This window comes from Achroia grisella, unplaced genomic scaffold, assembly GCF_030625045.1.
Source record: "Achroia grisella isolate CSIRO2021 unplaced genomic scaffold, CSIRO_AGI_Agris_v1 utg628, whole genome shotgun sequence".
NCBI classification, from domain to species: Eukaryota; Metazoa; Arthropoda; class Insecta; order Lepidoptera; family Pyralidae; genus Achroia; species Achroia grisella.
In genome coordinates, this window is record NW_026712968.1 from 41,332 (window position 1) to 102,279 (window position 60,948).

Here is a 60,948-nt window from a genome sequence, read left to right on the forward strand (position 1 = left end):
CCATAAAATATGCTACTCATTATTTTACAGTTTCTAATATTGCAAAAATTCTAAAATTAACTGACACACACTTACACATTGAATATTTAGGTTAGGTTAGGTAGTTAGGAGCATGAAACTAATAGTGAGGTAGTTCTAGAGAAGAGGTACAAAACAAAAAAAATCTTATGGCTGTTGTTGCAATTATATATGTTTAATTGAGGCCTTTTGTAACTGTAGGTAAATTCCCCTACAAGTAAATGCTGAGACTAAATGTAATAGCATTTATTAATTTATTGACTAAATTGTCCTGGGTAAATAGTAACTAGCTACTCGCCCCGGCTTTGCACAGGTGTTCAAGTATTATATATATAAACTTTCCCCTTGAATCACTTTATCTATTAAAAAAAAACTGCTTCAAAATCCATTGCATAGCTTTAAAGATTTAAGCATACATAGGGATGGACAGACAGATACTTTGTTTTATATTATTTATATTATTTAGTCTAATTAAACTACAATATAAGTGTAAACTGGGACTGGGAAGAAGCAGATGATGATGAAGATGAAAAGTTTAAACTCACCACTTTTCCACTCAATACATTTTGCATTATTGTCTGTGCCTGCAAAGCTCTCTGCTGGAAGTTCACAAATTTGACAATTATAGCTTTGCATTCCCAGCACACTTTGTCCTCTGCCAGATCAAACTGTAAGAAAATTTCATATTTCCTTTATTAACCAATGCAAAAAAATCTTCTTTACATGGCAAATCATGACATACATATATTTATTTTTACTATTTTTTATTGGGTTGTTTGGGCTATTGTCAGATACTACTGAACCAATCACTCATAAAATTTTGTACACATCTTTTTGGATTATATTATTGCTGGATAAATCAGGGAAAAATATATATATATATAAATAAAAAGAGTTAAATTTTTTATTCCCGGGAAAATGTTTTCCAAGGATCTCAATTGGAATCAATCAAAATATCTTTATTCATGTAGGCTACAACCACATAGGATGTGTAGTCGTTTCCTCTTCAGTTTCAGAATCTGCAGATTTCAATTTGCCTATGTTGTTTTTACTCAGAAGAACTGTGTTATTGGGTCATTTGTTGATGTTGCCCATGGCAAGCCAAGCAGTGTATCTTTACTAATATTGTAAATGTGACAGCAGGGATGTTTGTTACAATATGTACATAAAAATATTGAACTTATATCATAAAATTTTGTAATGTTCTTGGATTATATGATCCCGGATGGGGAACAAAAAAATATATATATAAATAAAGATAAAATTGATAAGAATAGTTAAATATTTTTGGAATTTTTACAGACATTATTAATCAATTATTATTTCTTTATACTGTAGGTCTATCAAACTTAAAAGAAAATCATATTCTCTTCAATTTGAGTGCTTTAGATGTGAGAAATACAAGTTCATGTTTATTTTTTAAATTTGGAAGAACAGATGTGTATTACAGATGATAATACTGACAATTTGTCAAAAAATATTGATCTTATATACTAAATGATAATAGGAAAATGTGAGGTTGACACAGTTTTAGATCCGTTCAGTGCTTAGTATGAGCATATTCATTGTCTTACAGACATTATTAAGTGCAATTATTATTTCTATGTAACTGTGATCCCATAAACTGAAAAGAAACTCATCCCATATTCTCTTCAAATGAGCTTGTCATGTACAGAAATACAAGTTGATGTTTAGGTTTAAATTTGGAAGAACAGTGTCCACCAGGTATGCTATAGCAATTTTGTCAAAGGAAATAGTGTAACCTGTGTCTGTAACTTGAACAGACCAGTTCCCACAAGTAGCATCCGTTCATGAGTATGAGGAATGAGCATCATCATTGTACTCAACCATATTAGACGGAGCACTTTGACCCGGCTCATCACGTCGCCACAAATTTTGAAGTTTATAGCAAGTATGACTGTTTTAATTTACTAAACTATGTCATCTATATCATAGGCGGAAACAATCACAGTTTTTACCTATATATATAAATAAAAATACAAATCTCATTTTAAAGAAATAACATTTAGGTTGCCTATGACATTGGCCTGAGGCAACCTAAATGTTATTTTTGTTTAATATGTCAATTTAGCATAAAAATATATTGGCGATACACAGTACATCTTGTTTTATAAAATATTGAATGGAAATTTAAAAAAATATTTACCTGAAATTCTGGAAGCAGCGCTGCTTCTAAATCTGAATCAAGATAAAAAACATTGCGGTCACTACTTAGGCAAGTTACACAAACGATGCTTTTTAAATATAATTTCATTTCCTCCATTGCGAATAAATATGGAAATTTTAAGTTTTAAAAGGACAACACGTGTTAAATCGTAGATTTAAATTTATATGTATACAACGGAAGGAAGAATCATGAACATTAATCGTTGACGCGGTTAGTGATGAGGATATTCAACGTTCGATGTTTAATAGTAAATATCGATATTAAGTCCTCGATATCGATACCATCGAAAAATGAAGTAGAACCTAAAAAGTGGAAGTCAGTAATAAAGAAACACTTGTGGGGTAAAAAACAATTCTATTTATTAGCAAATCAAAATTAATAGGAACACTCATAAGCTAAGGGGAATCGATGTTACATCGATGTTTTAATTGATGTTTTCTAATTACGCATTCCTAGATGCAAATTTTTTTTTCCGCGTTAATTGGCTTTGGATGTTATATTCAGGATTAGTTGAAAATGCTAAAACCAGTGCAGAATGAAAGGTCAACTTTTTCCATAGAATACATATATATAATGTATCGTTCATCAATCCTTTAGGGAAAAGCGATTGACTTTTTCCGGGCATGTGTGGAAACCATTATTTTTGCCATGGCGAGCAGCGCTGACTTAATTTCATTCTTATTATTAATGAAACGCTGTTGTAGCGTGTAAAAACCAAAGCACTTAACCAAAAAAGACAAACCACATAAAAAAAGACATAAAATTTGACAATATTACTCTGTATGTATGGCATTGACGTATGACGACTGTCACTGTGTGACAATCTTTTTTATCTGTACTCTTGAAACACATTGTCGTCCGTCGTCTTTTGTTCGCGTGTTTTTTTATTTTATAATTATACGAATTTTCATGCTATACAAGGCGTTGAATATTACGAAATAAATCATATTTCGTTATATCATGTATAAAATGTGGGTATTTGTACCGTATACAACACTTCTGCATTTAATGCATTTTGTTTCATCGCCATTGACGAACACAGGTAACAGTTATAGCTTGTTCGACGCAGATTGAGTAGGAATTTGTTGTATAAAATACGCATATGTTGTTAGCTCAGCTATATGTAGTTTAGGTCGTTATCACTTTTTGATATTTGTTGTGAACATTCATTCTGAAGGTAGTATTTCTTATGAAATACAAGTTTTCTTTTCCTCTACAGTAATGTATGATACTGGATTATATAATTTTAATAATAATGGTTAAAAACGGTTTTGTTATATTAATGGACGTACTTTTTCTTTTCTTCCATTATTTTTTTAAAAATGGAACAGGCAATGGTCTTTTGACCGTACAGTCTAGTATTTTTGTAGTTCTGGTCTGAGGTAATTAGCCATAAATATGAGACTTGTAAAATTTTGTTACTTCTACATTGTTAGAACAAATATAAGAATATGGTCTTATATTTGTTCTAACAATGTAGAAGTTGTTGTAAAAGAGGTGTAAGGGTAACAATATATGATTTAGGGTTTGACTGTATATTACACTGTGTACATGTATTGAATACTTTAATTTTCATTTGGCATAAATGATAGATTCAAATTTACATGACCAAAATGAAGTGTAAGTATTTTGTAGATTTTCTGGCTTCTATAGATTATAGTTTGAATGAATTCATATTTTTGTTAAAAGGATGTCTGTAATAGTCAGTAATTTTTTTTATTATATTCATTTAGGAAAAGGCAAAGGGACTAAGCACAGATGTTGGCTTTTGTGATAATTTTCATACTTCTTTGATTTCCTTGTCATAACAAAGATTTTTAAAAATTGTTTACTGTTATGATAAAGGCAAAGGCAGTCTGTCTGTCATATATATTTAATTTTTTAAGAAATTCACAAAAAAGTCTTTAGAAATAGTGTTGAAAAAATAAAATATTGAAAATTTTACAAGATTGTTGAAAATGATAGGCGATGTTCGAATTTGAATTCTTGTAAATGATATGATGAGGGTTAAACAAAAAAAAAAAAAATTAAACAATCTATAATAAATGACTAACAAATATATTTTGTGAAATCACGGTTCAGTAATGTTGAAGTTATTAGAGCAGAATGTCCTGTGGCCAAAGGAATTGAATTTATTAGAAGGATTTACTCAAACATCAAGCAGTCAAGTTTTTTTTTTTGGTTCTGTTTTTCCCTTCAGGGAAAGGCAGAAGGATTTAGATCCATACAGCCATTGTCCTCAGTAGAGACAAGTCCAAGTACAAGAAGTAAGTTTATGGCATTGAAGTGGTTCTAAAATATTTTTCTGGTTTTAAATTGTACTTTGAGGGTCTTTAAAATATTGAATACCTCCTTATCAACTAATAAAGTCCAATGAAATGAATATGCTTGGTAACTTCCCAATTTCGCAATTTATTCCCAATTTACGAGTTTTAGAATAAGGTAGGATGGGGCACAAAGGTCTAATTTGACTATTAATCATTTTACTGCAACCCCATAATAGGAGTAAAAACGCAGCCAGGGGGAAAATGTCCAATATTTTATTTTATAAAGGTTTTATGAAGTAATAACTACATTCTCTAATCAATGCAATGCAGTTTAATTAATAGGTAACCTATCTCAGTTGAACAACACAAACAGTAGGGAATATTAAACTTAAATCCATTAGTAGTTAATCTATCAGTTAAGTAGTCTGGATTGCATCTTTGGTTCTGGCGAAAATTAAGAATGATGGGAGAAATGAACTCCCATCTATCTATTTAGGAAAATCAATAACTAGCAATACTCGAGAATAATATACTTACAATGAGGCCTCATTTTCATACCCCCAAAGGAGAAGAGTCGCTCCACAGGGCAGGGCAAATAAGTGTTATATTTTAGGAATATTTTTTTAATTGTAGGATAAGCATTCAAACTCGTAAGTTTTTATCTTTATTGTTGAGATACTGGAGTGTCTTAAATCACTGGTGCTGCTCGTGTTTTCGCCACTAGAAATAGAGGAATCGGAGTCCTCTAGAAACATATAAGTCATAAGAGTCACATCAACTGATCTTGTTTCAGACAGGACATGTTCTTTTACATATTCCTTTCGCGCTTTTGGGTACATTCCTTTCGCACATTTGGGAACCAAAAAAGAAAACTGTGAAGTTCATTTTAGTAAAAGTATCTTAGGGAACAAAGTACAGGCAGTCCTCGTACTTACGGCATGTTAGGTTCTCGAAATACGCGACGTAAATCGAAACGACGTAAGTCGAGACATATTTTTTCATATGTTTACATGTAAAACTCAAGGGTTAGGTTCCACACGGACTCGAAATAATAAAAAAAACTGCATTTATAACAAAGGACGTACTTTATTATTAAAAGTAAGTTCTTAAAATAATTATATATTATGCACTTATGAAATTGCTAGTTATTTTTGGTATTTGTGTGTTATTAATTTTAATAATAATTATAATTATACATATGTAATGATAAATAATAAATTAAACTTTTGGCTTAAAGAAACTATCAATTCTAGATTGCTTGGCTAACTCTCTCTTTCTTCTTGCTATCATACAGATCTTGGTAACAGTGATAGGCTGCACAAATTTTGTTATTAACGTTAAAACTTCTCTCAAAATTAGGATCATTTTCTTCAAAAATTTTCATGGCATTCTTCAAATTTCAAAGGCTACGGAAAGTTTTTTTAGTGTAAGTTATTTTCAGAGTCACTAATAGAAGAAGCTATTTCTTGTGACTCGAGTGCTTCCTTTGTACTTGTGCCTCCAATTCAATAAGATCTTCATCAGTCAGTTCTTGCGAATGTGAGCTTAACAGATCATCAATATCATCAGTAGTAACTGCAATGTCAGGCAAACGGTTAGCCAAATGAACAATGTCAGTTGTGATCTCATCGACATTTGGTTGATCTGTAGATGTAGAACTTTCAGATGGCTCAAAATGGGCATAACTTTTTCCACACTCCTTTTAAATTGTTGGGTGTCACCTCATCCCATGAAGTAGCAATATTTTTTACGCATTGCAGGATATTATAACTTTTCCAAAAATCTCTCAGCTCCATGCCATCATTTTCATTAGCCTTTACAGCCTGTGAAAAAGTTCTCCTGAGATAATAGGCCTTAAAAGACGCGATAACTCCTTGATCCATCGGCTGTAACAACGAAGTGGTGTTGGGAGGCAGGAACACGACTTTGATTTGAGGATCAATATCGGCAATACGCACAGGATGGCCGGGAGCATTGTCCAAAATAAGTAAAGCTTTATAAGCCAAATTATTGTTTGAACAGTACTGTTTCACTTCAGGTATAAAATGCTTAGTAAACCATTCTTCAAAAAGTATTGATGTAACCCATGCCTTTGGATTAGCCTTCCATATAACTGGAAGAGTACTCTTGACGTAATTTTTGAGAGCTCGAGGATTTTCAGACCTATAAACTAAAAGGGGTTTCAATTTAAGATCACCTTCAACATTCGAACCCAATAACAACGTCAAACGATCTTTAGCCGCTTTAAATCCAGGCATAGACTTTTCTTCCTGTGATATAAAAGTACGAGAGGGCATATATATTTTTTTTTCCAAAACAAACCAGTTTCGTCCACGTTAAAAATTTGTTTAGGCGAATAGTCTCCACTTTCGATAATTTCCTTTAATATTCCAGGAAAACTCTGAGCAGCCACATGATCGGCACTAGCAGCTTCTCCTTGCACTCGAATGTTATGTAACGAATATCTCGTTTTAAAGCGCATGAACCATCCGCGACTGGCAGTAAAACATTTTGTTTCGTCACTATTATTCTCGCCACGTTTATTTTGCAGTGTGTTGATGATACTCAGCGCCTTATTTTGTATAATAGCCAAACTTAGAGGAACCCGTCGCTGAGTTTGATCTTGAATCCAATTGTACACCAGTTTTTCCATTTCATAAATTAAAGCATTTCTTTTGCGTATAATAGTGCTGTTTGAAGAGACGGAAGGAAGAGCTGTTAAGAGTTTTTCTTTATCTTTCAATATTGTTTGTACCGTCGTGCGTGATAAATTAAGTTCTCATCCAATAGATGAAGTCGAATAACCGCGATCTTTGAGTTTTAAAATCTTAGATTTAACCTCCATTGTAATTGACTTTCTTACTCTCTTCTTCACTTTATTATTACTGTCTTGTTTAGGTGGCATTGTTTAAAATTCACTTAAATATGTATGTAAACACAAAAACTGTCAAAGATGCAAAAAAACTAATTTATTACGTCTTGATTGTCCGTTGTCCCTGAATGTACTAAACAAAATCAGCGACATTTGCGGGGTATTCCCCGCACGAGACGACACCGCGCCCCTCACGGACATTGACCTTGCGACAAGTGAATTCTCCGATATGCCGGAAATCGAAACAAATGACGTATGCTTGAGGAATAGTGTCAAAACATTGTTTGACGTAACTTGAAACGACGTAAATCGAAACGACGTAAGTCGAGGACCGCCTGTATCTTCAAAGTACTAAGATACCAGGAAAATTTTTCTAAATATAACAAAATAAAAAGTATTCAAGTACAATATGTAAATAGGTATTTTGTAACTTGTATCTGTATTTCAGAAACTTTTATCTAAGATAATTCATATCACTGATAACTAACTGGAAGAGGTCAAGAATAAAATGCATGATGTTATTACCACGAGACAACTGGATGCAAAACTATTGAATTTTGTCAGCAATAATTCAATCAGTTCTTAGTGGAATTAATTTTTTTTATTTGAGATTTTAAGTATATTTTAGAGCTTTTAATTGTTCATAAACATTAACTGACATATGAGAGTGAGAATGAAACTGAAATGATTGTAATTTCTTAAATCTTTTCTTTCTTCATACTTAAAACTTCGTTCACTTTCTTTAGTGGCTGGAATTTTTCCACATACTGCCGTGATGCCTCTGACCTCTGCAAAAATTTCATGACATAACAACTTTAATCTTTCTTCATCTTCTGTCATCAATTTTGCTTTTAATATATTTGATGGTGACAGGACTATGTACTATAGGATCCCTGGTCGTATGGCCGCCGATGTGGAGCGCCCGGGCGCGCGCAGGCGCCCGGTTGAATGCTCGATATTGAGTGTTTGAGGTCGTCGTCTTCGCCGGCGAGGACGGTGTCGTGTGTGTGTGTAAAAGTGTGGTTGGGGTGGAACGGGTGGGCCCGTGGGGAGGTTACCTGCCGTTATGGGGTCGTCGGGGTCAATGAGAACGTGCCTCGGGCGACGTTGTCGCGTATGTCGGTTATTGCTCCTCGGTGCGTAGTCGACCGCACTGACTATAAGCGGGTTAGGGTGGGATTGGGCAGAGTCGAAGTAGCGTCGAGACGCTTCCTTCATAAACTGCTTGATGGAGGGCAGATTAAGATCGCGGTGGAGGTCTACGCTGCGAACGAACCACGGCGCACCGGTGGCTCGACGCAGAAACCTATTTTGTATGATTTGTAGTCGGTTGATTAAACAGTGGTTGATGTGGGCGAATACGGGACTAGCGTAAGTCATGATGGGACGGATGCAAGCCTTGCAAAATGTCAGCGACATTTTACTGTACTTGTTAATAAAAGGATAGAGTCGCCCTAGTATAAAGGCGGCTCGGTCGCGGACACGCTTGATGTGAGGACGGAACGTTAGTTTCCTATCTAGGGTGACGCCGAGATATTTTGTTTTCGAAACCCACGGGATGTTTTGGCCGAATAGTTCGATCGGGTGATTCATAGAGTCGAATTCCCTGCTAAAGTACACTGCTGCACTTTTTTCGGGATTGACTTCTATGCGCCACCGACGGAACCATTCGCCCAGTATCGTTACGGCTTTCTGAAGCCGTCTGGCTATTGTCGCACGGGACTTGGCGGATGTAAAGAGAGCCGTGTCATCGGCAAACAGCGATATTTCGACTTTTAAATAGGAGAATTTAGGGATGTCGTTGGTGTACAACGAGTAGAGCATCGGAGAGAGGACGGCACCCTGAGGGACGCCGGCTCGTATGGGGTGCGGGTCGGATAACGCTCCGTTTATACGGTAGCGATAAGAGCGATTCGACAGGAAATCTCGTACAATGAGTACAAGCCTGTCGGGGACACCTAAATGATGAAGCTTGTAAATCAAGCCGTTGTGCCATACTTTATCGAAAGCCTTAGCCACATCGAAAAATAGAACACCTGTACCTCCTTTGGGGGACTTGGTGGCGAATTACAGGGTGTATTTGTGAATGTGCTCCGTGATGCAGTGCACTTAATGGACGCACGAGTGTTTGGCTCGAAAGCCAAACTGCTCATTGATGAGCAGGGCTTTGGAGTATATAAACTCCTTTAGGCGGGCGAGGAGAAGTCGCTCGTACAGCTTGCCTATAGCCTTGAGGAGGCTGATAGGACGATAACTGGTCGGGTCGGATTTATTTTTACCGGGCTTGGGGATGCCAATGACCACGTCTTCTTTCCAGCTGTCTGGAAATATGGCGTTGGACAGCGCCGCGTTAAAAATAGCGACGAGTAATACTAAAAGTTGGGATGGCAGATTTTTGACTAACCTATTGGATATGCCGTCTGAGCCGGGTGATTTTTTGATAGGTAGTTGTTTAACTAGCGTTTTGACCTCATCAAGCGTGGCTGGTGAGAGAGATTCGGTAGGCGGGGTGGATGCGATGCGTTCGACTTCGGTGTCTATCTTCTCGAGATGACCTGCCTCGACTGGGAGCGTGCTGGGGGAGCATTGGGCTTCTAAGTTGGACGCTAGACACTCAGCCTTATCTTCGTCGAAGAAGGCTATAGTGTTGTCGGGTCGGACTAGCGGGGGCATGTCGTTTGTCTGTTGGTCGGTTTTGAGAGATTTCGCTATGCGCCAGTACGCGGTGTGGCATGGCGTTATCTCTTCTAGGAGCTTGCCCCACCGGCCGTCCCGGATCTGCGCGATGTGCTCCGCTAACGGTACGCTGTAAGGCTCGCAGGCGCACCCGGTTCGGTTCGGAGGGGTAGCGATCGTACGCTCTAGTGGCTGCGTTCTTATCGCTTATTAACCTCCTTACGTCGTCGGGGAGCTGCCAGCGACGGTCGTCTGTCGCCGGTACCTCCCTGGAGCAGTCCTTGACTGCCGACTGCAGGTGGTTAGTAAGCGAGTCGATCGCAATGAGAGTGTCCTCGGTGAATTCTATGACGTCGGGAATACGGTTGAGTATCGGTGTGTTGGTCGATTCGAGAGATTTCTCGAGTCGTTGCCAGTCTGTTATTGTTTTGGTTGGTAGTGGCGTGTCGGGCGGAGGGCCCAAAAGGAGGGTTACCGGTCGATGGTCCGAGTTAAGCTCGGCATGGACTTCTGGGGAGCTCACCCGTAGGGTTACGTTCCTCAGCAGTGCCATGTCCAGTATGTCGGGTCGGTGCGGTCCGCTGCGCGGCCGCGCTCTTTATATAGACGCCCGACGGGTGGCCTTCCCCTTTTTTTTTTTTTTTTTTTAACTGCAAGGTTTCTGTACGTTGCGTGTGATTTATTTACACGGATAATTATTATTAACAAAAAATGATCTTATCTATACTTATATACAAATTCTGCTTATGCTAATTACTTATATTTAGGCAATAAAAAACACTATGTCATATATTTTATTGAGCGTGTGATTTATTATACTATTATTACAGCTAAAACTTATTTTCTTATATCGATTCCGTCGTGTAAAAACAATATTATTATATATTTTATATTTTACATCTAGTTACAGTAAATCAATTTGCTTACCATCAATGATTCCGTTAAGTAACTGAGTTGACATGCAATACCCAGGTTAAAAACTTTCTGAAAATGTTTTAAGTTGAGGAATTCATTTCTTCGCATCACTAAGTTCGTCTTAGGAGCAAAATAAACTGATGAATGATTCTCGTGAGAACTGTATTCAATCTGGATTTACAAGTGAAAAGGTATTGTAGATTTGTATTATTGTTTCTCCGATAAAAATTAACAATAAACTTACTTTTCTATTTTGTATTTGGTCGCTTGTTGCTCACAACAGAGAAAACTTCTGTCAAGCATTTGGTAGTATACCATTCGGGCGTTACAACTTCTTTGGTTTCGTAAAGGAATTGACACCAAGTAGCCAGTCAAATTTAAAGCTCGCGATCAAAAATTTCCCCCCGCTTGTAGGTCGCTTTACTTTGTTAGACGTTGATTCGTTTTGAAACACCCGTCTGGCGCTTTGTTGCTGGATCGTATTGATAAATCCAGGATTCATCACCTGTGACGATGTCGTAAACACGCCGAGACGAGCCTGCTTCAAATTTGTCTATCACATCATGGCACCATTCCACTGTTGCCTGCTTCTGAACACCGGTGAGGTTGTGCACCACCCAGCGTGAACCTATCTTCCACACCTGTTCCAGATGCACGTGTAGAATCTCGTGAAGGCTTCCCGATCCAATCTGCACTGTAAGCTGAACTATTGTCTTGGATAATTTGTTTTACTGCTAGCACGTTTTCTTCCGTAACAGCCGTCAAAGGCAACCACTTTCTTTATCCCCCAAAGTTAAACGATACACGGTTGCCTTAGTAGGGATTTCATCCATGAATGCCATTTGAAGTCTATCGTACGATTCGTCCGGTTTCAGGCAAAACTAAAAATGTTCTCGACGCAAATCCATTTTTCAATGAGATACGATCATAAAAAAAAATATCATATTTGATATCCAGAACAAAATAACCGAGATTTAAAATATCAAAAATAATTATCGATAAATATTTTTAATAATATCGGTATTTTTACAGCCTACAATGTGCTGCGACTGAAGGACTTGTATTCATGGTCATGAATATAAAAAAACTTAATATTGACGTAAAAACATCGATGTTTACATGAATTATCGGATGATATATATTATTAAAAACCCTATCTTATATCTTTAAATATATTGTTTTATGTATCTATAATGCACTTTATAAAGAGTCACTTATTCCTCCTGATTGGAAAAAAGACTGTATTATTCCAGTTTTAAAACCAAATAAAAATGCAAACGAAGTAGAGATAGACCCTGACCCTGACCTCCTGCATGGGAAAAATATTTGAGCAGTTATTAAAACAAAGACTAGAATTCTACAAAGATCTACTGAAATTTAGTTTTCGTAGAGGTAAATCTGCCTCTGAGAGTGTTGCTCATCTTCATATTGATATATTTAAAGCGTTTAAATGCAATGAAGTTTTGATTGGGGTATTTTTTATATTATCGGTGCATTCAATAATGTCAACCATCACATTCTTACTCTGGAACTTGCTTCTATTGGTATACCTGGAAAAATTATAAACTGGGTCTATGACTTTTTAAATGCTACCATTTAGAAGTTTTTGTTAAAGTTAACAAGCAGTTAATAGGACCTCGTCTTATAAAGGTGTCAAGGTGGAATATTTAGTCCACTACTGTTTATCCTCTACATATACAAGCTTAATTGAATTTTAGGACCACATGTCAGGAATCTTCAATTTGCAAATGACCTTGTTATATACTTTAAGGCCCAGGCATTAATAAAGTTACAGAAATAATAAGTAACTCATTGTTAAAATTAACAGATTACTTTAAATACCTCAATTTAGATGTAAGCCCTGACAAATCCAAAATAGTAATATATTCTAACATTAATAAATCCAACAAAAATATTAAAATCTTATTTAATAATTCACAACTATCTATTTCTGCGAAATTTAGATTTTAGTGGTTTTATTCTTTGTAGCAATTTGTCTTGGAACAACTACTTACTAGGTAAAGCTTCTAAAGCATTTAATATTATCAAAGCTCTGTATAAATGTGTAAGATCCTTTTAAGTACAAATCCTTGATTCGTTAATGCTGTACAAAACAAACTTCATAAACTAGTAGTACTTCAGAATAATAATTTAAGATACATAACTGGCGCAATTAAAACAACCCCTATAAATTCTTTACAAGTAGAGTGCTGTATACCACCATTAAACCTGCGATTCTGGTACTTAAAACAAAGATTTATCCTAAAATTATTATCCTTTTCTGAAGACCCACTCTTACAAAAGCTCAAACATGTTACTTCTTTATTTCCCATTCTAATTCTAAAACGGTTCCCTATATATTTCATGATTTCTCTGACTCAATCAATATTGATCAGGAATACAAAATTCACAAGAGCAATAGATTTTAGAATTGTTACCATGGACCGTATGAAAGTAAATTTTCAAATATTAATATTATAATTGACTCTGAGTGAAAGACCAAACAAGTTTATAACAAGTTATCTACATTTTCGACTCATCAATCCATATTTACAGACGGTTCTAAAAACAAATCGAGAACATCCTTTGCTCTATACTTACCAAGGATCAGAACCGGTCATGGAACTAGAATACAAAAATAATTTTGTATTTTTTCTACAGAATCTTTGGCTATTTTAAAGGCACTTTGTTATATAAAAGGCTAGCTGTACCCGCGACTTCGTCCGCGGTAAAAGATATTCATTTACCTAACCCAATAAAAGCCAAATAAAAAAGTTTCATCGTTTTAGTTTCAAGTTTTAGCAAGAAGTTTTAGATACAAAATTCCATACAATTCCAACAAAGCCTAAAAAATAAGTTTCAATCATCTAACTTTGATAATGACGACACTTCCATACAATCTTTCACCCCTCTTTTACGCCTTAAAACCCATTTTCTTTATTTATATTTATTCAATAGGCTAAAAAATAAATTTCAAGCTTTTCTAGGCTTAAAAATGACGATACATCGATACAACCTTGCAAGACCTACCTACTCTTTCAACCCCCTTAGAACCCTTTTTTACATTAAATAGTAACCTATGGTCCCTTTCAACTCCCTTACAACCCTTTTTCACATTAAATAGTAACCTAATTCTTTCTAAGGGTCTAGTCTATCTGTGTTTCAAATTTCATTTAAGTCGGTTTAGTAGTTTTGGCGTGAAAGCAAGACAGACAGACATTTACTTTCGTATTTATAATATTAGTAAGGATAAGGATGATAGGATTGCAATTGCGCAAAAAAATGGTTAATTGTCACAGACAGTATGAGTGTTTTAACTGCTCTTCACAGTAACAAACACGTTATAAAACCAATTATATCATAGATGGCATTAAGCAATTATTATATTGGAGTGTTATGATATTATTTTATTATGGACTCCATCACATATTGGTGTTTTCGGCAATGAAAACGCAGATTTCCTGGCAAGAACTATCACCAAGAATGAATAACATTGGCGTTGTCAAGGATGTTGCCATACCTTATTCCGACATTCTTTCTATAGTTTACAAGAGTTTTCTTTAAAAATGGGTTTTACTCCATTAACAAAAATATTAATTCCTCAACCTAGTTCACTAAATCTAGAGTTTATAAAAACCGGAAATTTTACACGATCCTTATACAAGTTCGTTTTGGTCACGCAAGATTCAATAGTCATTTGTGCCGAATAAAAATGAAATGTTCCGCTTATAATATTCAACGCTTGGTCTTTATTGATAATTTACTGAACATTTACAAGAAACCGGAAAAAATCCCGACATCCAAAACATGTTAACTAATTTTTAATTTTGTTCCATCATTGAAAAGGAGATTGACGAATATGAGAAAAAAAACATCGATGTTTATATCGAATTGTTATGTGGTACGGTTTAGCATCTCTATTAAGGTTGTATCAATTTATAAAAAACATCCTGATATCATAATATCAAAAGTGAAATATCGATATGTATAAACGATGTTTGTTTGAATAAAATCAATGTATCGTTTGCATCCCTATATCATATCTAACAATATTTTGTAATAATGTGTTTTAAATAAACGCCCACATTATTTCTGAGTAACCTATAAAAATAGGTAATTGATATTAAATTCCGATAGTGCACAACCCTATTTTAAAAATGCAAGAACCTGGCAACATCGGTAATGTCAAATTTGTTTCCGGGACTAAGAACGGACTATATCGAAGAATAATTAAACAAATGGATAAATGAAAACATTCTCTATAAATAAATAATAATAATTATAAACTGCTGATTTGTAATAAGTTACATATATAAAACAAAAATGTCAACAATATGTATAACTTGTATCAGTATCAACAGGAGACTTATAAATATAAAGCGGTTTAAAAGTGAATTGAGTTTTTTAGGTGTTCGTGTAAGTATTTTATTAACATTCTAATTATATATGAATTCGTTTAAGATTATTTCGTAAATTTATTTATCTGCAGATGAAACTAAATGCAATCTGGATGTCGTCTTTTAGGTTATCTTCTGTACTATATGTGCCCGCGGTTTCATCTGCATGAAATTTTGTAACCTATATATTATTCTGATGTAAATGGCTATATTACTGTAAACTTTCATCAGAATCCGTTCAGTAGTTTTATTGTGAAAGAGTAATAAACATCCATCCATACTCACAAAATATCACATTTATAATATTAGTAATAAGATTTTTCTCAACCTTTTTATGCCATTCCCACCTTAGCCTTCCTAAAATTCTTATGCAACATACATTATTTTAATTAGGAAATTGTTAATGAAGCACCTTATAAACAGTAAGTAGATTTAGAGTTCTTTTACTACTTTCTATTACTGCAGATGAATGCACTCTCTAAATAAGTAGTCTTAATGGATAATGACTTATACAATAGCTAAAAACAGTTATACAGAGACATAAACAAATGGAATGGTGCAGAGTATTAATTGAGAATACTGTTGATTATATACACATTAGATTACTCGAACAAGTTCTGCGTTTAGGAACTGGTCTTGGACTTATCCAATTGTGGGGTTCTGCTGCAAGTTCAAACATAAGCATAATACAAAGGGCTCAAAATAACATCCTGAAACAGCTTATAAATGCGACATGGTTTGCAAAAATATCTGAGGTTCATGAGTAGGCTACAGGAACCCGATTATTAATCAGGATCACAAAAAGAGACAATGATTCTGCTGGGAATCACTCTCTACCCGCGACATAGTACCTATACCACATCTGTTCATAGTCTCCAACTGATTGCAGGATAGGCACAGAAAAAGAGAAAAAAGGGACTGGTCTGTTCGAATCTGTATACTGTTTTTAATATTTTGACTGGAACAAGAGCTAATTGGTAGTTTTTCACATATTTCAACTTAAAAATGTAAAGTTACAACAATTATTTATGCACAAGTTCTTTTCTCATTATTCTTGTGAGACAGCTTTCCACATGAATGGTAGATTAAAAAAATAAGTATGAGTATTAAAAAAGTTCAATTTTTTATTTTTTTAATAAAAAATTTTCTATTCTGTTCTAAACATTGCAAATACAGGTAGCCACATCACTAATATTGCCTTGTGTACTATAACCGCTTTTCTAATATTAAATTAAAAAAAAGAAACTGACACAAGCTGCTGGTTGATATAAAACATTTTATATACAACTTGTGACTGAAGTAAGTACCAAATAAAACTACAAATTATCACTTTTTATTTAATTTTATGGCTCCATCCATGGTTGATATGTAACATTTTATATACAACTTGTTATTGAAATATTAAATAAGGCTACAAATTATGAATTTATATTTTATTTTATGACTCTATCCATGGTTGATGTAAAACATTTGTTATGATTGGTGTTAGTGACGAATTGTCTTATAGTGTTATAGGATTATAATGTTTGAAATAAATAATTGTCATTATGGATAGTCTTGCCTTTTTTAGTCACTAATTTACTTGCTTCATAAGGTATGTTTCATTTGTATGGCTTCAGTGGTGAAATTACAGGGTAAGGGGCATGACATCTTAGGCCTCTGGAATAGCAACACATGAGTGAATATCGCAGGTGTTACATATCTGTGTTGCTGTTCATGTTTATAGGTGACGGTTACTACTTACCATCACATGCTAACATCATTCCGTTTGCTATTTAAATTATTTTTAAAAAAGGTTAAATGTTTAAACAATCCATACTGATAATATAAATGCTAAATGTCCTTTTTTTTGCCTTTTCATGGCCAAACAACTGAAAGGATTGTAATGAAATTTGCTGTAAATATATAAAAAATAAGGATGGACATAGGCTATCTTTTATTTCATCCGGACGAACTAGTGGAAAACAACTAATAATAATAAAGGCCTTTATCTACTGGCAACTTTACATGTGTTATGTGTTTAGGCAGTAACTGCGGTCGTGTCAGTTTATATTTATTAAATTTTCCCCTATCTTAATGGCAACAGTCTTTCATGATGTGACATAGGCCTCCTCCAAGTTTTTCCATAGCATTCGGTCCCATGCTCTCTGAGTCCAACCTGCTACCTTCCTAATGTCATCTTCCCATCTTTTTATCTGTCTGCCTCTGCTTCTTGTGTCCTCTTGGGTACCACTCTGTGATTTCTTTTGTTCATTTAGGTATTTTTCCCTAATCATGTGGCCACATAGATTTAACAGTGGTTTCAACATTTTTAAATTTTGTTTTTTCCTTTATTTTTGTTAGGTTATATTTGTCTCTTGGGAAACAACTAGTATGTTAATATTTATGTTTCTTTACAGATGAGATTGGGTGATAGAGTTTGTTGGGAATGTCATGCAATATTATGTACTATAAAAAAATTCAAAACGCAAGTTAAGAAATCCCAAAAAATTCTCTTAAAACAATGGCCAGATATGGTAAGGTTTACAGAAAATCTTTGTAAATTCCAGTCATTCTCATTCAGCCTCAGTCTAATGGGCTAATAGTATGTATTAATTAAAAATTCCGACATATTATATGTAGTAATTTACAAGTAATTTACAATACCATTTAATTCAATGTAATGCTGCAACCTGCTTCGAAAAATGTTCCATTTCTGTGTTTTGTGGTCAAAAAATGAAAGATTTCAAATAAAATTAGTCATTTTAACACTGTTGAATAATTAGCAAGTTGATGCAAACAAGTTAATGTCTATTTATTACCTGTAATATAATTAGTGAACTGATTTTTTTTTAGATTGGACAAAATGTTAAGAGTTTATCAAATTTATGTGTATCCAAGAGGAGCTCTTTTGATTTTGAATATTACTATTGTGATAATGAGGCAAATGATATTAAATTTAATTTTAAAAATCTCAAAGAGATAAAAAATGAAATAAAAGTAAATGAAACTGTAAATGCATTCAATAATAGTGATAAAGATGGATCAAACTATGATGACAATGTTCAATCAAACTATGGTGATGCAGTTGGAGCAAATTGTTATATAAACATTGGTTTAAATAGAACTAATAATATTGCTCCAAACAATGATGTTGAGGCAAAATGTAGCGATGGCTTTAAATCAAACGGGATTTTTAACGTTGAACAAAAAAGCGTCGAAGTTAGATCAGGCTGTGGTAATAACATTAGATTAGAATATGGAAATAATCTTGGCTCCAAGCAAGATGACGTTAGATCAAACGGCACTTTTAACGACGTTGGATTGGAAAACGACCAAGTTGTTGGATTAAAATGTTCTCGAAAACAGCAGACAGTTCACCAATGTGATATCTGTGGACGTACCTACAGACTTAGAGCAAGCTTTATTAACCATTTGAAGTAAGTTTGTTACACACAAATGAACATGTTTACATTATTAAATATATTTGTCAAGAGTAAAATCTCGAGATTTCCATTGCCATGCCATGTCTTGGGGGTTTTTACATCATAGAAATGGCAAACAATTTGGTAGCCCACCTGATGGTCAACTTAACTTTTTCTTTATCTGGGATGTTTAACTTTAAAGTTAAACCATGACGATTTTTTTGTCTGTGAAAATTTGTGAGGTTACATATCTGGACGAAGAATCTTCTTTAAGGTATCATCGTAAATTTGGTCTAGGGATTTCATATTTCTCATAATATTCACCATATCTAGAGCATATATATTCTGCAATAATATGAGGTTTTTTGCTTTTTGCCACCGTCTATCATCATCATCTGCTTCTGCCTTATCCCATTTATTTGGGGTCGGCGTAATATATTTTTCTCTCCCATTCCTCCCTGTTCGCAGTCATCTCGTTACTTACTCATTATCCATATTATTTTTCACACAGTTTATCCATCTCTTTTTCGGCCTTCGTCTGCCCTTATAACAGTCCACATTCTTATGTAACACATTCTTTAAAATATTATCTTCATTCCTACGCATTAAATGCTCATACCACGACAGACGATTATCGATTACTCTTCAAGCTCTCCGACACCGGCTCTACTTTCGTATTTGTCACCTTGTGTGCCACCTTGAATTATGCTAATGTAATGGTATATTTTCAGAATACATCAACCGAAGAAAAGAAAAAGGCAAAAATGTACAAAGTGTGATAAAACATTTGCAGATGTAAAGAAACATATGTATAACGCGCATCGAAAATTATCTAAGGAGCAGAGATACTGTGTTGAATGCAATAAATATTTCAAAACAGACCTATCCCTTAAATACCATCTACAGAACACTAAAAAACACCGACATCCTGATATTCTCAAGTGAGTTTTGTTTTCATTCATTCATAATTTTAGAGCTGTGCTCTTGTCGATGGAGCTCTTGCCACTTTCTGCCATCTTCCATCATTCTCTTTAAATGTTGATACGACACGACTCCCATTTTGTCTTACACTTTAGTAATTCCTGCTATTTGGTAGTTTAAGTCAAGTCATAAAATATGCACATCTTAATTTTTTTTAGCATTATCCCTACCGTCCATTTCGGCTAGCTACTTCAGTTGAAAAGAACTGGCAAGAAAGTCAACTAGTACTAAGGTCAAATTTTTTACTTTGAATGACATTAAAGTTGTAGTACAGTCAATGAAGGTTTTCACCTCGGGTTTCCTTGAACCTCCATCGATTTTCATGAAAATTGGTGAGTAGGGGGAAAGAAACAAGGGATTGGATGTTTTATTATATAATTGTCTGTTAACAGGTACCCGTGTCCTCACTGTGATATGAGATTTTACAATAAGTTTTATCAAACTATACATATCGCCGCCAAACATCTTGATACTTTACCGTACGAATGCGATCTTTGTGACAAGGTAAGAGCAACTACCTGCCGAGTTTTTTTCGAGAGACTAGCATAAGGTTTTTTTTCAAGACGAGTATATTAAGGTTTCTTAAGGGTCGGCAACGTGAACGTGACACCTCTGGTGTTTCATGTTTCAGTCTATAGGCTACGGTAACTGTTACAATCAGATGGGGCGTATTGTTGCCACCTACGTAGTAAAAGAAAGGTAAAAGGTAACTAATAATATTTAATTGTGCTACCTATCGTTACCATCAATAATTATAATAATAATCTCAGGAAAATTCACACAGCGCCATCTAGACCCAAGTTAAGATAGCTAAAGCTTGTGTTATGGGTACTAGATAACTGATACATATACATAGATTTTTTTTGTAAATATATACATAATATACATAGAAAACACCCAGACCTATACAAACAATTATACTCATGAATACAAATGTTTGTGCTGTGCGAGGAATCGAACCCGCGACCATCGGTCGTAAAGCGGTGTGCTATACCGCTAGACCACCGAGGTCGTCAAAACATATGGTATAGTAAGAGGCATTATCGACTGTTGATGTTGCATAATGCAATTTACATACTCTTTAACTGATCCACAGTTGTTGTGACCAAATCCCTTAGCTACCTTCCGTGTAAGGTCATTGTCATCGAAGGCCTTTTCTAAATTACACCAGACAACCTTGGTGGTCCTTGATTTTTATTCGGGCCTTGACATCTTTGCACGGGTCGATCGGTTTGTTTTTATCATTCGGTTTATGTATTTTCATACTACTTCGTGTTGCAAATACGTTTTTACGCCGAATAATTCGATCGGTCAATTAGTTTTTATATTCTCTGCAGTCGCCCCTATCATCCGGTGACTTGACGACGGAAAAAAAACGTTACCGAACGGCGTTAGCAAACACAAATTTTCCCTCGAGCGAATCGTATTGTTGGTTTGACGACACTACCGAACGGCGTTGTCTTCAGACGATAATATACGCAGGTTTCTCACGGTCAATTGATGTACCACGTAGCTTCTCTGTGTGGTAGTTGGACGGTGAATAATTTTTCATATATCATGATTGAACTGACAGAATCATGACTGACCTGACTTGGACTGACGTAGAAATGTTAAGTTAACGAATAAAGGAAGTATAATCTCAATATGGTTTAAGCATAGGCTCGAACACCTAAATAACTTTCTTGTACGGCGCGTCGTTTCATTCGATGATACTTTCTGGAGTGCGTATGTGAGTGGCTTGTGGTTGGATGTTTTCTCTTCCCTCTAGTATTTTTCCCTCTAGTATTCTGAAGTGTGTTACTGCTAGGTAGATAGCTTGAAGTTCCCGGTCGAATGTAGAATATTCAAGTTGCGTTGTTGTAGAGTACTGTCTCGATATTAAGTTTAGGGGCATTCAGGAACTTACAATTATTGGAATTAATACGGTCTTCTACAGTCTTTCTTTATGTTCTCTTGGGAGCCCATTAATTAAAACATTTTTAATAGTTATAACAATTTCATCGTGTATATATTCGCCATATTGTTTTTTCCACTACTACCTCGTTCAATGCCATTAAGATATCATTGTCTAGATCTTCTGACAGCTCTTTTTCTAGACCTTCCTCTTTCAATGTAATGTCAACTAGGTTGTCTCTCACTCTAATATAATAATCTCTGTGAGTCTACTGGTCTAAATTGAGGTTTACCTGCTTTTCGGCTGAAATATGAAAGTATAATTTAAACTTTATTTCCGTTAAATTTGTTAACCGAAATCAAGACTGAAAATTAGGAATATTATTCTACCAATATTACTACTTTACTCATGCGCCATCTACTTTTTCTCTTATATTCTCTGCCAAAGATTGTCTGGTAGAGATAGCTTCAGCAATTAGACCGTATTTTTACATTAATTACTCTATTCCGGACCCGGCTTCGCACGGGTGTACATGTATTGTATTGAGACCTTCCTCTTGAATCACTCTATCTATTAAAAAAATCCGTTGCGGAGTTTTTAAGATTTAAGCACACATAGGGACAGCGACAGCGACTTTGTTTTATATTATGTAATGATGTAATAAATAAATAAAATGCTTCATTTCAGCGATTTTCCCGCAAGAGTCTGATAAAAAGTCATATTACAACTGTACATGAAGGCATAAAAGCACCCAAGGATAAAATTTGTTCTTATTGCGGTAGAGCATTTCGGGTTAGTAAAATCTACCATATAGCAAGTATATTAGCTCAAAACTTTCAAACATTGGAGAATACACTCTATAGTGTTGACTTTAAAGTCTCATATAAAAAATGCTATGTAATATTATAAGTTTCTAGTATACACTTTAAGTTATTCGACAAAAATCACGAAATATAAAGGAACACCTTATAATTTCGTGATTCTAAGGTTGCGTGGGAAAAACAAAGACTAAAAACACTTCTGCAGACATACTAATTTCTTTATTGTTATTTTACTTTATTCTTAACTTTTTATTTCTGTAATTAACTTTTAATACAATATATACTGCCTAGTCCATAGTAGGGGGAGTATCAGTACTGCCCCTACTATGGACAATATTACTGTTATTTTGCAGAAAATATTCTGTTACAGGACAAAAAGGTGTTAATACATCATGTGCGCACACACACAGGGGAGAGGCCGTATGTGTGTGTAGTGTGTAACGCAGCATTCGCCCAACGGACTCCATTGGTTACACACCAAAGGAAGTTGCACTCTGTCATGAAAGTACAGAAGAAATAATAATGATAAGAATAATAATCATCTTTATTTGTATCAAACAAAAACTAATACAATTGCTGCCCATACAATAATAAAATTTAAAAGTAATGAAGCAGATAAAACGGTCTATAACTCTGAGGGGACAGTGAGTCCACTCTCTCTGCTATTCCGTTATAGCCTTTACCAGTAAAATAATACAATAAGAGATCGATAACGACGATAGGACGTTAAGTTCTAAACTACTACTGACAAAGTAAACATAAAAATTGACAATAATTTAAAAAGATTACAAACTAATAAAATACTAAAGATGATACTAAAATATTAAAATACTGATGGTGTGCATCAGTATTTTAATAGTTTAGTACTTTTAGTACACAGGGGAGAGGCCGAATGCTTGTGTAGTGTATAACGCAGCGTACGCACAACCGACTTCGTTAGTTGCACACCAAAGGAAATTGCACACTGTCATGAAAGTACAGAAGAAATGATATGTACAATGTTTTTTATTTATTACACTAGCGACACCACCTTTGCACGGATTATTTGGTAGCAGGTTGTTTAGGGGAGAGGGAACCTAGTAGCTTAAGTTAGAATACACGCTACCCGGACAGTACTTGGCTATTCTGCGCTGAAATGTATATGTCATACTAGTGCTTGAAGCAATTAAGTACTAGAAGATGCAGATGTAAATGTAGGATTAAATAGCATCCTAATGGTCTGTTAAAATTTCAGACTATAGATTATTTAAGTGTTTTTTCCAGTTCTCTTAATTCTTGAGAGCACTGCTATGATCCGTTGTTTGGTGGTATCATCCACTTTCTTCCGGATGAGACCCTTTAAGATGGTATCCATGGGTGTGTTGTCACAAGCGCCCTCAATGGTCCATCTCTATATGTAGACATAAATCTCCGTTTCCATACACCAAAACATATTCCACAGTGTTTCTTGTTTTAATATATAGAGTACAATAAAAGTATTGTACTCTTCTTATTCTGACGAGCTAGGTGTTAAGAATGGTGACAAAAGGGAAGCGCTTTTTGGAGTGCCATCCAAAAGTTCAGGTTTCATTCTTTTTCGAGTGAATATAAAGGTAGAAGATAGTATCCACTAGCATTCATTGCACACACTACAAATACGTTGGGTCCTCTTTCAGCGCTTGAAATTTTAGTCACACAACGTTTTACATTGGTGGATATTACTTTCGGCAGTTTATTAGGAACTGTAGATGTCCCTGTTTCGTCCATATTAAATATAGCATTGGGTGGGAAATTCTAGGCTTGCGTCAGACAGATTTTTAAAGAAACGGTCGCATTGAAGCTTGTTAAAGCCTATGGCTCGAGAGATACTAGTTGATGAAGTTTGCTTTAAAGACAAATCGGCATATCTTTTACGTAGTAAACCTCATATATCCCCTCATCTCTCAAAAACCTCCTCTTTACCAGCAATTTTTCCTCTGCATTAAAATAATGCGATATTTTGTATCTTCTGCAAAATGTTAGTTCCCTAAGTCCTTTTGGAGTTGGAGTTAGCATAAAACATACCATCAATTGTTTTCTATAATCACGCAATTCTTGCTCCATCTGCGGTGAAAAAATAGTAGATGTCATATCTCTCAAGAGACGCAGCTGGCGTAACTCTTAAGTGTCTTACAAAGAGTGGCTTAATTCACTTCTAGTGAATGGGCGACGCTCCTTATTGATTCGCCATTATTCACACGTTGTCTTGCGTTTTCAAGATCGGTAATGGAGCAGTGACTTCGATCTGAAGTCCGTTTACGTCGTGATATCGTAATCATAAGTCTTTAATTCATTCGGGTCCATGTAAATACGAAGTAAGGTGGTACGATCTGAAACTGATCTCCAACACTTATTACAAAAAGCACTGTTACATTCTTTCCACGTTCTGCTGACGTAAGCGTTCCAACTTGTTTTTGTTTTTTAGTCGCTATTACTTCAGCATGCTTCTGCACAGTGCTGTTGCCAGTCATCATAATTCCATATTTTATAGGGAGAGAATTTAAACTTTTGCATCAGCCTTTAAATCTTCAAAGAAACGCTCAACCTGAGGTCTGTAAATCCTACTGCTCTCATTAAACTCGTTGATTCAACAGTTCGCAACGATAAGTCACCATGTCTTTTCATGAACGAATAGTAGAAATTTTTCTCGTTATTGAATTGGTCAGGTATCCTTAATTTTATGCCAGTTGAAAAGCAAGATCTAAAATTTCTTGTTTGTTTAAAGGCATTACCCTGTTGGCTAGGTCTTTAACTTGTGTTACCAATATTTCTTCATGTTCAGGACAAAAGTTATAGAGTGAAACCATCCATTATCTGTTGCAATGGACATATCTTCATTTTTCGTGCTTGCGATGCATTCTTGCCTTTTCGGAAGTAATACAATAAAATATGTCAGAAGTGCACGTCCTGTTCTTCCATTTTTAAATTGGGATAAAAACAAAACTAAACCACTAATCAATATATTTTTTTAGAAGTCCAAACAATAAGAAAAAATATAGTTGACTACGTTAACAAAACAAAACAAAATGTAAAGTTTATCTATCCACAAAATCGGCAAGTTGCCAACACTATATGGGGTCATCCTTTGAAGGTTTAGTTAAAGTGGCGAAATGTTTTAGCCATTCTAAGAAAAGGTCTTCGTTAATCCACCCGTTTTTTGACAGTTTCCTTCGCCGATCTTTTTTTCGCTCTCTTACTAAAAATAATCAAGGATTTACTCCTTGATTATTTTTAGACCCTTTGGATTCTTTCTTCTTTTCTCTTGTTGCTCTTTGTTCTTCTTTTTAAATCAAATATTCTTTGTATGGAGTGCAAGTATAAGTATGATTGAATCTTCTCGATCAGGTGTCACTGCACTGGGCCCTGGAGTATTACAAGCCTGCAACTGAGGCTGAAGAGTATTGTTGGAGGTGTCTACTGAAGTTGAAGGTGTCTTTGAGACGATTTTTTTGATGGACAAAAGTATTAGATACATATATTACAAAAAAAGAATAAAAAAAAACTTAAAATCTAGTTGGTCCTCCTTTGGATTTAATTACTGCACTAATTCTAGATGAGATCCGTGCGGTGGTAATGACAGCATTGTAATGGCATTCTGCGTACAGTAGTCATCCTTTGAAGGTTTAGTTAAAGTGGCGAAATGTTTTGCCATTCTAAGAAAATCTTCTCCACCCGTTTTTTGAGCAGCTATGTAATGCCATGCCATTCTCGTACTAACGCATTTTTAATGCCGTTTTCGATGTGATGAAATGAAAACAAGCTCGTACCTTCTGCTTTACGGACAGATAATTTATTTCTTTTCATAAAACCCATAAGCCAGTCCTTGCCAGCCATTCTCAGTTCCTCATGTTGTTGTTTTGTTTTCAGTAAACCAAAGCATCGTAGTCGCTGACTTATGACAAGGTGCATTATCTTGCTGGAATATGATTCCGTCTAAGCTGGTATCGTCGAAAATACACGTTAGCGAAGGCATAAGCGTAGTTTCAAGCACTTTTATGTACTTTTCGCTGTTCATACGACCTTCAGAAACAAATATTTCGTCAACTCCTTGAGCAGCCATGCAGCCCCAGGTCATTAAGCTGCCTCCATCGTGCTTTACTGTCAGTACAACGCAATCTGGATGGTATTCTTCGCCCACACGAAGGTAACACCTGGCGTTCCAAATAACTGTTGAAAAAAAGAAAAAAGTTTTATAAACTTCCTTAACTTTTATTATTTTAATTAAATAAAGACCATGATTAATTAATAAGTTATTAATGATATGATAAGTGATATCATATCACTATGATCAATGGCATCATAAACGGATAATTAATGAATTGAACTAACTTCTCAACTTTTCTGAAATCGCTAAAGCTAATTCCGAAGTCTGCTGCCCTAATTTCTCTCGTGTACTTCTCAGTGAAATTGTAGGTAGGATGTTTTTCCATATGATCGTTGATGTTTATAAATTGCTAAAATTTATTGTTCTGTATGTCAACTATCATAGACGCTGTTTGACTTTGAAATGCTGCAATAGAACTCATCATTTCTGTTATTGTTTTATTCTTGCTTTGTAGATTCAGATTTAATGTACTCAGTGTTCCAGTAAAATCTGCCAAAAAAGATAAATCATATTGCCAGTCTAAATTACGTAATTGCAGATAATCATCACCTCTTTCATCAAGAAATTTTATTATTTCGTCCAATAGTTCTCGAAATGTTTGCAAAAACTTGCTTCGACTCGAGCAACGTTTTACGTTTTAATTGCTGTTTAAAGAACCGCCTTTTGAAGGGATTTTCCCTTTATGGAATTTACAATCTTGAGAGATATATCCATCACAATTTTCGTGTTTAATCTCTTACTAGCCAGTATGTGTTGATGAAGTGGTAGCTAATGAAGTATGGGAAATCTTCGACGATTTTGGAAGAATTGAACGTTAAGAACCAGAGAATATCTCCATGCTAACTGCGACACCGTTCACTTTCACATCCACCATATATGGTTTCATTCTGCCTCTGTACCTGCCACCCCCTCTTAAAATGGCAAATTGGTCTTCTGTTGTTGTGTCTACGACATTTTCTATCCCCATGGCGTTTTGCACAGTGACCACATTTTCATTACACTACACGCTCGAACAGCAAAATGCATTTAAGTGAAAGAAGTAATTAAGGGGTCTACCCTCTTTAGACGGGCAAAGATAAGGCTATTTTCACGAATTTTTTTGACCGGTATACGTCATAAATATGGACATAAAAAGTGTTAGGCCTAAAAAATACACTATTTGATTACACAAGAAAATTTTTTTTATATTTATTTTAATCAGTTTTTATACATAAAAATGAGGGAGAAGACTGGTCCAAAAAAAAAGATGAGTATGCGCTGTTGATGAAATATCTGGAATGGATGATCTGAAAAAAAAAATAGTTTTAGATTCAGTAAGTAAATGGCTATAGCGCATATCATACGATTTTTTTTTTTAAATGACAAAATGGCAGCCATTTTTCGAAAAAGTATGAAAAATCACGTTTTTTCCGTCGTTCTTTGCCAAAAATAGATAGTTAAAGTCAAAATTTCAGAAATCGTATGATATGCGCTATAGCTATAGTCATCAAGAACATGTGGTTAAATTTTGGTAAGGTTCGGTTGAATAGTTTCGGAGATTTTATCAACAAGCCGTCCAAAAACATCATTCCGAGAAAAACGCGTTTAAAGTTTTCTGTAACGAAAAATCGTGAAAAAATCGTACTTACGTCTAATCAGCGATGCCTGCACCATACATTATGCCTTCATCTTCTTCATAGTGCACATTTTCATCCAAAATAGCCTGCCTTTTCGAAATTAGATTTTTTCAAAATTCTAAAGACCCTCTTTAGACCCCTTAATCATTTTCGTGTATCGTTGCTGCTGCCGCCTTGTACCATGATATAAAGTCAATAAATCTATTAATATTTTTGTACATTTCTTACGTATATGACATATATTCTTGGTTAAATTAATACTTTTTATAAATTTATTATTATAAAAAAAAAACTACAAGTTGAGGTTATTATGGTTGTTTTTCCTCGGCAGTATTGTTTCCTTTTTTCAGTTCGTTGAATAGAAGGAATGGGCAATGGCAATATCACTTGAGGATGCATTGTCGAAGCTAGACATCAGATCACGGTATGCTGCACAAATGGAAGGTTCAGGATAATAAGAACCTCCATCCATTATCATTATTATTAAGATATCGTTGTAGCTTCAGGTTCTGTTGCAAGAGTTTCAGTGAGAAGTTGTCATGACTGTTGAACATACAGTTATGACTGTTCTTGTTGAAGTCAGACATGGCACTGCTCCAGATTGAATACCTTCAGCTTCTGATACCTTTTGATGTTCTACATTCGATGATTGCAATATTTTGTATGTTCATAGTTTCAGCATAAAATGTTTAAACCAAGTCAAAAATATTTCTGATGTTATAATACATCACCGAGAATTGCAAACTGCTGTTGTATCTGGTCGAGCATGATTTGAAAGTTCTGGGTTCATTCGTTGTCTCTGAAAAATGATCTGTGGGAACATGCTTCCTTGCAGCATTAAAACATATTTCTACTGTGATTTGTCCTCGTTCAGCAAATGATAATTGAAGTAAACTACGAGATAACTTCATAATGACTGATTTATTTTAGATTCACCCATATATTAAGACATATTCATGCAACAATAACGAACTCACTTGTTTTCGTCCTTTCATAGCTAACATTTTTAGTTTCTATTTTTATATTATACAGGCATGTGATCCAAGTGTTACACGTATAAGTTAGGCTGATAAGTCTCAAAACTAAGCAAGAAGAAAACATTTTTTTAGTAAAATTCAAATTTATTATTCAATATAGTTCGAGGGCCTTCGAGGGCGATACACCGTCTATAGCGATCTTCCAACTCTTCGATACCATTTTTGTAGTACGATTTGACTTTAGCCTCAAAATAGGCTTCAGTTTCGGCAATCACTTCATCATCCGTCTTAAATTTCTTGCCAGCGAGTATTCTCTTGAGGTGTGCAAACAAGAAATAGTCGCTGGGGGCCAGGTCTAGGGAATACGGGGGGTGTGGAAATAATTCGAAACCCTATTCATTGAGTTTCATCATCGTTTTCATTGATTTGTGACTCTGTGCATTGTCTTGGTGAAACAAAACTTTTTTCTTTTTCAAATGGGGCCGTTTTATAGCGATTTCATCGTTCAAACGATCCAATAACGCTATAGAATAGTCGTTGTTGCTCGTCTGTCCCTTCGGAAGATAATCGATGAATCCACGGGCATCCTTGCCAGCCGACTGTTGCGTCTTTCCACTTCTGCTAATTTCTCTAAAATAACTTTGACATTCTGCTCATTGAATAATGTTGCTCTACCAAAGTTAGTGGTTTCTGGCTTTCGGATGGATAGCTCCGGGTTGGAGTTGGAGTTGGATGGAATTTTACTCACTTTTGGCCCTTTTCTTCAAATTCTCCCAGCAATTTTTGAATACGCCCCAATGAGGATGGATCGGAGAACTGGCATTAAATTCCTTCGCTATTTTTTGCCAACCTAAGGTTTTCTTTTCTTGAACTTAAAGCATCCGTCATTTTGTGTTCCACGATGTCGAAATATTTTTGCACTAAGTCTCGAGATTCAAATTTCTCGCTGGCGAGAAAAATTTGGACCTCTTTTTCGCTTTATAGGAAGTCCGGCTGAAGTAATTTCGCTGGCAAGAGGGCAAGATCAAGTCCGATACAATATGTGATATGTCCGACATACAATCTTAAAGCACTCTCGCAAAGAATCTCTGGAATCTATACCATTTGTACTAATTATGCCTTCTAGCCTACAATCTTTGTACTAATAAGGATCTTGCCACATCCTGAACATCATGTATGTAATGCCGTACCTGGTGGTATGGGGACATTGTGTGCATTTGCAATATTACGTATTGCACAGGCATTCAGTATTTTTCCAGCCTTTCGCGGATTGTAGTCGCGTACCCGCGATGTGATAATAAGCACCGCCAACGAGCTTTTATAACACCAAAACACCATTCCACTACGTTCCAGGAACTGCAGTGGACCTTTGTGTATGAATCTTCTGGAAATCCATCTGCAGCTCTTAATATAGGAGTCATCATATATGGCCTTTGGACAAAACCCGAGTCACCTGCAAAAAAAATATTATGTAGCTTTTTTTTGTTGTTTTCTTATAACGAAATGGCTTTTTAATTTAGATGTAAAACATTTACCTAAAAGCCAGCAAGTCTCTCCATTCAAATTAAATTCCTCCAAATAACTTTTGATAGGTCGGGGAATTCCACCATAAGAAGCATCTATATGTGTTATAGTATATTTGAGAAATATATAGGAAGATTTTATTACTGTATACATTATTATTATTAATTTCTTTAAATATTATACAAATTTCTTTTAAAGTTAAGGGAGGACTAGGACATTAAGGGAATGATATCCTTTTCTGTTAAAATATGCCTCTTCATATTCTATGGGCCGTATAATTGCAACATGAGTTCCATCAATGCATCCAATCACTCCTGGCATATTGATATTCTCCATTGATATTCTATAAAAGTGTAATAGATTAAAATTATTATATATATATAGGTACTTTAGTCATACAAAATATAGTAACAACTTGTATATATCATTTTGTATATATTAATAATCAGAAAAAGAAGTGGGAGGATGACATAAGGGCAGTGGCTGGACCCACATGGAGAAAGAAAATATTTTGGAGGAGTCCTTATATTCCATGCCGTTGTGAGAAATAGAGAATGAGATATGGAGGTACTTACTTTAAGTTCGTCGCGTATCATTGTGCTTATTTTGCGGATTCGTAAACACAGCATCAGTTCCTGGCACAATTCGCAAAACGCATCTTTAGTAAGGCTAAATTGCGCCACAAACTCGCTCGACGGCAGTGCCGAGGGGTCACTAAGATCTCGCATGAGACGGCGATCCTTTTTAATAATTTTTTTTGACGTTCCTCCTTAGCCCAAGCTAAATGGCATGTGCCATTGTGTGCTAGAAATCAAATGATAAACTACACCAAAAATTCAAAACGAATACAATTTCACTTTTAGAAACGATTTTACGAGCTAAGAAACACCTTATGAATTGTTACTCTTATTGTCAAAACCAAGTTTCGTTTCAATGCTAAGCTGACATATCGGCAAAATAGCGATTCCATAACATTGCAACGAGGTTACCTAATCGACATTCGATACAAATATTTTTTATCGATATGTAAAGATGCGTTTACGTTGCAATGCTAGTTGACAGCGTCAAATGGCGTCAATATAATCGCATTATTGACAGATGACATCATTTTTCAGTTATATACGAAAGTCGTTGCGATCGAAGTTACATAATTAGCCCACTATGCAAACGGCGACACAGTGGGCCCAAGCAAGGTCATTTTCCTCAAAATAATAATAATTTCTCTCCAGTTGTTCTTCCTTTTAACCTTTTCCAACAGTCGCGCTCGCTTACTATAATGTAGTAGGCGTGCGCGACCTTCTTCTGTCTTTTTCATTTTATTATCGTAACTGACTGCAGTAAAAAGTCACAATTGTTGAGAGCGTGGACTGTAGGTTGCTGATGTTAACCCTTAAATGCATAAAGTAGTAAAACTGCAACATACCATTCAAACGACCATAACATTATTAGTATGAGTTCAATGCATGCTGTTGCAGGATTATTACTATCATGGTGATATATTTAATCGAGTGGTAACACACTTTTTTTCTTCACGACTGTCAAATTTAACCCTTAAATGCATGATTTTATTTTTAGACCGACAAAAAATATATTTTGGAGCCATGAATATGCTGATTTAGGGAAAAATAATAAAAAAAATAGTTTTTTTTATTTTCATAGCTATTTTTATTAAAAACCATTTGTTGCAGAACTACAACACTATGCACTCACTAGACAATAACTACATATGAAAATTTTTAAAACAATTTTTGGTTGTGGTAAGACAAAGAGCTACTCCACACTTCTCACACCTGTTTTGCGTGTATCCCTTGCATCCAGGCATTTTGCATCTGCTGCGAACACAATTACCAGGCCAGTGACCAACATTATCAGTCCTTATGTCCTTAGGAGGAATATGTTGAGCTGGTCCTCTCCTTTTCTTTGCTTGTATTTCCATTTCAACACTGTTGCTGGTACTTGGCCTTCCTCTTTTGTTGCAGAGTTCAAATGAGTTATTTACTTTGGCTAATACCTCAGCTAGTTCCAGTCTATAGTTACATAGGTTTAGAACTGATGAATTGGCTTCAGTTGTTTTTAAATTTTTATACACAAGCCAAGAATTTATTACCGTCATGTCCAACAAGTGGTAAAAGATACGAAGGTACCACTTTCGGCTTCTCATTGCAATTCGGTACCTCCCAATAAAGCTATCCATTAGGTACACTCCGCCCATATGGGCATTATATTCCTTTATTATATGTGGGCATGAAATTTTAATTCTAGTCTTATTTGCCTTGTCAAATCTTTCTACTTGGCCCACAGGTTCAGCTCCAACATATGAAGATAGAAAAGTTACAACTTTATTGTCCTTCCAAGTAACTGCTGTCAAATCAATACCGTCAAATTCAGTCATCTGCTCTTCATAAGTTCCACGAGGAACAGATTTCTTCATCATTGTTTTTTTGTCCGGCAGTTTGCAGTTCACTAGCCTGTTAGATTGCACAGTACCTAGGCTATAGATTCCTTGTTTGGCAAGATAGGTAACTAAAGGTACAGAGGTGTAAAAATTATCAAAATAAATGATATGATTTATATGCCTTGGGACACCTCTAGCAAGCCGGACTACAACATTTCCCACTGGCCCAAAATCTGGTTCATCTGGAAGCCGTTCATTCTCTTGGCCAGTATATATTTCAAATTTATGAGCATAACCTTTCACGCTGCACATCACATATAATTTAAACCCCCACTTATGGGGCTTATTAGGTAAATACTGCTTCATGAAGTGTGCCACTTTTGTGGCACACTTCATCATTTGAGAGTTCATCAATTGAGAGTTTTTGTTCCATAGGAACTAAAGCAAATTTCTCATTTAGATGGCTAATTATAGGCCTTATCTTATGGAGCCTATCATGTTGTGGGTGTTCCTTGGGTAAATGTTTCTCGTTATTGTTGAAATGTAGAAATCTACGAATAGTCTCAAATCGGTTGACAGTCATTATGTCTTTGATTGGTTGAAAACCTACAGTATTTGACCAGTATAGCCGTACATTGGGATATTTTATAACAGACATGTATATCAGTATCGCCATAAACTTTCTTAGCTCAGTTTCAGATAAATTTAATGGTTTAGTCACATTTTTTTGAACGGAATACAAATTAGACTCTTCCACAATCCTTTGAACTATTTCTGATGTAATAAAATGTGAAAAAATACTATAGGGAGTACCAGTAGTAGCCTCATCCTTCAGTTCAGGTGGGTATGTAGTGTCTCCATGAAAAGCTGTCTGGTCAGAATTCAAAACAATTTTTTTTACCTTCCATACGAGTCCTCTCATAGTTGCTCGGCGACTAGCTTGACTTGTTGAGGGGAATGGAACCTGTGGCACTTGATCATTTGCTGTAGCTTCATTTATCAATGGCGGGTCTCCTGCCATGAATGGATCATTATCGGGGTCATCATTTTCCTCTTCTAATGGACTCTCAAGATCGTGAAGCAAATCGTCTCCATTTTCATAAAAATTCTCATTACCTTCTGTATCCGAGTCCTCAAGATCATCTTCCGAAATCTCTCCATCATTTATTAGAGCTAAATACTCTTCTATTTGCTTTTGATTCAAGTATGGCATCTGAAAACCAATAAAAGTGATAGTTAGTAACTAAACAGGGACATTTTCTAGTAAATGCATATTGTTGCAGATTTACAACAACAAAATAAACAAAATTTCCGAACACACCAAAAGTTTTTTTTATAACTTATAAATTGTACTGAAAAGAAGATGAATTATTACGTAAAATAACTAATTTTGTTTGAACGTACCTTCGAAAACCAAATAATTACACTGCAAAGCAAATACACAATTTTCATCCGCTCCAAAATTACGATCGGCTTTAATTTGTCAATGTCAATTTAACACCTTTCCTGGTCCAAACTAATTATATTTAAATTATACAACAACATATAGCGTCTATTAGACAATATCGTGGGAACAATAATATATTAATTTTTACAAAGAACACTACATACTTATTTTCTAACAAAAAACAATAAAACAGTTTATGTAGAACAAAATGGCTTCTCAATGAAAATTACTCGCTGCTTACGTACAGAAAACGAACAAGCCAATTTCCAGGTTTACCAACACCGCTGTCTTGTCTTGAAATTCTGTGCCAATGAAAATGATGCCTATGCGCACCTCTTAATTGCCGCTTGGTGGTTGGTTAAAATGTCTTGTACACTGCTGCCCCGTGATTCGTTGTATGCGTTCCCGCGCAGAAATGTCTACATGTAGCGAAAAATGGATTCTTCCACCAAAATGGTATCACCCTTTTAACCTTTACCCTCGTCATTTTTTTTAACACCTATACTCGCGCACGGTGTCACAGATCGATAGTTCGTACCCCTATAAAATGCTTTTTTACTATGAAGGCCAAAAATTATTGTTATTATTTTAAATATTAGGATATAAGGAAACAAAATAATATGAATAATACTTATTTTAATAGTTATTTCACTGACTATCAGTCTTATCACAAACAAGTCTTTGAATTTGAGATTTTTACTTAGCTCTAGGAAAACAAAAATAAAATCTCTTAAAAACAAAATAAACTTCTAAATAATAATAAAAAACACTTTAAATCACATATTTATATATGTTTGGCTTAGTTTTGACCATCAGCGTAACAATCAGGGCATACTGTTACGGCGTGTTCCAAACAGAAGAATTTTTTACATGTGGTGTATTTGTAACGTGTCTTGCGGTTTTTTTTTGAGGAACACTATCCACAACGACCAACTTTATTATTGTTAGATGTCGCTGAAGACTCGGGTCCATCTAATTTAATATTATATTTATTTCAGCGCGCCTGAGCCTTAAAGTTCTCGGCAAGGATGTCATGAGAGGCCGACGTCTAAGGTGCGGATTGATCAGGTCGTAAGCTAAGGCTTCAAGAAAGATCATGCGGCTAATATTCTTGGTAGGGTTGTTGTGCAGGTATATTACAAAAGTATTTATACCCGCTACGTTCATCAGGCTATAAAATACCACCATTGGCCATCTATTTGTACCACGTGCAACGTTGTAACACTCGCACATTTTGTCCACAGTATCTACTCCACCTTTGGTTCTATTGTAGTCCATTATCATTTCCGGCTTACGTGTATCAACATTGATCTCGGCATCATCGTGCATGCTGGATACAAGAAGGACATTTTTGCCCTTTTTCGGTACATAGGATACTAGACTGCAATTGCCCGAATAAACTGGATTTTTCGGCTCTACCTCTTACTTCCGTGAATTCTTTAGGCAACTCCCTTTTGTTTTTACGAATCGTTCCAATGACAGTCAATTTGTATTGAGACTCAAGCTTATCTAGCAATGGAATGCTGGTAAAAAAATTATCACAGGTGATATTACGCCCAGTATTGTAAATATTTTCACTCAGTCGCAAAACCAAAGCCACAGCGGAGTCGTCGACTTGATATGGACCGTCTGGTTGTTTTCCCAGGTAGACTTCCATGGTTTGCGTATAAAACATCTTGGCATCTGTCAAGGCGTATATTTTTATCCCATATTTGTTGGGTTTCGACGGAATATACTGACGAAAGCCACAACGTCCTCTAAAAGCCTCTAATTTTTCGTCAATCGTAACATACTGTGACACACTGTAATATTTTTTGAACGCTCCCACAACTTCATCGAACAACTCTCTAATAGGTGCCAGCTTGTCCAGATTGAGTCTCTCTTCTCGTGTATCTTTGTTGTCAAATCTGAGACAACGCATCAATAAATAGAACCTGCTAAAGTTCATAGTCAGTCTAAATATCTCTGGGGATGATCCGTCTGTTTTGAAAAAATCTTTGGCATTTAGACGTCCGTTTCTTCTGACTCCAGTAAACAGAAAAAGACCTAAAAAGGCTTCAATTTCAATGTTGTCTGTGTCAGTACAGTATCTTTCTCTTGAGAAATTAGGTTTCAGTCGATTGATCTGCTCATTAGTGTACTTTACGATCAGATTTATAGTACCCTCAGAGAAGAAAAGCTTCCATATCTCACCTGGTTCCTTCAAATTTCTAGCTTCTCCTCTAGCACCTGGAAGTTGGGTAACTATATTTCTTGCTCGTCGCCTAGTTGGATTAGCAGGAGGAGATTTATTCCACCATGTCCTTCCATCTTTTCCTAAGTAAAAATCGCGGGAACTCTCACTACCTTCTACCTCACGTGGCTCTTCATCGTCGCCCTCTTGCTCGGTGTCGTAAGTCTCTGTCTGTTCCTTCACATGGTCTTCCACCTCACTGTCATTTTCGTCCTCGTAGCTAGAACTAGAACTTGATTCCTCCAGCAGCAATCTGATTCGATCATCGTCCATTTTGTAAAGTTTAACCTAAAAAGAATAACAAAATTGGTCAAAACATAACGTAGACTCACAAACATACATACCTTTTGCTTTGCCATAAGTCATAAAGTATTCAAAGTCTGTAAAAAACATAAAAATGTACAAAATAAAACATTGATACTTACCTACCTATATTCGCGTCGGTCTCAGAGACCGATTGGCGCTAATTGCTGTTACACGTCTGCTCCGCACAGATGCGTAGCGTGCACTAAAATGAAGTTAGCAACAAATCCGGCAGCTAGCTAGGAACTCGACTTCCTAGAAATTCCGTGCATTAAAATATTTACGAAAATGTGTGTTGTCGGTCTCACAGACCAATGCGCGAGTATAGGAAGGTTAAATGAAGATGTATGTTGAATCTTGAATGTATTGGATTTTTCTGCAGTTTTATGCTTTATTATATCGTCGCAAGCACAAACCGAACCGTTATATGATTCCAATTGTGATGCTTATCGCAGTGAACTCGAGCTTGGTTTTCGCTGCTGAAGGTGCCAAATCTCCGTGGTCGTATGGACCAATGTTGAGAGCGTGGACTGTAGGTTGCTGATGATAAAAAACACCTTTGCTGGACGAAACTAATTATATTTAAATTATGCAATAACTTAATTACAGTGAGCAACGTATAGCGTCTGTTGGACAATATCGTGGGAACAAGTTAGTATCAACAACAATTATTACTCAATAGACCTTATATTTTGTGACTCTTATTATATTAAATTTGGTCGCATTTTGAAATGCAGGGTGAATGAAAAATATTGTAAATGTACTGATAATATGCATCATAACTAGATCTTAGGTAAAATATGCTATAACCGCTGAGAATGCATATCCGAATATGCAAATGCAAATAATCCGGTCTCTAATAATAGTTATACTATATGTACCTTTTCCCAAATAGTGCTGGTTTCGAGCTATCTACTTACTTTGGTCCTTCTCTTCAAATTCTCCCAGCAATTTTTTAATACGCCCAATCTCGAGGATGGATCGGAGAACTGGCATTATATTCCTCCGCTATTTTTTGCTAATCTAAGGTTTTATTTCTTGAACTTAAAGCTTCGTCCTTTTGCATCCACTAGATTCGATTTCTCGCTGGCGAATAAAAACTCTTTTCCGCTTTATAGGAAGTCCGGCTGAAGTCATTTCGCTGGCAAGTGGTCACAAAAAAAAAAACAAGGAATCTAGTCCGTTAGAGCAAGCAATGGTCGTCGTTAGATCACACAAATGCCAAGAATAAAAGCGGGAGTTACAAATTATTAAAGAAAGCAGACACGTCAAGTGGCCGCAGATTATGATTACAATGTATTGATATAGTTAGTAGGGTTACCCCATTATCTTTTGCGATATTCAATACCACGGGTGCTAGATGGCTGGCGTGATTGTCAACAATCAGTTACGTCGGATTTTCTTTCGAAGATGCTGTTCATAATGTTTCATAACTTCAGGAAACAACTCACTATTCATCCGGTGGGTTGAGCTAGCCCTAGTGTTCCTAATGGTGCACCGTGATATGAGAATTATTTTCTCATAAACACCATTACTGGGGAATTGCTAATCCCGATACAGATACTGTACGACACGTTGCAACCACTATTCCTCTCACAGCGCTCGTTACTTTATTCATCTGTTTAGCTCCCTTGACCGCAAAATAAGTTTTTTTTTGTTTTTGAACTATAGTTGTTCCAGTTTGAACCAAGCAGTAAACTCAGCTATCGTTTGAAAAGTTAGGGTATCGCCGCCTGACATTCTCCAAATTAGTGAAGAATATGTTTACATTTTGGCAACTGTACGATGTTGCGCGTGACAAGCAGCAAGGTTCTGGTTTTCGTAATGTTAAGTCTGTATGGCATTTTCTAAATCCATATAGCCAGTGAACTCCCGCTATCTTTTCATCTTCCCAGTTTTTTGTTCAAATTATTATAAACATCCATTTCGTATGCGAGTTTGCTGCATTTCTGCATGCAATTTTATCTATACCGTAATACATTTTAGAACAGCTAATTAAATACTCCAATGCGTTTTCTTGATCAGCATTGAATACTGTTCTATTAGCATAATTTGGAGTAAGTTGCATATGGTCAGCTTCTTGCCCTGAACTTCTTAATTCTTTTTAACATATCTTTTCAGTATCATGATTTTTACATGATGTGTATGATGATGTCGGTTTAATTGTATCCACTCTTAATTAACCTTGGCCCCAATGGCCTCAGAGATTCATATATTTCATGTATTTTTAGGATGTAACAATGAATAATAATGTCGTTTATAAATACAACAATTCTTTTTAATTATATAATACTTGGCTGAATGATTAGCTCCTAAACAATTAAAACATAAACCGGAAGACTGCATAAAATTACGACGCGTGTCACAATTTCCCTTTGCAAACTTTTTGCAGGTACTTATTTTGTGGCTTTCAATACAAAAGTGACAATTTACATTAGTCATTACATGAAATACTAAACGTATTACTAAATTGAGACTTATTTACATGTTTACTTTCAATAAAGCTCAATAGCGAGTTCCTATGAACTCCTTAAATTGACTAAAGGTATGTAGCTTATCTGTCGCATTGCTATTTGGTATTGTTAATTCCCACTGACGTTTAGTTTCAGAATTGATTTAATAGTTAAAGTGATAAATTAACAATAATAATGTTCCATAAATCTACCGGAATATTTAAATTTTGTTGAATTTTTGGGCAATGGCCCATTACGTTTCAACTGTGGAGACTGTCTTTGTCGAGGAAAAATAAATAATGGAGACACATAAATGCCTGCATCTCTTATAGCACAAATTGCTATAATATTTTTACCCTTCTCGCATGAAGTAGCTGCACCAACACGCTTCCGTTCTTTGAGAGCAATAATATTGTCTGGCTCCTATATAGTCTGTAGTAAATTCTGTCTCGTCCACGTTGAATATGTTATGTTGATCAAAATAAAATTTTGCCATTACAGATTCAAGATTATTGATGAAACGAGTGACTTTAGTCTTATTAACACTTAGTACAGAATTCCATTAATACGGTCGTTATGGGCTTTCTAATACTGAGCACAGGGTATCTGTTCTTAAGCCCAATCATTCCCAGCAATTTTGTATTCAGCATTAAATCTATTTTCAATACCATATTTTACGAATTTCAAACGAATTAAAAATATCAAGTATATGGATAAGAAGTATCTGTTCTTGTTCACTAGTAGTTTTCAACCAAGCAGCGGAAGACGATTTTAATTAATATTACTATTTGCTAACCTGTACCGTTTCTTCAGGGTGCTATTGGGTATTTGAAGACTGTGACGCTTTATTCACTGATATTGCTTCATTTCGTATAGTTTCTTTTGCCGACTCTAATCTAGTGGAATTGCAACCAGATTTTGATCTTGGTTATCACATAGTTTATACCAAAAATAAACACGTCATTGTGATTATTTAATAAATAAAATCTTTCGTCTACGGAGGATAAAACTTCATCGAATAAATAAAAAAAAATTATAAGCGGTTTTCGTATCATTTACAATATGGTCTTGATTTTCATAATCAAAACTCTTTGGAGTCTTACGATGTCTTAGCGGTCTAGATCTGGAAGTTTCGAATTCAGCCTCGACATCTATGTTTTCAGCAATTTTCATGGCATCATTTACAATTTCTTCAAAATTTGCGTCGTTTCTTAATTTTTATCTGTAGAATTTCATTCACTAAATTTACTTTTGTCAATATTATATGCCATATATTTAGTGAACAAATTAATGGAAAGGAGCATATTTTTTCTGCTAGATCTTTAGCGTCATATTTTGTCTTCTGATCATATGTTATACCATAATAATACAACACAAATTTATGGCAAATTTGTAAACAGCGGCTTGATAGCATTTATTCTGCTCGACCATCTTGTTTCACACAATGGTTTTAACCCTAGAGTAGTCGCGCTTTTCCTTCGAACGCGAGTGCTCGCGTGGGAAGCATTTTGCCGCCCATACTTAACATGATTTTTTGTTCAATATAATAGATGAATCAGTTTGTAATTATTTTTAGGGGATAAAATAAACCATAAACTATTAGAAAAAATAACATTTATTATAGTTTTACATTTAATAATAGAAAATCTTAAGTAAACATTATTGAATTTTAAAGTCTTTGTCTTAGCTTACATAAAAAAAAGAAAAATCTAACTCTTTAATAAAATTAAACGTTTTCATTATCTGCAATATGCATTTCAGCAAAACAGTCCTGGCACATGTACATACAATGTTCGTTGCACAGTAACTTTGCACATCTATTGCACCTTTTTTTGGGCATACACCTTGTCTACCTGAAGGTATATCTTGATGTTCAGATGGCACAAATCGGGAGATTTGGTTCCTCAGTTGTTTCTGTAAAGTATTTACGTTAGATCTTCTGATTATGTGTGGTCTGGTCATATCAAGAGCTTTTTTTCAAGAAGGTTCGTCGTACTAATAAGTGTTTTGTATTTTATCTGTATATTGTTTGGCTATTTATGCCGGTAATATTTATGATTGAGAAAAATAACCTCATCGGCCACCTGCGCGTCACGGCCTATCACGGTCACATCACGGCCACGGAATATTCCTCTTTCATTTGATCAACTACGTTAAATCCACCTTTGGTTGCATTGTAATATGTTATGATTTCGGGTTTCATAGCAGCACCGGATTATGCCATTTTCTCTAATCTGATATGTTTCTGACAGTTAGTGACAAAAGCTTCAAATATATTCCTCATTTCTGCAATGTTATCAATTTTAGCGCGTTCTGCTCTGGTTTGCACATCGTCGAAACGAATATTTCACCTTGTACTTCGGGGGATTTATGACAATATTTTCTTGCCTTGTTCTAATATTAGGCCTTGAAGGAGGTTGTTGTAGCCATTTACTTCCATCTTTTTCTTTGTATATAGACACTCTTGCAGCTCATCGCGATTGATGGCTCATCATTGTCAGACCCTGCTGCCGATTGTTCTGTGTCAGTATTATGATCACTATGTTCACTTTCAGATACATTTTCGAATAAACTTTGTGCACCATTTTCTTCTAAATCCGACATCTCTTCCAACCATGAAACTATTTGTGCGTCTTGTTTATTCATTTTCCACAGTTCAGACGTCGCTTTCCTAGAAATGTAGTAAATAAACTAATTAAAACAATAAAAAATAAATAATAAGTTGTAAAAAATTTAATATCAATATTATTACTTACAACGTTAGCACATATAATTTTACTTACGTGAATAGTCTAACGTGACCATTTATTGTTTGACTCAAAACGGGACATCGGTTTATTTCGATCAAATAATAGGTTGTCAATGAAAAAAAAACACTTTTTAAAGTTATTTATTCAGAAAAAGTTGGTTAAAAGTTACGAATCACAAAATATAGGTACCCAAAATGTTTAATTATGTTTATATTTATCAGCGGAACAAATTTGTTTTAATATAGCTGGAGACGATTTCAAGTAAGAATAAAACTCTTGGCACGTTTTTTTTATATTCACCTTAATTATCAACATCGCCTTTAGAACTGAAATTTCTAACTGGGTTTTTTCAGATGTCCACAATTTGTTCATAATCGAAAATACTCTTTCTACTGGAGCATTTGTAGCAGGCAAACATAAAATATATTCAATTAAAATCGAAAAGTTTTCATGCTGAAGATTATTGGCGCGAAAGTGTTTGAATAGTTCCACCCAACGGGTTTCCGTGGAAACATTTAAATTTTTCCATTCAGTCACTTTTTGCGATGTAATGTAATTAGAAATTAATAAAAATTCGTCAAAAACTTCAGTATCCTTATTACAATCAATATATTGTTTTTCAATTAATACATCCAGAGATTTTTGAATGTCTTCCCATGTAGGGACCTTTTTTAAATCTGCCCAATAAAATATCTCCATTTCTTTGGTAAGAAAGTAAGTCCACTGGTCCAGATATTCACGGCTTGTTTTATAAAATTCTGTAGCCGTCCTCTTCACAAATTCTTCATCAATATCAGTACCAGTATTTTTCAATTTTAACATTAATTGACGGACAGTAAATGGAAGAAACTGATTGGTCTGTTTCTGAGTTAAATTGTCTTTTAATTTATTGATTTCTTTTGCAATACTATTCAATAGTCGCGCAGTGAGCAATTTGCCGCCGAGCGCGACACAGGAACAAGAACTTTTGTTTTCTGCGGTCGCCCGCGCACTAAATTGTTTCCATTTTCTAAAATAAATAGGTAAGTCACACTGCCTTGTTGAATTAACCAAGCCCATTTTTTAACCATCATGTATGAACGTGCGTGCAAAAATTTCGTCGGGTGTTTTTCCTTTTTTAACGAGGAACTTAATCACAGCGCGTTGCTCCAAATTGCGCGAAATTCCAGTTTCTGTTGACATGGTGTTGTTGCTTGTTTTACAGGTAAAGTGTTTATGAACAAAAATGAAAAAGACCCTCTAATTATAACAATGATTTCCTCTATCAGTACTATCATTTGCGAGATGATTAGACATCGTTAAGTGCCTTAGGCCACGAACTTATCAGCCGCCCCTCGTATCTGGAATTCTATGTTTTGTATATGTATTTCCATTGATTTCACATTCCATTTTTACTTCACCTAATGTCTCTATAACTGAACCATTATATGAATATTCTATTCTATATTAAATATAATATATTATATTCTTGAAAATTGACGAAGCGCTGCTCAGACAAAGCGTGGCCCATAGAAGCGAAAATGTGGTGGTCGGATGGAGCAAGGTCTGGACAATATAATAGGGCGGGTGGGGCAGGATCATTTCTTTTGTCACATTTGTCCTGTGAGAAAACAACATATAGAAAAGTTGCAATTTTTTTATTGGAACTTGTAGTCGGATTCGTTAACAACAATATTCAGCAACCTAAGCAGACCCCACAGCGGTATAGGCACAAATCAAATTAATTGATTATAAAAATATTGTTGTCGTTATCGTACTTAATAATTATGATAAAAAAAAAAAAAAGAACTAGATGGCGTTGTAGTCTGTTTTACCGAGGCTTGCTGGCGGACGCTGATTGCATTACTTGACAGCAACACTTTGTATTTTGTTTATTTCTTTCTTGTTGTCTGCTGCCACTTCTGCAGCCTTACATGCTATAATTTGGCATAAGCGTACAGAACAAATCGAACTTCTCAAGTACATTTTTGTATTTCGTTTTCGATTTGTTAAATTCAAAATTATTATATATTTTAACTCGGCTAACTTTCCAGTTAAACTCTTGGGCTATTTTGAAAGAAATTTAATTGATGACAATTGTAAAATAATTTACTTGATACTTATGTATTTAAAAACTTATGGGAACAAAAGATGACATCTCTAATTGACAAACAAACCGGAAGAAGAAAGGTCGAAAAGGTGAAAAATCACAGATAATACAGTGCAACCTCGATATAACAAATCGGAGGGGAACAAGAAAATATTCGTAATATCAAGTAATTGGTGGAACTGAGGTTTGTTATATTGAGTTTAGGTTGGTCTAAAATTCGTTATAAAGAGGTAAAAGAATAGTTTTATTCACCTCAACATTACGTACTTATCTGGTTATAGCGAACAACTTCTACTAATAAATGATAACACATTTTTATCAAATTACTATATGTATTTGCTATGTATTTAAAAACAATTAGGTAGGTAATAAATTTTTTTCTTACATTAATAATCAAAAAGAATTAACAATGTGGTTATAGTAGCTTAATCTCAATTTTGCTTATCTTGATTAGAAAAAAAGTCATTAATAGTTGTCCTTTTACCACCGGTAAGAGTTATCACATCCAAAGCGCAATCTAATTTCGTGATGGATTTTACTACATCGTCACTCAAACCTCCCTTTTTGAGACACAGATTTTATTATATTCAAAGCATTATACGCATCTTTTATTGTGAAGTTATGCTCATTAATTTCACCCTCTTCTTCCTCATCTTCATCCGCTTCTGCATTAGTAACTGGCTAAATCATTATCAAAGGTAACGAAGTCTTCGAACTCAGTCTCTTGAAGGTGTATTTCTTCTTGAACTCTTTGTCTGGTCCTAGCAAGTTTTGCGACTGGTAAATCATCCTCCTCATCTTCGCATGTTACTTTAAGCCCACTTTTCTTGAAGCAGTTTGCAATGGTCTTTTCAGTGACTAGATTCCAAGCTTTGGCGATTATCCACATGGCTTGTAAAACGTCAATTGTAGTTGGTGTTTGACGTTCAACATCAGCAAGAAATCGTCTGATAACATCCTTCCTATAATGCATTTTGAAGCTTTGGATGATGCCCTGATCCAGTGGTTGTAGTTTTGAAGTGGTATTTGGAGGTAAGTACTTTATTTTTATATTTTTCTGGTTAGGTATTTCTCCGTGTGCAGTACAATTATCGATGAACATTAGAATTTTCTTGTTTTTTTCTTCATCTCTTTATCCAGACTTTTAAGCCAATTGCAAAAAGCATCACTGGTCATCCAAGCCGTATGGTTGGACGTGTAATCTGTTGGCAGATTTTTGACATTTTTAAAACATCGCGGTTTTTGATATTATCCGATGATGAGTGGCTTAAGTTTGTAAGTCCCAGTACAATTTGTTCCCAGCAGTACTGTTAAGCGAAGTTTGCTGTTTTTTCCACCATTGCATTTATCGCTTTTGGATGATAAGGTTTTGTCAGGTAAATATTTATAGAATAGTCCAGTTTCATCGGCGTTAAAGATGTTTTCGGGATCGTATCCGGTGGTCAGCTCTGCCAGTTTGTCTTTCCAATCAACACATACTTGTTCTTTAACACTACCACTTTCACCGCATATTTTTCAAAAAACAATTTTGTTTCGTTTTTTGAATTTTTGAAGCCACCCGTTGCTGGCACGGAACCCTTCATGTCCCAATTCTACTGCAAACCGCTGAGCCTTTTCCTGAAGAATAGGGCCTCCGATTGGGATTTTTTGTCTCGGCACTGTTATAACCACTTTAACACACATTCCTCTACGTCTTTGAACATTCAAACCACTTTCTTATTGTAATCTCTTGAAAACTTATCTTTTAAATTTTAAAATTGTAGCCAATGTACTTGCGGGAATCACGAACTTATTAGCTATGTCTAATTTTATCGTCATAGGATTTTGGTCAATATAATTAATGATGTTTCGCTTTTCTGCGACCGATAAGGTTTTACGTTTAACGTTTCTTTAACGTTTCTGAGCCATTTTAACTTAAATCTTTAACAATAGTGACGAGCAGAAGTGTTTACATTACTTTCCATCAAACAACAATGTTTACTTTACGAACAAAAGCGTGTCGAAACATGTTGAGACATGAATCACATTATAAGATTAAAGATAAAGATAAGATTAAGAGTTATATTATTGGTAGGAACTTTATATAAAGGTTTTGGGTTGATAAAATTCGTTAATTAGAGGTATGAATACTTTTTCTTGATAGTTGAAAATTAGTTAAAAGATGTTGTTCGCAAAGAATGTTCGCAATGTAAAGGTATATTTTATATTGACTCTTATGGACAACTCAAGGGGATTACGAAGAATTTGTTAAATCAAGGAAGTGGTTATATTGAGGTACGTTATATTAAGGTTGCACTGTATAACAACAGAGAACATATAAAAGTTGTACAGAGTAGGTTGGAAGTCGTATGCCCGTTTTCACCAACGTCTACCTAAGTTTAGGGGCCACATAACGTCAGTTTAGGGGTCCGCTAGTATGAAATTCGTTTTCACCAACCTTTAGGTAACTCCTAAGTCCTTAGGGATCCGTTATATTTTAGGAGCTCGATATTTCACTCCCTAACTCTTAGGTGACAGTTATTTAGTGATTTCTAACCAAATCTTGCGTGTTAATAATCTTTTACGAAATGCAGAGTTCTGTGTGGGAATATTTAGAGAGTTTGGAAGAGATTGAAACGGTAGATATGCTATTTAACCACAGATTGTTTAGAAGACCACGTGTTTACCGCGAACGACAAAATAACTTTAATAAATATGATGATATAGATTTCTTCATGAGATATAGGTTATCTAAACAGACTGTTTTATTTTTAGTGGAGAAAATCGAGAAGAAATTAGAATTTAAAGATGATAGGTGAGTAAACTAATACTTTTTATTTAATAATATTTTCTTAACGAACATGCTTTATTGAGAAATTTCTCCACATAATGTACATACTACATGATTAGTCAAAACTAACTCTGTATATTATCGTTTCAGAAATAGATCAGTGCCATTTCAGAAATAAATCAACTTTTGTGCACATTGAGATACTTTGCAACCGGCAATTTTTTATTAACTGTGGGTGATCTAGATGGAATTAGCGTTGCTATTTGTAGTCGCATTGTGTTGCAAATGCAATAGTATCTCTCCGAAACGAATTCATACATTTTCCAGAGTGCGAAGAAGATATATCTACTGTAAAAGGACAGTTTTATAAAGTGGCACGATTTCCCAACGTACTGGGTTGCATAGACTGTACTCACATAAAAATTCAATCGCCAGGTATTTAAAGAAAAAATTGTTTTAACAGTTGTGATGTTTATTTACCTACAAACTACCATAATTGATTTTATTATTAAAACTAGGAGGTGAAGATGCAGAGCTATTTCGCAATAGAAAATCGTACATGTCAATAAATGTGCAGACAATCAGCGATGCCAATTTTGTTGATATTGGATGTAGTTGCCCGTTGGCCAGGTTCAACACACGATTCCACTATATATCAGAATAGCAGACGGTACAGTCAATTTGAGAGTGGTAAATATGGAGCGGCTTATCTGTTGGGAGACAGTGGTTATCCTTTGAAGGTAAAATAAAACACTATTGGCATTATGCGGCACTTACTTAAATATAAATAAAACAGTCATTATAAATAAAATCTTTTTATTTACAATATTTAATGCTGCTTTGGTAACCCATACAGTGTTTGCAAATTTGAGGGGCCACCTGGAAAATGTAAATAAAATTAATTTCAGTTACTATAATATTCCTTATTACCTATATTCTTGTGTAAATATGTCATTTCAGAGTCATCTCTTAACTCCATAGTTAAATCCATCAACCCGTGGAGAACAGTACTATAATGAAGCCCGTATAAAGACAAGGAACATTGTTGAACGTCAGTATGGGGTATTAAAAAGGCGATTTTCAGTTTTAGCTGTAGGGATTCGTCTAAAATTGACTACAGCAATTGATGTTATCCTGGCATGTTGCATATTGCACAACATATGCATATTAAGAAAAGAGCAGGAGCCCAACCAAGATGTATATATTCCAGAGTTAGATGAGTTGATTCGAAATGGCCAAATACCCAGAGCACCTATTACAGGCAATGACCCCAGTTATGGGTTTCAAAGAAATTTAATAACTCAATATTTTAGTAACATAAGATAACTGTTAATAATTAATCTGGATATAATATTAATAAAATACCTTTTAATTGACTTAAAACTTCGTTTTTAATTTCAACTTCCTTTGCTGCTGATTGCAATTGTAATTCATACAATTTCCTTTTAAATTGGATTTCATCTTCCAGTAATTGCCTTTTTAGATCCTCTATAGATTCCTTTTTTTTATTTATACTGGTGTAGCTATTACATAATGATGACATAGCTTCAGTCCGTTCATTTGTATGCAATAGCTGGGGTCGTCTTCTGGACCATAAGGGTGTACTTGGGACATCCTTCTGAAAGTAAAATATAACAATATTGTAAAGGTTTTAATATAATACAAGAAACTGTTATATTATTATATTGCAACTATATGAGCACAGTAAAAATGTGAAGATAAGACTCATTCACAATTTGTGTACTTTTACATAGTATTTTTTAAAAAGAAAACAGGTTTTAATCATTACCCTATTAGCTTCTGGATCTACATTTTCTTTGGTACATTCTTCAGTGTTCTCCATCTTCTCTTCTATTTCTACATTTAATACATCTAGTACTATTTTTTTTTGCAGGAATGTCTTCACTATATTCAACACTATGTATAATTTCAAAATCACTATCTTGTACACTCAAAATGCCAGTACACCCCCGACCGAGTAAGCCACAAACTTGCTCCATGATAGGATCGACCTTTACCTCGGAAGGGCCCCCTCCAGTAGCAATTATATTGCACCTATTGGACTGATAATATAATTTACTCTCTGTCTTCATTTTATCCCACAGTTTCATTAAGGAATCTTTAGGTCTGAAAAATAATATTTTGTTATTGCACTAGTATTTAATAGTTATATGTGATAATCAACCTAGTGGATGAGGAAAAATAAAACAACTTACCTATATATTGTCGATGATGAGTTATAAGCATTGGTTACTTCGATCCAAGCTTTATTTTTTGCTTCATTTGTTGAACCATCTGTTCTTTTATTTAAAATTGTTTCTTTGTGAGAAGCCAATAGCTTTACTAGTCTATCTTTCTCATAAATACTATAATTTTGACTACGTTTCCTTTTCTCGGCCATGGTAATTAGTTTACAAATGATTTTGAATATTAATCTTAAATAAAACACCACATGAAGATCGACGCAAATGTAAATAAAAATAATTTAAAACTTTTTGTGAAGTTAACTGTTTGACAGCGGCAAAAGCATTGCGTTCATAGAGCCAATACACGTTATTGTAATAATTTTTAGCTGCTGGCAGTAGAAAACGATATTAAAATGACTTATATTATGCAATATAGTCATGTAATACAAAAGTCTATCAAAATAACTATACATTTTAAGATAAATGTAATATAATCGCAACAAAAGGAACACTTAATCGATACTTTTAGTCACTACTAAAAAAAACCTGTCACTTACTTAAGGAACTCCTAAATAGGGCGCACCTAAGGTGGTGAAAACGGATTGTACTTAAGTGTCTGATTTAGGTATTCTCTAATCTAAGGGATACTTACTTAAGGATACGTTCGGACTTGGTTGGTGAAAACGGGCATTAGACTTTTACTTTACGATACAGATTAAAATATTCTAACATTAATGTTTAAAAACAAAAGAACATAAACATCAGACACGTATCACAATGGTAGCTTTCACTTTCTCTTTGTGGCGTCCCTTTATTCCTTACGGTTACGAGCGCGGGCAGCGCGTCGTGGCCTGTGATTGGTCGGTGCGACGCGTTTGGGTCGATTTTGGAGGCACGGTTTGAAATAATTGTTTATTTTGACGAAATTATGCACAATATTAATATTTTTGATAAATTTACACTAATAAAGAGCGACGTATAATTTTCTTGAACATTGTTTGATCCCTAAAATTGGGTCAATCGATGGCGTTTAATAACGCGTAGCACCTTCTCTGCTCTGTAAGCACTCTCTAAGTCATTCTGGAACACTCTATCAGATGGGTTACATTTTCATTAGGTATTCTTTCCCAAATCTGTTTCAAATTATTTACGAGTTCCGGTTTGTCCATGGTCCAGCTCATCGTGAAGCTTAAATTTCGTACGCAAGCATTTAGATGCTTACGTACGAAATTTAAGCTTCACGATGAGCCCTCGTAAGTTTAGGTCGAATAACACGTCTTGCTCATTGTGCATGCTTATGCAGTCTGTTGAGAATGGTTTGATCACTTACGTGTATACCAGTAGCTTGCCGTAACCGATTTTGTAAGATGCGCGCGGTAACAGTGCGCTCTCGACGTGCAATTAATCGAATATACCGATCTTCCAGGGTGGTTGTGACTCGATTTCTTCCTGATCCGTGTCTCCTAGCGATACTGCCAGTCTCATCAAATCGATTCCACACATTTCGGATGGCCCGACATGAAACACCAAGACGCTGTGATTCTCCCTCTTGTAACAAAACAACCGCCCTTGTAGCGGTTTCCAAGTCCATATGACGACGAGAACCAGGCATATCGAACGAGATTAATACCGGAACTAAACACAACAGTTGAACAAGATGAATGTTAATTTTAACGCTTGCGACGAAACTCGAAACACAAATGATTGTGAAATTGTGCATAAATTGAATTCTAAGCACTTAAGTTTTTTGTCTACCCACTTAAGAATAACATTCAAATTGCTATTCTTTGAATGCATAAACATGTCAACGTTATGTTTAAACACTCGAATCCATTAAACATTAACTACTAAGTATCATAATTATCAATATTGTAAATAACTCGTAGTGGGTCCTATTTTGTTTTGAGTAGTTTATATATTTCGAGCGCTTCTTCTACCATACATTGCAGAAAAAGGGCGATCTTTCCATCTTCAGATAGTTTTTCCATTGCCCCACTAGCAGTAGCGTAGATTTCGAACCTTTGTTTCTATAGGACACAGTCACCTAGATACATCAAAATAATAATTGCATTTAATAATGTCTAGTAAGACAAATTCAATATTGTCTGCTAAGCACTGCTGTGTCTAAACTGTGTTACCCCACCTTACATTTTCCTATTGTTATTTAGTATATAAGATCATTATTTCTATGTACATATTGTCAGTCTATTATCATCTGTAATATACATCGTCTCGACCAATAACATCGTATCATTCACCCGCAACAGTTTCCATTTTTTATAATTTTCACCCGCTCCTCCTTGCAATTTAATTACAGTTACAATCGACTGCGCTATATAATGTTTAGAAAACAACGATTATTCAAGCAACTTTTATTTGTTTTAAGCAATTATTACAAAAACTATATACTTTCATGTTGCATTGATAACTGAATGACTGACTGACGTAGATAAAGCTATCATAGATTAAGTATGTAAACATTCTATTCCCATTACAGTAATTAAAAAGCAAATGCTTAGCGTTTGGGCTATGGGCGTTACGATTGCGGAGCAGGTTTGTAGGGGATAGCCCTGAATATATTTCGTCAGGTCATCTTGAACAGCTAATATGAACTTGAAATTATGATGATGTGTTTCCGGAAGCGGCCCTACGAAATGTATAAAAAAAAATTCATTAGGCGTGGGTGTTATTATGGGTGCTTTGTTTGTACGATGTAGTGGATTGTTATCCAGGATTGATATCCAATTATTATTACGTCTTACGTAATCTTATATGTCTTGGCGCATGGTTTTTCACCAACACATTAATTAATATCGAACATAGATACATCGGGGTGACTGGAGGGTCGTGGTACTCTTTAATGTAGGAACTTCCGTGGGAGTTCAGAAGGTTAGGGGGGGGGAGAGTTGTATATGTTGTCGCGCGATTGGCAACGATGGGAAAGTTTGTCGTTGCGACTTTGGAAAGTTTTGGAAATTTCATATCGTCCCAAATTTCGTTGTCATCTCTCTTTAATGGTGCTACAGGAGATGAAAGGTACATGTGGATCTCGGTTTAGCTGATGGAGCGGAGAGGAGAAATTAGATTTTTCTACTGATTTATTTTAATAGTCAACTGTTCTGTCTTTCTCCCGTAAAACATCAATTAAATCACTGATATGACTGTAGCTTGATGGTAATGGTTTCAAAATGCAATTTAATTTTTTTTGTTCAGTCACAGTTGCACCAACCTGTTTATGTTTAATCTTATTCACAAACTTCTCAAAATCATCTAAAAATAAAATTAATAGTAATTTTTTAGCTTAAAAATTTTCTAAGACATTTCTGCATACAATTTGCAATGACATGGAAGTTTTCAAATACAATCGAATTTTGCCATAATATCAAAAGCAGACTCAAATTCATGGATGTATTCCAATTGCTTGTTTGTTATTGCGCCATAAATATAGTTTGTTGTTTGAATATCTTTTTCATCCTATTTTCTTTATCACCGTGTAATATATAGAACAATAATTTGTACCCATTTTAATATAGCAGTGTGTAATAACCCTTACAGTAATCTAGGCTGGACAAAATTCTTTGCGTTTCTCTGACGACAATTAAATTAAAATTTATATTTCGATAGATTTGTTTTTAAAGCTGCCAGTGGTGTAGTAATTAATAAATATTTTTATAAGAACATTATATTTTTTTAAAAGTCCTCCTCGGCTGTGATATAATTAGCATGGACTTTTCGTTCAACAACTTCATTACACTTTTTAAACTGCAGAAATTTCAGCAATCGTACTTTACAATTGAAGTATTCCAAACCGTCGCATAGCGGTATACCTATCTCACTGCTTCTTGCATACGCCATTTTTAGGCTTATATCCTTTTACACACTTAGAAGTAAATACTTTAAATCTTACTAATAATTCAGTAACCAAGCTCTGCTATCATGTTAAGTTGATGGGTGAAAAGTTCCGACGCACAAATTCCTTATTTTACATTTTATTTAAATTTGACAACTTTTGGATTATATTATTTACAACAATATTACTATATAGCACATAGCATATACTGAACAACAAGGTGTTGCCGGTTTGGTAAAGATACATGTATCCTAACCAAGACAAACTTAAAAATAAACAATAATATTTTTATTATCACTATTAGCTCAAAGACATAAAATGATTAACTAAATATTAGATAAAAATTTCCTCGCCACATTAAAACAAAAAACAAAGGAAGGACTGTATTTTTAATTTTATTTCTCAAGTACGTCTATAGTTCCAATAGTAATTGCGTTGGCGGGCATATTCCATTTATCGCGAGACTGCAACGATTACAGTTACTCCGCTCTCCATCGTTTCCAGAACGTAGCGTGAAACAAAAAACTGAAATAAATTTTCGCAGCGGGCAAATATTTTAACGGTGTAAGATTTAAAAAATGTGCGGGCGTGAGTGCGAGCGTCTCAGACAGATCACTAAACAAAGTCCGACATAAAGGTCGAGTATTCATGACAGCTTCTATTTGCGTGAGTATAGTAATCATTTCCTCAAAGGACAAAACCTGATCCCCAATGACCCTGAACAAATGCGTAGTTAGACTCATTTTATTAGTCTCCCAGTTCCCCCGAAATTACTGGCGGTGGTGGTGTTTAGAGACCAAGTTATGCGGTTTTCTAACAAAGTGTGTGCGAATTCAATGTTATAATGCTTAGAACTTAAAAAGTTTAGAAGTGCCGAAAGCGTGCGTTTGCTCCAATATTAATAGACCCATTATCGGAGTAGATATATGCAACGCAACCACGACGAGATAAAAATCGCCATATATCATATAATTGTTATTAGGTGGCACAACCATATATAACTATAAATTAAACTTCTGCTGCTTTAGTTTATTATAAATGATACTTAAATATTACTATCCCTTTCATCAGGAATTAGACATAATTTTACAAGGGTAAGGGTAGTACGAACAGACGCGGATCCTGTATTTTGTCATGACCATAAAATAATTCTGTCATATGACCGAAACGCCATCTAAGTGTATGAGTGTTTTCATCTTTAATAATAACGACATGACCTATCTTCACCTCACGCATGTATTCAAACGTTGTGATCTAAAAACCACCTTATCCAAAAATCTTGGTGCTGAAGAATTTTTAATTTAGTTCCCATCGGGTAAGGAGGTAATTTTTTTTGTTTGTATAGTAACTGTTGGTAGTATGGTAAGTGGAGCTAATGTTAAAAAATGTCCCGGTGTAAGAACTTACAAATCATTAGAATTTTATTTCAATGGACACAGTAGTCTCGAATTGAGGATGGATTCCTCTTGAATCAGAAGTGTATAAAACTCCTCATGTGTTAAGGTTTAAGTGCCAATAACGCGATACAAATGGGTCTTAATAGACTTCACGCCGGCGCACAGTAGGCAAATATTGAAAATTAGCGGACATAGGCAACAAAGCTCCAATATCGATGCGATTTTTTTTTATATGATGTGTTATGACATTGTAGATGTAGATGATAGTTTGTCTAAAAAAAAATTTGTTTTTTTTTGTATGGAGCGAATCGTTTTATTTTTTTTCTTCAATTGTACAAATATTTTGGGTGTATGACGTGAGTATATGATAGTTAGGGTCATTCTCTATCCACGAAAAAATAAATCAGCGCCGGCCATCCGCAGCCGCGCGAGTAATCATTCGGTAAAAAAACAATATATTGTATGAAATTTTTTGCCATTTAAAATAAAGTCAAAGTATATTTTTTGTCTCATTTGGCTGTTTTCACCTTCTTTTTAGTTAAATATATAGATTTAATAGCACATAGGTACTTACAACTAGTAATTCTGGTAGAATTTTAGTTATTTTTGCATGTTATCGGTGGCACTTGCATTGTGATTTATGACTCATTTGTTGTGCGCTCGGCTAAGTGCATAACAAACGAGTCAACAAAGAAATGTTTGTCTCTGATAGGCTGTAAACTTTTTAACTACCTGCACTTTATCTATTGTTGAATAAATATCGTAATAAGTTTTTGGTTATACTAATTTTGTTAATGATAGGTGAAATAGTTTGAATTTGTACGGGAAAGTCGGTAATAATTATTATCTACATAATCCAACATATGTATATTATAGTATAAGTTATCGTTCGTTTGATCAATAGAAAATTGGAAAGTAATTCTAGCCCTGAAACGGACTGTTTCTCATATCCCCAGCCCTGATGAGCTTTTGTGGGAATAATCTAGACCCGGATCACTATTTCTTGTTCCAGATGTGGGTCCGGCAAACTTTCAGACTTTCAGAAAATGCCTCGTAGCAGATCGAGGCATTTTTCTTCCTACATAATCTCACTGTCACAGGGAGGCTTGGTAGTCTGTAAAAATTGAGTTACTTCAGGCAACAACCCATTCTGATCCTGTTTCGTTATTTTAGACCTTATGTAGGATATGTCTGATATCAGAGCTTATTAGAAGTCCATGGAGAATGTCTTCGTTTGCCGGTTTTACGAGTGTGCCTCTCCTTGACGTTTTAGATGTCGTTATTACGGGCTTCCGAAGCTTTTTCTGATGAGGTATCTAAAATGAATAAGTACTCAATGGCTTTTTGACATTAAAATGTATAATTTTAATGTCCGGTCAAATTTGAGAGTTTATCATGTGTCTTCCGGTTGAAGTGACGATTGAAAATATATTTTTGTTAGTGTCGGTAATTGAGGTTATGCATATTATATTTGTTTTTGGATCTTCACTCGTTTTCACTATAAATTCAAATCTTAACTTTTCCATTGTTGCAAAAATGTTGTTTTATAATGTGTTATGTATTTTTCAAACACCTTTTTTTTATGTAAAATAATATACTTAATTGTGTTGCTCTGAAAAGTGATTATATTTATTACAAACAATTGTCTTAACAAGTATAACAGCGCATTACAAATAGTATCAATTTTAAATAACTCACCTGAAAAGAGAAACAACATTTAACGCTATTACTTCACAAAATTATCAACTCAAATTATAAATAATTATACACGTATTATTCAGCAAAAAAACTGTTAGAAACAGATATATACATCCAACTCTATTTATTTTTTACTTACCGATTGGCAAAACACCAAAGTGGTCACAGATGCACCGTGCATTAGAAGTTTATGTACACTAACTGGCATGGAGTACCACAAATAGTGTTGCAGGTATACATACATCAGCTGTTTCTCTACAGTATCTTCTAAACTTTTCACAGTCAATGTTTTTGCCTGATGATTTGGCTTGTAGGGTAACGGAAAATCTGAAAATCAGATTTTCGTTAATTCCCGTTAATTTGGATGATATTTTGTTTATTGACAAAACCCTTAAAAGGGAACAAAATACTGTAATAGACGATACACAGAGATATAATACACAAACAACATAAAAAGCAATCAGCATTCCAGTTTACTCGCGAAACTCTTCTTGCGTGGTATTTTTTTAGCTTGTTTCAAAGCCTTTTGTTCGCCTCGAGCAGTCCATCGTTGAAAATTCAGATTATAAGATATATGGAGAAACATTCCATACAATGAATCTTCATATGCAGTGAAGAAATTCCTTGTTTGTAAATTCCTTCACGAAGTGGTCTGGAAGTCAAAGTGTCTAAATTATTCAACTCGCTCGGTTTTGCCAAGCAAATGGTACATACACGTTGCATATGATGGTACTTGAGCAATAATATTGGCCACTTTTCCATCAATCTTGGTCATATGCAATTTCATGTGATACGATCATATTTCCACACTGTGTAGATATTCGTTCATCAATTTGTTTTTTCATCTCAGACTCTTCAGACTTTATAAAATCTGTCTCCGAAGTGAAAGTGAACTTCACTGATCGACAGTACAGAGTTGGGGAAGGTGTGCGGTTCTCCCAAACTATATTTTCATTTCCAGATGAGGGGCCAGACACTAGCCGAAGAGGAACAATGCTTATCATGACTAGTGATGAATCATCTAACTCTGTAGCTGTGTTAGACGTTTTCTGTTTATAGTTACTCAGCGACGAAGAACCATCAAGCCCCCATTTCCAGGTCAACTTGAGTTCTTCATTTTGAGACCTATTCACAGAATTCACATCTAATAAAATCTTCTCCACAGTGTGCTCCAAAAGCGCTTACAATTTAATTTGATTTCCTTTTTCGGTAATCTCCATACTCTCTTGTGGTGGATAACATCTTTTCTTGGAATTTACGAGGTTTGGATATAGTGGAAAGGCAGCAAAGTTTTCTTCTATCAGAAATTGTTGAAGAGCTAAATACTTCCATTTCGAGAGCGCAAGTGATGCATAAAAAGCTAAACAATTATCTTCAGAGACAGTACTTAAGCTCTGTTTTTTGAATAGTCGCTCGTGTACTTCAGATAGCGTTTCTGGATTACTGGTAAGATATTCTACCACTTTTGCCAGATTCGTTTTGCCGTTGTCTTTCAATTTTGTTAAGTATCAGTGCTGCAACTTCTCCTAGGAATTTTCTTCTACTACGGAAGTATAAGTCTTCGAACTGTTATTCGATGAAATAAAAAACCATTTTTAAAAAAAGGATTTTATTTAAAATAACATTATAAGATATAATACAGACGAGTCACTTGTATGAAATTTGGAATGAGACTGGCGTCTCAATGCTATGTTTCGTCTCGATACTCAGTATTGCTGAAGTCAGCAATACTGGAAATGTTGATTGTGAGCATTTCCTTATGTTACCGGGTATAACAACCCCCCCCGCGTAAGATTAAAGTTAGGGGTTAAGCCCCTAAGCTTTATGTTGTATGAATATAATTTAAACTATCTGTCTGAGGCGAGGCATAGGTGCAGATTCAACATTAGGTTCCGAATGATGGTAACCAGAATCGGATGTTTCATTGCAGTTCTCAGGTTCAAAATTTTGTTTAAAACAGAAATTACTAATTCTAAATTGCTTAAAAATAACAAATGTTACTAAACAAATAAAGATACATAAAAGTAATATAGTGATGACAGGATAGTGTGTTCCGTATGATATCAAATGGGGTTGGTTGATTAATTTGGTTGTACTTTCTATAAGTGATTGGGTAATTTTGTCATTAACCTTTAAATTATCCAAATCAATATTTCTCAATGGCACGGGAGACACATATTCTATCATCTTGCTAGAGTTACAGCAAGTATCATTGATTATATTAAAGTCAGACACAATAACTGGCAGGGATACATTCACAATATTCTTGTTTCTTTACAATACGCTGTACAATGGCCCGGTAAACTTACAATTTCGGTTCCTAAAATATTAATTACAATTACATCAGAGTTATAACAATCTAGAGATAATTTACTTAAAGAGGATTGAACAAATATCCACTTGTTGTCTGTTAATGACTTCCAAAGATCAATGTTCCCTTTTAGTATTTTAGTTTCACAATTTTTTGGTAGAGTTTTAACCACTTTTGACAGAATTTCACTTTCACAACTGGGTACTGGATGAATAAATGTTCATGATGTCACAAATGTAGCTGCGTGGATAAACGATTTGGCAGTCTTCTAAACCGTTAATATTACAGTAAAGTTGCTGAGGTGATATGACCGACGGATGTAAGATATATACTACAATATATATGTATATAATGTAATATAGTATATATATATATATATTATATATATATTATATATATAATAAACGTATATATTACGGCGTATATATATATTTCGTAATTAGGGTATAGCCGGGTAAACATAACGTACATAACAGGTATTCTTTTAAGGGGAGAGAAAAGTAAAAGGAAGCACACTTTTCTTTTTATTTTTTTAACACAGTAACACAACACAATAACAAATTTTTTGTACGGATGGAAACGAACCGGAGATCCGCTTATTGGATCCCTTTTACGCTGCCACCAAATGTTATTCGATGAAATAAAAAAAGGAATTTATTTAAAATAAAATTATAAGATATAATACAGAGGAGTGACTTGTATGAAATTTGGAATGAGACTGGCGCCTCAATGCTATGCTTCACCTCGATATACTACACATATACTACAATACTGAGCATTGCTGAAGTCAGCAATACTGGAAATGTTGATTGTGAGCATTTCCTTATGTTACCGAGTATAACAGCTCTATACAAAAAAAACCGAATTTATTTTTTTTCAGACAAACTATCAACTTTAGAAGAAATTTTACAAGAGTAAAAGTTGTCAGGAATGTCATAACACGTCATATAAAAAAAAACGCATCGATATTGGAACTTTGTTGCTTATGTCCGCTAATTTTCAATATTTGCCCACTGTGCGGAGCCGTGATTTTGGATTCCATTTTTGGCTGAAGTGCTACTGATTTAAAACGAAAACAACGATAACAATTTGATATGCTTGAGCCCGCCTCACTGATAAAATCCAGTAATTTTGAAAAATCAAATACTGCCATGTTTGTAAATCTGGATGAGGATTTTCCTGATGAATGCATTGAATGATAAGTTGAGTTAAACGATGATTCAAATTCGAGTTCTCCTAGCTAGCCTACCCCCGATAAGAAACACGCCGCTATTATCTAAAAATGCATTAAACTTTCTAAAATGCTTTGATAAGCGTCCTGTTTTAAAATTTTTGATCTCTGTGCTAAAATTAGTTTGCTGTACATGCTTGACAAGAATCACAACAACTTTATGCAAATCTACGTCTATTTAATGACCGTACGTTCTATTCTACGAATTATGTTTATAAAGCGATAACTGGTCGGGCCTGGAAAGGATTACTTCCGTTTATAACCTGGAACCCGACCAGGGGGGGTAAAAAGAAGATAGCTCAGTTTTGAAAGATGAGGTTAAGTAGGGATGCGTATAATGGCTAGCTTGCATAAGGTAAAAATAAGGAAAGACTCACAGTTGATGGCTGGGGCGATCTCTTGAAGGCTTGATTTCACTGGAACTGATGCAGAAGCTTGTCTTCCAAAGCTTGACTACACTTTTCACTGCCTAAGGACTAGCCCAGCACAAACTGATATTAGCTATTTAAATTATTGTACTTTATCAGTTGATTTGAAACACTGCCGCCATTACCGCATCACGATGCAAAGAAGATTTGTTGCGTATTAAAAGCGCCTGTGACGTGTGGAGCCGCTGTGAGTCGATGAGGGATAAAAAGTTTCTTGTATCGGCGCATAGATGGCACCGCTAGTTTGAAATTAGGATATTTGGGAATAAGGAACGCAAGCCAGCACAATAACAATATGCTAAAATACGTTGGATTTGCATAATGATGAGAATTTAAATTTAAACTTCACATCATCAATTTCCATAGTTCCCATTTTACTTGAATTAACTGTATGATCCTTTTTTGCAGTTTGGATTTTATTTTACAGGTTTCTGGTTCTTTTAAAGTTATTTCAGATTTTGTCATGTGAGTTTAGCACCCAGAATAAACTATAAAATTCTTTATGTATAGAATGATACTATTTTACTATCTTTTTTATTTTTATTCCAGAAGCAATCTTTTTCATTGAGAATAATTTGACATTGTTGTTTTTTTTCACTTATATATTGAAATATTTTTTCTTATACATGTTTGTTGTTTTCCTTTTTTTAGATTACTTTTTTGACATACCTACTGTTGCAACCTTTTATATTGCAACACTAAAATCATATTTCATAATTATTATTCTTATATAT

At 34.9% G+C, this 60,948-nt stretch overlaps 5 protein-coding genes and 1 pseudogene across 5 annotated transcripts in view; 2 read left to right on the forward strand and 4 right to left on the reverse strand.

Moving 5' to 3' along the window:
* LOC131849037 (zinc finger protein 615-like) overlaps positions 1-623 on the reverse strand; it is a 6,498-nt gene extending 5,875 nt beyond the window's left edge. The window contains exon 1 of the mRNA XM_059199022.1: positions 564-623. Coding sequence (XP_059055005.1) covers positions 564-590 — 27 coding nt within the window. The 5' untranslated portion in view covers positions 591-623. The remainder of the gene's footprint in view (positions 1-563) is intronic.
* Positions 624-15,148: 14,525 nt separating this feature from the next.
* Positions 15,149-23,403, forward strand: LOC131849061 (zinc finger protein 888-like). The gene is made up of 7 exons (XM_059199048.1): positions 15,149-15,352; positions 17,733-17,849; positions 18,169-18,752; positions 19,469-19,678; positions 20,111-20,222; positions 22,300-22,404; positions 22,804-23,403. The coding sequence occupies exons 1-7, from the start codon at positions 15,260-15,262 to the stop codon at positions 22,951-22,953; spliced, it is 1,371 nt and encodes a 456-aa protein (XP_059055031.1). The 5' UTR covers positions 15,149-15,259; the 3' UTR covers positions 22,954-23,403.
* Positions 23,404-35,833: 12,430 nt separating this feature from the next.
* Positions 35,834-37,021, reverse strand: LOC131849038 (piggyBac transposable element-derived protein 4-like). Its single transcript, XM_059199023.1, has one exon. It carries the CDS (start codon positions 37,019-37,021, stop codon positions 35,834-35,836), a length of 1,188 nt encoding a protein of 395 aa, XP_059055006.1.
* A 7,992-nt stretch (positions 37,022-45,013) lies between these two features.
* Positions 45,014-45,445, reverse strand: LOC131849039 (tigger transposable element-derived protein 6-like). The gene has a single exon (XM_059199024.1). The coding sequence runs from the start codon at positions 45,443-45,445 to the stop codon at positions 45,014-45,016; it is 432 nt and encodes a 143-aa protein (XP_059055007.1).
* Positions 45,446-46,735: 1,290 nt separating this feature from the next.
* Positions 46,736-48,361, forward strand: LOC131849063 (putative nuclease HARBI1; annotated as a pseudogene).
* An 88-nt stretch (positions 48,362-48,449) lies between these two features.
* On the reverse strand, positions 48,450-49,539 carry LOC131849040 (uncharacterized). Its single transcript, XM_059199025.1, has 4 exons — positions 49,330-49,539; positions 49,053-49,240; positions 48,903-48,970; positions 48,450-48,731 (listed from the first exon to the last, which is right to left on the reverse strand). The coding sequence occupies exons 1-4, from the start codon at positions 49,512-49,514 to the stop codon at positions 48,450-48,452; spliced, it is 723 nt and encodes a 240-aa protein (XP_059055008.1). The 5' UTR covers positions 49,515-49,539.
* Positions 49,540-60,948: the final 11,409 nt, after the last annotated feature.

Excerpts from the sequence above, each read along its gene's own strand:
- LOC131849040 (XM_059199025.1), bottom strand. The coding sequence starts at position 49,514 with ATGGCCGAGAAAAGGAAACGTAGTCAAAATTATAGTATTTATGAGAAA. Across the intron at positions 49,241-49,329 it reads TCATCATCGACAATATATAG|ACCTAAAGATTCCTTAATGA; the intron begins GTAAGTTGTTTT and ends ATTATTTTTCAG. Across the intron at positions 48,971-49,052 it reads CATTTTGAGTGTACAAGATA|AAATAGAAGAGAAGATGGAG; the intron begins GTGATTTTGAAA and ends TATTAAATGTAG.
- LOC131849039 (XM_059199024.1), bottom strand. The coding sequence starts at position 45,445 with ATGTTCATCGATAATTGTACTGCACACGGAGAAATACCTAACCAGAAA.
- LOC131849038 (XM_059199023.1), bottom strand. The coding sequence starts at position 37,021 with ATGGACGATGATCGAATCAGATTGCTGCTGGAGGAATCAAGTTCTAGT.
- LOC131849061 (XM_059199048.1), top strand. The coding sequence starts at position 15,260 with ATGTCAACAATATGTATAACTTGTATCAGTATCAACAGGAGACTTATA. Across the intron at positions 15,353-17,732 it reads TGAGTTTTTTAGGTGTTCGT|ATGAGATTGGGTGATAGAGT; the intron begins GTAAGTATTTTA and ends GTTTCTTTACAG. Across the intron at positions 17,850-18,168 it reads TAAAACAATGGCCAGATATG|ATTGGACAAAATGTTAAGAG; the intron begins GTAAGGTTTACA and ends ATTTTTTTTTAG.